General features: G+C 29.5%; 1 protein-coding gene across 1 annotated transcript; it reads right to left on the minus strand.

Moving 5' to 3' along the window:
• Positions 1-15,463: 15,463 nt before the first annotated feature.
• LOC142330189 (anaphase-promoting complex subunit 7-like) lies at positions 15,464-52,589 on the minus strand. The gene is made up of 11 exons (XM_075375304.1): positions 52,404-52,589; positions 51,934-52,156; positions 47,191-47,372; positions 42,965-43,071; positions 39,284-39,467; positions 36,875-37,078; positions 28,521-28,631; positions 22,547-22,678; positions 22,144-22,272; positions 17,916-18,061; positions 15,464-15,646 (listed from the first exon to the last, which is right to left on the minus strand). The coding sequence occupies exons 1-11, from the start codon at positions 52,473-52,475 to the stop codon at positions 15,478-15,480; spliced, it is 1,659 nt and encodes a 552-aa protein (XP_075231419.1). The 5' UTR covers positions 52,476-52,589; the 3' UTR covers positions 15,464-15,477.
• Between the last annotated feature and the right edge of the window lie 19,500 nt (positions 52,590-72,089).

Raw genomic sequence — 72,089 nt, forward strand, 5'->3', positions numbered from 1 at the left:
GATGGTGCTTGCAGCCAAACTTCCTCTGCTTCTTCAATCTTGTCCTCTTCCAATCCCTTCATTCATAATTTCTGACACAATTTCATTATCAGTAACAGGAGCACAAACAAGAATGTCAATAGTGATCCACTGATTAATTTTGTCAGCACAACCTCATTGGATTCAATAAAACCAGCTTTTTTAAGGTAGTTTTGAATGGTTTCAACTTTTACTTCATTCCAAGCTTTGCATAATATATAAATAGCATCTAGAAGTGTAATATTTTTTGCTATACTATTTGCAGTCTTCTTACATCGTAACACCATTTATCTCTTTAATTATTATACTCATCATATTTTTTCTTCATAAAACTTGCAAGGTTTTTATGAATCCCTGATCTAAGGGCTGTATTAAAGCTGTTGTTTTCTATGATAAAAAAATTAATTCTATGTTTTTTAAATTATAACTCACTGATGTATGAGCTGTACAGGTGTCTAAAATTAAAGCTATTTTTCTTTTCTGATTAATTTTTCTCATTCCATTTAATCAAAAACTGAGACAGCAAATTCATCATCTACATATTTTTGTTTGAATTATAGTTTACAGGCAAGAATTGATTTTTTTGGAAAACTGAATTTTTTTATTTTCCTATAACTAGGAATTCTTTTTTTATCACTTTCACTCATATTGCAAGTGAGGAGAACTGTTACACACAGTCTTTCTGCTTTTTACTACCCGAGTTGTCAATTTTTTTAAAGTATAACGAAAAATCACAAAGTGTTCTGAAATTCTACCCTAGTTCATCGCAATTGTAGATATTATCAGGTTTTAGGAATGTGGTTCTTACTCCAGTCATCTACAGCACATTGATCAGCATCCAATTTTTCGCCGAATGATTTCTTCTAAACAATATTGTTTATCTCTTTCCAACAACAGAGCCAACTATCTATTGGTTTAAAATCATGATTACCAAATTTTTCTGCAAATTGGCTTTTACGATTAAGATTCCATGATTAATGAGTGCATCTAATATTCTTGCCTCATGGTACAATGACCAAAAATACGTATATTACAATATAATGAAACATAAACAACATAAAGCAGCTTAATAAACATAAATAATCCATTCTGTATTATAGCAAACGTATTTAAACATTTTAAATATTAAAATGATTTAATAAACCAATTCTTGATTTTACTACATGAAGAAATTTATAGTAATTTTCTGTAGTATTTGTTTTGATTTTTTATTCGATCTGGCTGATTCAATTAGTGAATGTAATAAATGGATCTACTGCATATATAATTTCAATAAATAACTTGAATTATAAACTCTTTATAACTCAAATTAAAAAAAAATTGAAAAACACACAAACATATGAAGGCACACATGCATGCACACACACACACACACACACACACACACACACACACACATACATGTATAGTGTAATGATAAAAATAGGTTATAAATAAATCAATTAAGATTGATAATTCATTATTCCATGTACACATTACAAGCACATATACTACAACAGATTTAATGAATTATTTTTTTATTATGTGGCCACTATACAAAAAATTGTATTTGTTTGACTTACATTCTTATGTGGAAATAATTCCAAAATGTTTTAATAAAGAAATGTTTATTTTAACCTTGGAAATTACTTTTTGATTTATTTATTCCATATTTATCAACACTGTTTTTATTAACAATGCATAATTTATAATTTAATTTCTAAACAAAATCATAAAAATATTAATTCAGTGATTGATTACAAAATATTCAAAAGTGAGTTTTCCACAAATTAATGTTTATAAATTATATTAATCACAATTAATATTCACACATTTGTAAAAATGTACCTCTAAAATGTCTATGAACAATCAATTTTTATAAGAATCATAATGTAGTTAACATAGTTTTTCTCGATAGGCATTAAATGTGCTTGTATATATTCAGTTGTCTTTGCAAAATTCTTTTAGTAGCAAAAGCCTTCAAAAAAAATATTAAAAAATTTAGTTTGTATTTAAAACTGGTAGTTTAGTTCTAAAGGTACAAGATAATCTGTTTAGTCTGATTTCTAAACCAGCATTTTTTGTTACAGCAACAGATAAAACTTCTGCGACTATTTTTCAATAAATATTTTGTTAAGAAAAATATTCAAAAGCATCTGCAAGTGAAATTGCACAATAAAATTTGTAATGGGTTGTACATCACAATTATGGTCAGTTCAAAGAAATATTTCTTAACTAAAATTAAATTTTGTTTGTTCTTTTTTCATACCACTTTTAAGAAAAAAGAAAGTACACATAACAATATTAACATTAAAATAAAGTCACTTTCTTTCACTCTCAAAAAAGCCGACAAAGAAACTTCATAACTTTCCTGGCTATACCAGTCAGTTATGCAATTAAAATTTTTTTCATTTTGGAGCTTCCATTCTCGAGGGGAATCATTTGGGTAAAATTAACTTTTAAGAACATAATACCTAAGTGATGATAATAAATTTAAAAAAAATTATTTTAAATTATAAAAAAATATAAATATACAACCATATCTTTAAATAAAGTTTTATCTTTTTAGGAAGGGATGAAAATATTTGGCTAATTTTTTTTTCCTCAAGAAATACTAAACAGTAACATCTATTAAAAAATTAAGATTTTTACACTTTAAATGCAGCAGGTAACTTGCGAGATGGCTTTAAATTTAAAATAAATTTTAAAAAGATTTTTAAAAATTAAAAAAGTATTTTTTGTTACCACACACCATAGGAGGGCGATAAGGAAAAATGTTTATATTGGTTTGAAGGCCTACTGATGTAGAAAATATAGATGCAAAAATATTCCCAGTAACTCCTTTTCCAAAGCAAAGATACAGCTTAAAAAAATGTATATTCATTTTTTGGACAGAGGATGAATATTAACCCTTCGCGGGGGGGCAACGTTTTATGGCTGTGGGCAAAAGACATTTTCAAAAATAAAGTTCATGCAAAAACTATTTAACTTAAAACATGCATTCATGCATAAAAACAACATATACCTTGTGTTTTTGCTGAATTCTGCCAATAATCTGGTTAAGAAACACTGTTTAATTATCTCGTGAGAAAAAGCTTATGCGAAAACAGAACAAGTCTCACTGAACGTACTAGAATTTGCAAACTATAGGTGATGATTTTGGTTATGTTTTACATTGAGTTCTTTTCATGTAAAAGACACTGAATAATAATAGTAACAGTAGGAACACTGATGGTAATATAATAACAATAGCAATTTTGAAGAACTAGCGCACCTAGGCAGTGAATAGTATATGATGTTATTATAATAATAATATAAATATTTTTATTCATTTTCTTCTGAATTTTTGTCTCAAAAATTTTGTTTGAATTCAAACGAAACAAGCTGAAAATGAAGTTTTGGAAGGAATGTAAACAAATTACTTAAAAATTTTCTTTTGTATGATAAATTTTGAAACACTCATCTGGATGAAGAGGTTGTTTTGAAACACAACTTTCACAAAAATATATTTTTCTTTCTTCTGCTTTTTTGCCCTACACACAACACATGGATTTTCCCAAGTATCTTGTACTGTTCTTCCCATGAAATGGGGTAATCCATTTAGCCTTAGTAACGTTGGTCCTCCAGATGTCTGATATTGACTAGACTTAGAATGGGTTTTGCGTGCACCCATACATTCAGATACTAATCTCATTATAGGTGATTTCCTGTACTTTCTGTGTGATAAGGGCCTTTTATTATAACTGTTTTGGTTCATTGTATATAATAAATATGAATTTACAATACAGATCTCCAACAACCAAAAGAACATTTTTCTACACCACTTGCGGGTTCTGTGACAAAACTGGTATTGTGCTATACAGTGATCTGTCCTCTCTACTACACCCATGTGTTTAGTGTAATCAAAGACTACATTTGGCTTTGTAGTTGCATCCTGATTGTAAGGTATCTCGAAGGTACTACTGTCACGTAAACTTTGTCTCCTTTATGAAAGGAACTTAGAAAAGTTACTGTTCTTTTATGCATCCATGCTATCGCCAGTTTTTCTTGATTTCTATAACTAATTACATCCCCCTTTTTCATTTTGTTTGGTTTTAGGGAATCCAGCATTTTCTTTCTATTGCCTATGACTGTAGTAACCATATCATTTTCCACAATTCAGGAGGTATAGTATCTATCAGTATAGTTATGAAAACCTTGGGGTGGATCTATACAGTCTTTTAGAAGGGAAGGGCACAAGTCTTTTACAACTAGAGTGGTTTTGAGGAGATTCAAATCACACTGAATTTTTCCCATGTAAGGTTCAAACTTGAATAAATATCCATTTGAACTATCAGATAAGGAAAATATCTTCATTCCAAATTTTGCCACTTTATTTGGGTTGTAGACTTTGAATTTTACCCTCCCCTTGAAGCTAATGAGTGCTCTCATCTACCTAGTGAATAAAACAAACAGCACTTCTGTATTATTTTGTCCATAACATTCCCGATAAATTCTTCTTTTGATAATTTTTATTTCCTTCAGTATGAGAAAAATGCAAATTCCAAAATAATGAACAAAATTCATCACGTGCAAACACATCACCAAAAAAGGAAAATTTATCTACCCAACTTTTGGAAAAATAGTCCTTGATATCAGATGTGGGATGAAGCCTCATGTTGATTATCATACCAATAAATGCTTTCACATCACTAACATTTGGGGGAGACCATGATGAAATCCTAGCTTTTTTTAGTTGATGGAGTTGCTTTTTGTTTATTCGTGTCTCCATGAATACATGTTTCCTTTGTAATTATATCTAATATTTCATCATTGAAAGTAAAAGTATTCAACTGGATCAAAATGTATTCAAAATGAGATTGAAGAATTGTTCCCTGATGCATATTATATATTAGAATGGTAGAAGATGGACCTGGATCGAAATCACTCGCCTTCACCTAACTAGGTGCACTACTATCTGCGAGGTCACTCTCACTCTCACTAACGCTGTTGGAAGAAATCTCAGAAAAATCTTCGTCACCATCACTTTGATGCACTAATTTCTCGATTTCAGAGCTTGTAAGAAGCTTTCCTTTTGCCATTATATAAAAAATTAGTGAAAAACAAGAAAAAAATAATGCACACGTCTTGTTATATTCGCACGGTCATTGAACTCATCATAACTGAAGTAAAATGGTTCCCAATAATGATGTATCAGGAATTCCCACCTCAAAATGATTGAAAGAACATCTCCTGCCATCTCTTGGAATTTATATGCAACTACATGAAGACAAATATCCAGTCACATTCAGAGATTCATATATGGGTTTCTGCCTTCCAGCATAAGTACAGGTAGCATAAGTACAGGCCCATATATGGATTACCGCCCACGAAGGGTTAAATAAATTTTTATGGTAATTTGTGATCTCAATAAAGAAAAGATTAACTTCAGTAAGAAAACTTTTTTCACTAAAGTGCCCCAGTAAGGATTTTACATTTTATTTCGGTCAAAACACCCCACCCCTGTTTCCAATATTTGCAAAAATTGAATACATTATTTCACCTCGAAGGTAGTACTCGTCTACCAAGTTTGAAGAAAATCAGTTGATAGGATCTACAGTAATAAGACCAAATACAGGCCAACATACATACAAACAAACTTCCATCTGACAAAAATATTTTTTTTTAGACTTGGGATTGGAATAAGATTTTTTTCCCAGAATATTTACAATTTATTTAAATCTACTTTTTATGTCTCCTTTATGCACAAAACGTTTTTTAGAATTTTTTTAGAATATTTTTTGACCAATACTTCCCATTGTAACTATAGCCACTCTAGCAGCATATGTTGCTATAATCAGGAAAGTAAAAATCAAATTATTCCTCATCAAATCACTTCCTTGTTTATTGTGTTCAGAACAAAACAGAAACATTACTGTTTATATAATATGGATTTAAAACAGGAGAAAATCTTCCTTTTTATTCTGAATAAATTAATATGTGAAAGGGACTGATTCAATTGTAATTTTACACAACATTAAAGTTTGCAAAACAAAGAATGTATTTTCAAATTATGGCATTATGGGAATTAATTTTTATTGCACATTAATACATTCAAGGCAATGAATGAGTTAATAAATCATTAAAAATATATCAATGATGGTAATAGAATATGTATATAACAATCATTGCAATTAATAATTTAAAAAAATATATATTTTGTACTTTATAAATTAATTCTTTCTCAATGAAAATTATTAATTTAAATAAAAATTAAAATTTCAATATTAACTATATGTCACCAAAATAAATATCCATAAACCCAACTTACACTGCTTTTTTATTTAAAAAAAAAATTTTAATTCTTTGAGCATACCAAATACATGTTATCTCTGCTGAATAAGTACCAATAATTTCAAAGTTTCATCTTATTAACAACAGATTTTCAACAACCGGTTAGCTTAAGTTATTGGATCAAGCATTATCATTATTCAATAAATTTAAAAATTGAGTCACAGTTTTACAGAGAAAATCTTTAGAAATGATAAAATAAATGCCTGCATTACCATAACACAGCTCATTACAAAGCAATATAGTTCCAACTTTTCTTCACCAAATGGGTATACCTATCCCGTGTACATCATCATAATATATTTAAAAACTCATAAATCACACAATCATAATATACAGAGTGTTCTAATTAAAGAAGCTACATCACCTCTTTATACTAAACGCATTATTTTTGTTAAAATGGATATTGCTGTGAGATGGGTAAAATAATATAGATGTTGGTAACTGGAGATGAAGTGGGAAGTACTGTAATAGCCTACACAATTGAGTATTGCCACTCTGTGTTGAATATTGGATTTTGAACAAGGTTGCATAATCATGTGTTTATTAAAATGCAGTTACTGTTGAAGAAAGTGTATTCATTATGGTTACTTATTTAGAGATGAAATCTTATGCTGCGTGTCGGTGAAAGTTTAGGGAGAAATCTGAAAAGAAAACACAAGTGAAATTTTTTATTCAGAAGTTAGTTAAAAACTTTAGTGATACAGGTTCAGTGTTAGACCAGAATGTATCTGACACAAGTCAGTTTTAATAATGCAAGTCACGCAGGACTTTAAAATGGCAGTTAAAAGATTTCCTCATAAATTTTTGCAGAGAATAAGATGAGGGAAAAACATTTCATTACATTCGGCCCAGACTGTAGTTAGGAGAATGCTGAAATGCTATCCATATTAAATGCAGGTTTTCCATGAATTAATGTTGATTATGCTAAAAAGGTTCACTACTGTCAATGATTCAAGAATCATTATCAGTAACTTCATTAGAGGCAACACTGGCATTTTAGATAGTGTTTTTTCACAGATGAAGCGTGGTTTCACCTTGATGGGTATTGAACCCCAGGTAAAACCTGGGGTACTGAAAACCCACACATTTTCTTTGAATCTCCTTTACACCCACAAAAAAAAAGGCGTATGGTGTGCAGTTTCAAAGCAATGGATATTAGGACTCTTGTTTTTTTGAAAAAATTGTGTATGCTTCCATCTACTAAGGAATTATTTATTATTAATACAACAGTTCATAGCATTATAGCAAGGGGATGAACGTGACTGCTGTTTGCAACAGGACAGTGCCACTTGCCAGATTGAGATACTATAGGATATTTTCGGTGTGGGAGAATCATTTCTAAAGGATTGTGGCCAAGATCGCCTAATCTGACTAGTCCAGACTTCTTTCTGAGGGATTACTAAATAGAAACTGTTTGTAGAAGCAATCCACACTCCCTGCAGGAAATGAAGACAAGCATTACCAATAACATCCGGGAAATAGATAGGGTACAGCTAAGAAGAGTAGTCAGGAACATGGTCAAATATACAAGTGCATAGAAGTGGACAAACATCATTTTCATTCAACACCTGTAAATTTTTATGAAAGTGTTTGCCAATATACTATTATTTAACAAACATTCTGTTAAATTAGCAGAAAAAATTAAATTAGCAAAGGACTTGTTAAAAATCTTTACCATGTCCTCAATTAACAATTACAATTGATAAATGTCACAAAGTATAAACCTCCAATGGACATAATAGTGTTTTCATCTATCCGACACCATAATAAGAATTATATCTATTGAAATTGTTTTCATTTCAAAAAAAAAACTTTTAAGACATACATTTCATTGTGTTGAACAGTGAATCAATTGATATATTTCTTTATTTTTTTTAATAACACCATGATGAAACTATAAATAATTAAAAAGTCACACTTAACTAAATAAAATATTAGTTAACCGATTAAAAACACCAGTTTTCCATAGTTGGACAACATTAGTTTTTAATAAAAATAGAACATTCATTTAGACTATCAGAACTCAGTAATCAATATTTCTAATACAAGTTCTCAAACTTAATGCACGGTGAAGTAATTAAGTTGAACTTAAATCAATGACTTAATTATAGTGATTGATACTGACTTATTTGTTCACCGATTTTCATTTACATTAACATACTCCAACAGATAAATTACTTTGATGAGTTTATTAATCTCAATCAGCTTAAACTTAGGATCTCCCTGGTAATAGAGACTGTTATGTATTTGGTAAGGATTCATTGCAGTCATTACATCTTTTTTTATGAAGAAAAAAAAATGGGTAGTACAGACCATTACAAATTTTTATACATTATATTAAAAAAAAAACAATTCAACTTTGTCCTCATTTCCAAAATAAATTACTACATCTTTTAAAAAATTAAACCATAGCAAAAAAACTAAAAAAATACTTTCATCAAATCAATAACAATTAATCCAAAAACAACCTTAACTACAACAATGGAATGCTTATAAAATTCTTTTAAAAATATGATACTGCTCATTACTGACAAATGTGGCTTAGTGCCTGAGTGATAAAATGATTTCTAGCATAATAACTTCTTTGAAATTATTCTCACACCATTCATTAAAATAGAATTTAACAAACAAATCAAAATTTAATTTAGTATTTTTTTTTACAAATTAATTGTGATGACATCAATTTTATAATTCCTTTAAAATATTTTCTATAAAACATGAGAAAAATCTCTGTATTTAAATTCCACATCCAAAATTTCCAATAAAATGAATTTTCTTAGTTTCAACTGAAAACAACTTCATCTGTAGAATACTACATGATTAATTGTATATTAATTTTTGTTTTTGCTATTATGTAATGATACTAGTTGCTTATATCCTTTTATGTTCAGTTCATTATAAAACTATATTATAAATATTAAAATAATTAAATTACTGTTTTCTTACTCTAATTAACAAAAAATTATAGTTTATGATTAATGCATGCTAAGTATATTTTTTCTTTTTTTTTTTTTTAATAAAAATACAATTTAACATGACATTGACAACAAAAAAATATACATAATAAATCACAAACAGTCAAACATGTAGTATAATCATCAATTCTGATATAAAAAAAAATCTTCTAAAAACAAATAATGGAATTTATCAAAATTATGATAAATAATAACAGAAAAGTACTAAAATTCCATTATTTCATTAAAAATTCATTTAAAAAAAATTTACATGAAATATAAATATATATATCTGTATAAAACTAATTAATTTTAATATTGATTTGAAATTAATTTTTATTCTTATGTAGTTGTAAAAAGAAAAAAAAAACAATAACTTATAAGATAAAAGAATTAAAGTTTTGGTAGAAATAAAATTAAATAGAACAATGTTATTGTGATGTCTAGTTTCTTCAGACTTTGATTAGTTCTCACCAAATTCCTGCAACAACACAGAATATCTATCTATATTAAAAAAGTAATTATCATAAAAGATAGTTTACAAATATAGTTTCAGATGAAATAACAACTAAGAACAAAATTTTAATATGCATGAATCTATAAACTAATTATGTATGCATTTCAATAACCTGAAGAAAATCTTTAAAGAGTTAACTTAAATTTTTATTTTATCTTTAAGTGGAGTTTATATTCTAACTTTTATAATTGTTATATGCTCATAATGTTAACTGGCTGTTTTATCACATCTTATAAAGTAGTTTTAGAGCTTATCAGCTGCAATATCATCAATGAACTGCAAAGTAGGTAGTTGTGTAATTTTACACAGGAGGTAAATTGTTGTTAATTTCATTAAAGATGGTCACTGACAACCGACTTAAACAATAAAAGCACTATTATTAGCAAGTATTTAGAAGATCATGAAGAATCAAAAATGACTGTTGAGGGAATACTTCAATTTTTATTAAAAATAAAGAATGTAGAAAATCATGTTCTAAGTAAGACTTGGATAACTCTGACAAAGTAGTAGTGATTCATTGCATGAAAATAAATCTTAAAAACTGGGTACAAAAAAGCAACTGTCAACTTGAATTACTCATGTTGTAAACCAATGATTACATTAGATTTAAAGTAGAAACATTCTCCAAATAACACATGCCAGTTAAATAAAAGATATAATTTTACAACAAGAATTCATTATTTAATGAATACTAATGTAAAATAGAGTAAGACTTTTTAGATGACACCTATATTCATAGTATTAGTATGTGCCACCAACTTCAAGCTTGGAATTATAACAGTAAATTCCTGATGTAAAAACATTTACTTTGTATTTGCTAACTTAAGTTACCAAATAAACCATTTAACTTTTATAAATTAAATAATTTAGAAATGAAATTAATTCTGTGTTTTATAAAATATAATAACAAATAATAAAATAAGATTTATTGATTATACAAGATATTGAGAAATTAATAAATATATTTAATTAAAAATAAATAAATAAATAAATTATTAATCAGAAAATTTATTTAGTATCGCTTTATAAACATTAGTTATAACATTTATATTAATGCTATGATGACTAAGTATTATGTTAATGATATTCATTAAATGCCAAGTCTCAAAAAAAAAAATAATAAACATGGCAATAAAATGATGTAAAATCAAAATAAAAATTAACACAAAGAAATGTTATATCAAAATAAATAAATGTAACCAATAAACAAATCTGATTAACATACTGTCCAATATATAAATTCAAAGTTTTTTAACAAAAAGAACTTTGAATCAAATAGCGTTATTAATCATAATTTCATAAAATCATAATTAAGTTATATATATTTAAAACTTAATTAATTCAATATTTTAAATTGAAAATTATTGAATATTTTTATTATTAATTCATCAGATAAGCTCATCTATCTGTGTGGGAATAAGGAATGAAAGTTTCTTAGTGTTGAAAAATGCTTGACCAGGATTTGAACCCAGGACATTTTGTACAAAGATTTCCTAACAGGGGTCAGCAATTATAATGGGGTGAATAGTTAATATAATTATAACTAATAAGTAATCAATTCAAATAATAATATTAAACAATATTATAATAATATTATTCCATGTTTCCAAGAAACTGGTGTATTCCTGATAAATTTCCTCATCTTCCAAACTCATGAACTCTGGCTTCATTATAAAATGAGTTAGTCCAAGTACAGCATGAGTGAAGGGAGTTTTTTTTTTAAAACAACAAAGAAGATTATTACGTATTCACTTTAAAGGCCAAAGAATATATAAATATTTAAGCAATTTAAAAAATATTGTAAATCCTATTAATATTGCAGTACCTTGTTATGAAATTCATACTTGTAATTTATTAAATTCATGTCTTTTATAATATTATTTAAAATAGAATATTTTGATTACATTTATTTTATATAAATTTTATAAAATGATAATGAAACAATCATAACTAGTTACAGACACTATGTTTTTATTCTTATTAATTTAATGTTTACTGATATTTTGTATATTATGGTAATTATATAGGTATATAAAATTTTGGGTCAAAATGAGTCCTTAGACACAAAAATAATCCTTATACGTTTTTAGAAGGTGTGACTACATATAAGAGATCTGGCAACATCATCATCCCCTTCTCCACCATGACTATAATATAATAAATACAAAGAACTGTTATAAAAAATCAGTCTAATTTCACTTTAATAATTAACATTTAATTGATTTATATTAAATACAACAAATGTGTACAAACTCTATGAGTTTTAGTGTGGAAATAACATTTTTAGTCATTGGAAATCTGGCACAACCATTTGAATACTATAAAAAATAATGATTGAAAATATGAAATAATTTGTTAAGGAATTCACATGTTATAATGAGCCAATTTAATGAATTCTGAATAAGGGCTCTTAAGAACAGGCTGCTCTTTTCCCAGACTTACCAAAACAATCTTCTCAAATAAAATGTCTGAACATTTTTTAAAGGTTATAAACAAACATAAATTGATCAAGACAATTTTCTGTTACAATTAAGAATACTGACAATCTATTCTGAATATTCATCATATAGAATATTCATCATGATACAGAATATTCTATTCTATATCAAAAGCTTGAAGCTTATGTGGCAATATAAAAAAAAAAATCAACTGCAGGAAATCTGCTATTCTAAAATTTAAATTAAACTAAATTTTTAATTTCAAAACTACATTTTATCTGTATCTACACATCAGATATAGTAGTACAACAGAAATTTCAGTGCACAGAACTTGCATATAAAACCAAGGTTGTGATTACAGAGAGTGGACATCATTCTCCCATTCTGCATACACAGTTTCATGAATAAGTGAGACCAGTTAGAAGGGATTGCACAAATTTATGATAGTAATATTAATTCTGCAACTAAGTACAAAGTAATATATTTCTACATATATTTAAAAAGAAAACAAAATGATTACATCTTTTACAAGAAAAATGAGTATTTTAATACAATTATTATCTATATTTATGTAACATTAACATGTTAATGACAAAAAATATTGCATGTGCCATATCTGTTTCAAATAACGTTTCCCTATAGAAGTAGAAGCCGTGAAAGCAAATGTTCAAAGGACAATAATAATACAAAAATAAATAACATCTATCAACTGGAAGAATTTATACTAAAACTTAATAAGATATAAGAACAAACTAATCAATAAGAATATATCAATCTCTTAGATCTAATGGTTTCATAATACTTGAAATGTTTCAAGTGTAGCATTATGGAAATCACAGATATGAAGTAAAACAAAAAATTAATATACCGTGGAAATTTTACCAAAATGAAATAATAGCATGTGCAACTTAACTGCATGTTATTGGCATTTATTAGTTGTTAATAATCATATGAACATAGCATTTAACACATAGTGGGTAAAAAGTTAGTTTTAATGCTGATTTAAATTTTGCACAAATGGGAAATTCTGCTTTCACAGTTGGCAACAATCAGCTGATATAATTATTATTTAATTGGTGTTTAGCTCGTTTTTGTATCTACATTGAGAATAACAGTGTCTAAATACATAAAATGAAAACAAATTTTTATGCTTCAGTGTTAAGGAAAAAATAATAATGATTCTGGTGCCATCCATGAAAAATTCCACATAAAATGTTCTAATTCTTTACTATCGAGCCATCAACATTTGCATCAGCTGAACATAAAATATGAAAATGCTGGTCTTTGAAGATGCGCTCCACAATCAGGTAAGCACACAACAATTAGCTGAAATTAGGAAATAAGTCTTTTGTTTTCTAGGCAACAAACTTATTGCAAAAGCATTAGTAAAGACCCCTCAAATGTTACAAGAAAGACTTTCATTAAGCAAAAAGAGTCCAAGAACAAGTTCAGAATAGATTCTAAAGGGATTGAAGTTTAACTGTTACCAACCACGATTACTTCATTCACTTTGTGAAGACGATTTTGATTTAAGGGAAGCATTTTTCAAGGAATTCATTATTCATTGTGAAGTACATCCTCATTTCTTTAGTTCAATGATATGATCAGTGCATGCTTAAAACTGAATGACCTACTAAACTATCATAACATGTTTAACACTTTCAATCTAAACCCAAGTATACACCAACAGATTATTTCGTTCAGAAGGCCAGAGCCCAATTATATGTCAGGCTGCTACATTTAAGTGCGTAGTAAACAATGATGGACTTGTACTCGTTGCTAGGCCTGTTGACTACTTCAGTAGTTCATTATAATGATTCAGTATGAATTTCAATGCAATCTAGTGGATGTTTTAGTTAATAACCATAAAAACAACACCTCATGTTCAAGAGCACTTTAGGTTATGAAACACAAGGTTACTTGGCATTGTTTACAAGCTTTTATTTGTGTTCTGGTTTCTTTTATTTTTATTTTAACATTTTATATTGTGTGTGGAGTGTTTTTATTGTAAATACATGTGATTTAAAAAAAAAAAAACAAGAAAATAAATCATTCTAACGATGTTTGACAGGATGTATCTCATTCTGATATTTTCATATGTGAAAATGAAGGAAATCAACAAAATAAAAGTTTTGAAATCAACATGAAGATAGAGAGACCCAGACTTCAATATCAACTTGATTATTTCATCTGATGAAGATGAAATGGAAGTTGAAAGTACAGAAAAACTAATCAATTTAAAAAATGCATAACTTATTTTACATTTATTATAAATTTCTGGTTGTTTTGTCATTATAAAGTGTGAAATTTTATCTTTTAGACAGCATAACATGTCATAATGTATAGTGATTACAACAATTTTGTATGTTTATTGACTAGTACTGTGCGCATTGCTATTTTTTGTTTTTATGAAATTTTAAGGAAATTTAGATGGACAATTTCTTTGGTAGGTAATCTATTATAAATATTTTTCCCCTTAATGATAGCTCATTTCTTTCTCATTCAGGTGATATAACATATAATAGGTTATGTATATGCATTAGGCTTACTGTCATTTTTTTTAAGACACCTCAAAAATGCCCAGGCTTCCACTCCAGTCATTTCATTTAGGTTTAGGTCTGAAAGTATTAATTAGTAAGGTGAAAATCCTCTCATAATAATTTCAGAAGAAATTTAGTGTAATTTCGAATTCATTTTTCAGTGTGGGAACACAAAAGATTAGTACCTTATTCCTTCAATAGAAGAGTAGTAGGCAATTCATATTATTTGATATTGTTATTCCCAAGCTAATAAACAACCCCATGTTTAACATTGGTTGTTACTATATTTGGCAGCAACATAGGGCACTTCCTCATTGTCGTCTGTAAATTACAGACCATCTCAATAAAAATTTTCCTGAATGGATAGGATGCCATGGAAAAATGAATGAAAAATGATTACATGGATTCATGCAACTTGACACCTTGGAATTTTATGTTGTAGGAAATTATCAGACACAATATTTTATTTAAATTCAAATAAGCTGAACTGTCTCAAGCTGCCAAATGAAATCTCAGACAATTTTATAAATTTATTAAAAAAATGTGTAATTCAGTCAATAAATTTGCCACAAATGCATAAGAGCAGAAGAACAACACTTTGAACATTTCCTCTAATATGGATTTACCAGATGTGAAAAAAAAGTTTTTTATTAAACATTTAATAACATACTCACCATCATGATAATTACACTAAAATTTCAAGTAGAAAGTTCAGAACTATCTTCATGATCTGAAGGAGGTGTGTTGTCAACAAAAGACGTATCAACATCAGAAACATTGTAATATGATGCATCTCTACCTCCTCCACCCCCAACTCCATCTAATCTGTTCATACCTTCTAAAGCTCTCTGATTATTTGGTTCTAAACTAAAATAGAGGATAAGATTTATTAAAATTATTAATTAAAAGTATCTTTAAGAAGAAACTAAACCAACTACTGATTGCATCTATACACATATAAAAATAAAATTTGGTAACTGAATATGTCCACTTTTTCAAAACATCTTTGTTTCATACAAAGTTGAAACACTATGAACGATTATTCCACCCTCTGTTAAATCTGTTTCACAATATGAGTTTTCCCCTTTTTAAAAAAAAAATTTTTAGGCAATTCTCCTTTAGGGTCCATTTTACAAAACGAATATAAAATGTTGAAATGTTACAAAAGCTTTTGTAAGAAACATTAAGTGCAGACATCCAAATACATTCAAAATGTACAGCTAATTTTTTCTTGTGTAAAAGTAAAAATATTTACAAATGACATTATTCGCTTAGCAAAAACAAGATGTTGAAATTATTTGTATCGTTAAACCAAGGTTAATAGAACACAAAGAAATATAATAAATAAAATTAGTGCTTTAATTTTAAATAAATGGTTGTAGAAAACTTTTCATTTTCTAATATTTATTTATAAAATCTATATTCTTAGATATACATTCTTTTACAACAAGTAGAATGAATTTGTTTAATCCATCAAACTTATCAGATGTTAATGGTTTATTGCATGGTAACCCTCAAATATTTTGACTTGAGATAATCCTAATATCTATAACCTAATAAACTTTCTTTAAGCCTATTTCAATTTTTTTTTTCAAAAAATAGACTTGAGTAGTGAAGAAACCAAGTTTTATCAGAAACTCCTTTTGGTATAATTTGTTTTCATCATTCCAAATTCATTTTAATGCACAAATTTGAACAAAGTTTTTTTATAAGTTATCTCCCATATAGATGAAATAGCACAAACATAATGGTTGTTAAGCGACAACAGCTGAATTCACTCATGAAAAATGGGAGTCACATTGAAGAATAACAAACATCTCATGCAACATTTACTAGCAACAGCGAGAAGTGATTTCCTACTGTTTTAAACCTGCTTAGTTTAAACCTCATCTACACTTTAGATGTTATGCAAAAATTAACTTTATATTTTAGAAAAATATTCTGCTTTTCAAAAAGTACTTCCTGGAAAACTTTCTAGGAACTACACCTTTTGAAAAATATGTCTTACAATATAGTATGACTATCATAACAAGTCTTAGAAAACCTCCACACCAAAACATTTGCTTCTTTCCATCAGAATGATGCAAAATATAAATTATCTTATATATTTTGTAGTTTGTTTTAAAAATAAAGTGATATCACTAACAATTTAAACTTAAAATAATTTATTTTCATTTATTAACTGATATAAACACCAATTTTACAAGATCCACTTTATTACAACAAAAAAATAGCATTTACAGTTAAATGTAATAAAATAGTTTTCAATTTTTAATTTATGAAAAACTAAAAAAACTAAAACTTTATTTTAATAAAAATATTATTTGAAGAATTTATATTTAGTGAAATCAAGTAAAATAAATAACTAAAAGAACAAAATTAAACCTTTTAAATGTATTAAGTGTTTAATATACAGGAATAATTCTATCAGTCAACCGATAACTCTATTATAAATACAAAACTGAAAAATAATTTTCTCCTCCAAACTAGTGTAGTTAGTGAGTAATGAACTGAATATTTTTAGTTTACGAAGCAAAATAACAAAATTAGGTACTATTATGTTGTTATGTGCCACAGCCAAATGGATGTAGGCAACTTGACATGATATATAAGCTGCTCTTAAAATTAATGTAGAATTTTAAATAACAATAAGCATTCCATGCAATGCTTATAAAGAAATATGAAAAGCAATTTCCTATTGCTTTCTTCATTGAAGAAAAGACTGCTTCATTCAGTGAAGCAAGTTTGCCAAAATTTTCTCCTACAAGTCAGATGTCACATTCACTCAGTTTATCACAAGACTTAATATATAACAAACATCATTACTCTTGGAAAAAGCAACTCAAACAGGTTCTTGTTAATTAAATTTCATGAATCACATATATCACACTGATAAGGACTGGGACAAATAGTACAAACTGACAAACTAATGCTCCTATTTTTGTCGAGAAATAATAAGATATATACATTTCTTCACTTTGCAGAAGTAATATTAGATAACAAAAAAAATCACTTTTTGACAAAAGATAGAATTCAATGCAGAAGTTTAAGAACTGTCAAACAACATACAATATTAACAAAATTAAATAATTCTATAAATAATTTTTTTTAAATATATAAAACAGAAAATATCTACCTTAAAGCAGTGTGATAATGATCAAATGCTTTCGCTTCTTCATTAAGTCTACCTAATAAATCACCAAGCATTTGATGTAACCTACATGTTGGTGTTATACTAACTTGTTTTTCTAATAATGCAACAGCACCTTCTAAATTCATTTCCTACAAAAAAAATGAATGTATAATATAAATAACGTAAATTTAATCATAAAAGAAAATTATAATTTTCAGACAATTAATAAAATGTAGGCAATACTGCACGTTTTGTCAATTAATTATCTCTTACAACTGATTTTGTCATGTAAAAAAATAATAATAAAGCAAATAAATGAGTCAAATGAAAATTCTCCAAGACATTAGATGTAACTTTATTTACTTAAACTAATATGTAGTTATATTCCTTGTTTTTATAATGATAACTCTACTACAACCTAGATTCACTATACAAAGATCTGCGGTTCTTATTTGGAACCTAAATATAAATTGTGACCAGAAGACAGAACTGAAGAATGGCTAGCATTAAAATTTAACTAGAACAGCTATAAAAATTAGCGTTTAAATATTCACATTGAAATACAGTAAATATTTAAACTCTGTATCACACTAACACATAGGTAAAGTTAGGTAAGTTAGATAATTGGAAGTTTCACGTCAAAGATAAAAATAGCCAAAAATATCAATTGTTGAACTTGTAGAGTTGTAATTAAGTGCTGAGATAGTCAAATTTAACATAATCATTTTTATATTGGAACAATAAAAGAAATTATAATTAAACATGAAGAGATTTATATCCAAAGAAAGATTTATCACTATGTAAATAAAAAATACAGAAAAATTGTACTATCACACCCATTTTTTCAACAAATAATAACTTGGGAGAAAAAACATATATATAAAAAATAGAAAAGCCTTGAATATATAAATCCATTTCAAACCACATAAACTGTTTTGCTTCAAAACCAAATTTTTGTGACAATTAACATTTTAATACATTATTTAGAGAAGCAGAATAATGAAGTAAATATAGTAAAATCTCCGTTGTGACTCTCTTTGTAATAGAAATCACACCATAGCAATATCTCTTAGTCCCATCACACTGTTATACTAAAATATAGTATTTTAAACTCAAGGTGACAAAATCCCAGCAATCTTTTTTTAGTAGTTCTAACATGACCACCTGTTATGTTAAACCACCTGCTTTTTTTGTGCAAAAATAAAATATTCAAAAAATTTTACAACTATATAGTATAAGAACTGGCTGTTAAAAAGGGGTTGACTTTTATCTTGTGAAGAGAGAGAGAGAGAGAGAGAGAGAGAGTGAGCGAGTGCTGAGGCTGGTGGTAGTAGGCCTGTTGTACTACTGAATGACTGTATTCTGTATTACTGAATACATAGGGATAAATTCTCAGTATATTACAATGGTAAATGGGCAATCATTTACTTCCTGTCATTCTCACTTTTTCCAAGAAAACATTATCATATCACGACTGAAGTCGGCTGGTTAGCCCTGGCCAGTTGTTCATTATTTAACAACGTTGAGTGTGCGTTTAGATTTCTGAGTGGTATTCATTTATAGGTTGTATTTTCTGTTAAAGTAGTGTAATCGTCTTTACAGTTTTTCCATCATTTAAACCAAAGCTTTTTTTCAACCATGTCGTCTAATCATAAAATCTTATCTTTGCAAGAAAAAATGGAAGTCATTCTTGAATTAAAGTCGATGTTTGTCGGAAGTTTAACTTAGCAAGCTCATCAGTAAGCACAATATAAAAAAATAAAGACAAAATTCAGTTAGCTTACAGTGAAGGGAGTAATTTTAAATAAAGCTTTTTTTCAAGCTGTTTTAAAATGGTTTCAACAAAAATGAAGTTTTAATTTTCCAATGAACAGACCCCTGTAACAAACCCAAGCCAAACTCTTCATTCAAAGATTAGACATAATTTTAAAGCTTCTGATGGTTGACTAGAAAAATTTAAGTAAAGACATAAAATTTCCTTTCACTAAAATTAACAGGAATGCAAAAGATTTGATTTGAATGCTACAAATGACTGGTTAAAAACTGAGTGGTCTAGAATATGTAATGTTTACAAGCAAGAAGACATATTCAATGCTGAGGAAGCAGAACTTTTTTTTTAAAGCACTCCCTGATAAAACATTAAGATTCAAAGAAGAAAAATTTATGCAGAAAACTTTCAAAAGAAAGAATCACCATTTTTGTCTATGCTAATATGACAGGAACTAAGAAACGTCCTTTGTTAGTTATCAGAAATTCAGTAACACCGAGATGCTTTAAAAATGTAAAAAACCTACCGGTGAAGTACGGCAATAGTAAAACAGCGTGGTTAGCCAGCCTTCATGGCGCAAATGGTAACATCTCGGCCTTTCATTCAGAGGTCTTGAGTTTGAATCCCGGTCACGTATGGCATTTTCATGCACTACACACAAAAAAAATAAATAAACAGCGTAGATGACTGCTAAATTTTTTGAAGAGGAAAAAAATTTTATTCATGGGAAAAAGAATTAATTAAAAATAATCATAAAATTTTATTGCTTGTAGACAATCATACTGCTCATACCAATGTTACAAGATTAAAAAATATGGAAATTCTATTTTTACCATCAAATATAATAAGGGTTCTTCAGCCAATGGACCAAGGAGTTATTAATTGTCTCAAAGGTTACTACAGAAAGAAAATATTGTGTAGGTTTATTGAAGAAATGGAATTTGTACAGAATAAAGAAACATTCAATCTGCATCATTCAGTCTGCTGCAAAAAGTGTGGAAAAATGTGATAAGTAACAATAAAAGATGCATTCCATCATGCTAGTTTTGTTTTACATGCTGAAAAGAACAATCCCAGCTGTGATTTAGAAGACAATATCCTGCTAACAAAATGGAAATTAAATTTTTCATGTTTTACTTCAACATTTTTGTAGTGTGTTAATGTATCACAAAAGTGCTATTATGTTGTGAATAACTATAGCCTTGGTACCCAACGTAAAGGTAAGTGAGTTGATTTTTTTTTTTACTCATTACATCCATTTAATTGTTATCAAAGTAGGAGTACTACACAATACCATAAAAAAAATGATGACAAGATTAAATTAAGAAATAAAATTTTACAGTTGTTATAGTTAGGTATGATATAAATCAGGTCAAGTAACATCAATTTGGGCTTGAACACATCCAATTCTGTATTTTTTTTATTCTTCTTTCTCCGTAATGGAAATCTCATAATGGCAAAGATTATGGATCTCTTCAAAACTGTTACAGAAACTTGAATGTAATTAAATAATTAATGAAACAATAGATATGGGATGAAAAAGAATTAATGGAATTGAAAGCTTATCTAGGAACAACAGAAAAATATTTCAGTATCATAGCAACTGTGTACTTTTCTTTCTATCTAATAGATGAACACATCAAGATCTGTAGAGCATAGGTGAATTGTAAACATTAGTTTCTTGGTTGTATCTTTTGACCACCACTCATTCTAGGCATCAAATTATAATATATTCTGGCCTCATGAACCAAGTTTGAAGCCAAAATTTGTCACTTCATATAAATAATGGATACAGTCACCAAATAAATCTCACCTAGCCCTCCACCAGATATCTGGAGACTTAACTTGATAAAGACATACAACTCAACTGACCATAAAACTAGATAGATATTTTAATAATTGTTAAAACAGTTAATTCAGTGTAAAAAATTTTTAGACCTTTACTTAGATTTGTTTCTTTTTTGGACATATTGAAACCTACCTTGGAAAAAATGTATATAAACTTCAATCACATATGTTATATAATGTCTCATAGTAATAAAAATTGTTATCATCTTGATAAAATTTTGGGATAATGAAAATTTATTAGTGGAAAAAAAGGTACTTTGTAAGAATTATTTATTATCTTACACATTTGCTTCAAAACTTTTTTAAATAAATTAGAACTCAAGTAACACAGAAAATAACAAGGTTTAATATAATATTCAATTCAATAATCTTCAAGGCTTTTACAAATTAATTTTTTCAAACAGGTGTTTTGATTGATATTACTCTTCAAATACATACTTTTTCATTCATGAATACAACTACAGTAAAAAATTAGACCATTCTGATGACAAAACCAACAAACCAGTACAAACAAATTTCCACAACAGAACTTTTATCACAATTTCAAGTTTCAAATAATTCTTCCAAATCCAATAAACAACTAAACCAACCAAAAAAAATGTTTAAATCGCATACTTGTTCATGTATTTCTGCTAATAAATAAACCGCAGGTAGGTAGCTCTCATCTTGAAGTAAAGCTTTCTCAAGCAAAGATTTAGCTTTACATACAGCAACTGGATCTTTCATTAATACACTTGCATACAACTGAAACAATAAAAATGTATTTTACTTTACTTACATAAAAATTTTTATTTAACTATATTTAAATTATTATTCCTGTTAAATGAACAAAGAAAAACCAGTTGTTATTAAATTTTTATATCTACATAAACAGGATTTAAAATATAATTTTATTTAAGTACTTTTATGAGGGCACAAGTTCAATGTTAAGAATTCAAATATCTTGTATGGCCAAAATATTCAAACAAAACAAAGTGATAAAATTTAATATCTTCAATTGACAAAGTAGAATACTGACTGTAAGAGCACGTGGAGCATTACTTAACTGCTTGCAAGCATTGCTTGCTACAGTACTCGCTTCTCGCAGACGATGTGTAGCAACATAACAATCAACTAAGCCTTGATGCGGTTCATAGCGAAATGGGGCCACCTATAAAGTAAAGCATACATTTAAAAAATTTATTAAAATTAGCACACTAATCAATATTATTTTATAGCTATTTAATCTATACTATTGTATAAGGAGGAGATTGTTTTTATTTGTTCAGCATAAACAAAAGAACTACTCAATCAATATTAACCAAATATTTACCCATGTTTCTTAGCATAACTGAGAAGGTTTTTGGATATAATTCATCCCCAAAAAAAAAATATATATATAATGTAGTAGTGGAGATTTGCCAGTCGAAGCATAAACTCTAATGAACTGCGAGTCTCTATCACAGTGTGAATTGGGTTTGAACTGAACGATTTGAATCAATCAGAAGAATAATATTACAAAATAATAGAATTAAATTTACGTTAAATAGAAAAATATTAAATAAATTAAAAAAATTTATATTTAAAATTAATGGGCTTCCCGTGGAGACTCCGTGTGAGGCTAAAAAGGTGAGGTACACAAGCACCTCGTGGGAAGCTAGACCAATCTTCACCATCAACTGATAACAAATAGGGTGTACCTGGAGCACTGTTTTGGGAGGTGCAATATATACACACAAAGAGTGTTCAAAGAGTAATGAGAATTTTGAAATTTCACAGGTTGTATTAGTCTGATTCTCGAGATTTTTTCATTGTTGTATTGGTAAACATGTCTGAAAAGTATCTGTACATTTTTATCCACATTGGATGTTTAGTCTGTTGTCAGCTGTCAAAAGGATAACATGTGTTTTGGTGAGATTGTCAATTTTTTATTTGTACAAATAATGGCTCAGATAATTTGTATTAAATTTTGCTATAAGAACAGAATAAAGTGCAGCAATGTTTTAAAAATGTTAAATATTGCTTTTGGTGAGTCTGCTATGAGTAAAGCAAGGGTTTACGAGTGGTATATGCATTTCCAAGAAGGTCGTGAAGATGATGAGCGCCCCGGGTTCCCCAGCAGATCAACAACCGAGGAAAACATGGAAAAAGTGCAAAAAAATGATTATGAATGAACAACAAATCACAATCAGAGAAGTCGCTGATGATGTTGGGATATCAACTGACTCATGCCATGAAATTTTTTCGGATGTTTTGGGTATGAATTGTGTGACAGCAAAATTTGTTCCCAAATTATTGAATTTCGAACAAAAATACAGGCAAATGGTAGTTGCTCAGGAGTCGCTAAATGAAGTCAACAATGCAGAACTACTGAACGTGTCATAATAGGTGATGAAACATGGGTTTACAGATATGATATTAAAACTAAGGCTCAATTGTCCCAGTGGAGGCATTCTGATCACAAAGACCGAAAAAAGCTCGATAAGTACGGTCAAATGTGAAGAATATGTTCACAGTGTTCTTCAATTTTAACAACATAGGTCATCATGAGTTCTTGCCACAAGGTCAAATGATCAATAAGGAGTATTACCTACAAGTTCAACGCTGTTTGCGTGATGCAATCCAAAAAAAAAAAACACCCGGATATGTGGCAAAATAATTCGTGGCTTTTGCACCACAATAATGCACCTGCTCACACTTCATTGCTTGTTCGTCAATTTTTAGCTATAAACAACACTGTAATGATAACCCAGCTGCCATATTCGTCAGACATGGCCCTGTGTGACTTTTTTCTATTCCCAAAAATAAAGAGAACCTTAAAGGGCTGTCATTTTACAAGTATAGAAGAGATTAAAACCGAACAGCTGAAAGAGCTAAACACTACTCCAAAGATCAAGTTCCAGAAATGTTTCAGGGATTGAAAAAGTACTGGCATAAGTATATAACACCTAATGAGCACTATTTTGAAGGGGATAAAATTAATATAGACGAATAAATAAAATTCTTTCAAAAAAACAAAAATTCTCATTACTTTTTGAATACACATCGTATATACTGAATTTTCTGAATTATACTGAATCTTTTCAAGACCCATATCCCTCTGTACTAATATACCACATGAAAAGGTAACTTTTCATATATACCATACGAATATTTTTCATATGTACCATGTGAAAAGTTACCACATTTATTATTCAACAGCTACCAATCCCATCGTATTTCTGTTTGCAGCCATGTACACCATTCTCAGGGAGAACTATTTTAAATTTATTTTTAAAGGGGTGGAACTCAACCTCTTTCCTACACCTACCCCAAATCAAAAATCTTAAATGGCAATGGTAACATTTAATTACATTAATTAACAACTCGAAAAAATAATTAATTTTGGTGAAAAGAAAATTAAAATATGCCCATCCCTTCGCTCAGTAGGTGCAAAAAACCATTTGGAGTAAGTACATTTTTTTTAAATTTCGGTCCAACTAAAATAATTATAAAATTATGTAATATTACTTCTTAAACAATTTGAAATAATCATAATCTGTGGATTAAAACTGTGAAAATTATTTTTTAAATTTCCAACAAAAAATTTCGCCCTTAAATGTTTTCTAAATTTTCAAGGGCTGAAACTTATTTTTTTTTTAAAGGGACAATGTAGCTTATGATAATTAATTGGAAGGCCCTTTGAACGAAGAGTAATTTGGCACAAATAAAATAAAAATTGCTTCACTGGTATTGAAGTTATGATTAAAAATGTCGTTTTTTTAAGTTACATAGTTACATTAGGATACAGTATTACTGACCCAAAACATAAGGTCTGAAATCGTCCATTCTTCTTAAAAATATGGGTTTTAGGTTTCTCCAGCATTGAAAAAAATGTACCAATACACAAAGCATTGTAACATTACTTAAACATACAAAAAACCAATAATAAAATACCTACTTCTTTGCTGGCAATATGTTGAAAAATTGATTACCTTGTTGTAACAGGTTACAATTTTCTGCCAATTAGTAAGATCTCAGTTTCTATGGTAAATTTTTGCACATTGAAACCATGTATGTAATTTTTCTCTGAAACCATGTAATGAGTGGCAAAAAGTATTTATTGCATTTATTTCATAATCACATTTCATTTAAATTGTGTTCTTTAGTTATAATTGGCATTTGGTTTGTGTTATTGTTCTACCACTTAGCCTTTCATTTTTTGTCTTTAGGAAATTCGTCTCACTAAAATGACTTACAATCTGGAAGAAAGGACTGAACTAATTTTCACATACAGAGAACAAACTAAATGTGCTAGAACTGCACAAACATTTAATGAACAGCATCCAAATAAAAACGTTTCACACTTATATTGTAAAACTTGTAAAAATGGGATCCGTCATGAATAAGAAACATTCAGGGCAAAAGGTTTTAGATGAATTAACTTTGGTTGAAATTTTGGGAAATGCAGTATGAAATCCTCACAGTTCAATTCATAAAATATTCCATGGAAACTGGGGTTTCTGATTGTTCAGTTTTCACTGCATTAAAATTGAATAAATGTTTTCTGTATAAAATTCAACTGCATCAAGAACTGTATTAGGATGATGCTGACAGAAAGACTGAACTCTGTGAAGAAATGATTCAATTATAGATGATCCAACGTTTATGAAAAAAATTTGTTTTTCTGACGAATTCACCTTCTTTCTAAATGGTTTTGTTAATAAACATAACTGCCAATACTGGAGTGATGTAAATACTCAATGTTTTCAATGTTGAAAACATGCAGCATCCTGAAAGAATAAATGTGTGGGTCAAGATTTACAGTGATAAGATAATCAGTCCAGTAATTATTGATGGGAATTTGACAGGTAAAAAGGGTTTGCAGTTGCTGGAAGAAGTTATTCCAACATAATCTAAAAAAACAAAAAACATAATCTTAAAGAAAGATGTATTGAAGTTTTGATCAGTTAAAAGTATTTTAAATGCTCCTGCCAGAACAGGTAATGAGATTAGCAGTAAGATAAATTAATAAAAAATAAATAATTAATCTACAACGAACTTAAAATGATAAAAGATATTAACCAACAAAAAAATTATATAAAAAAAAGAGCTATCTAATCACAACTTCAATACCAGCGAACCAATTTTTATTTTATTACCAAATTGTTTCTCATTCAAATGGCCTTCCAATGAGGTGTCACAAGCTACATTGTCTCATTAAAAAAAAATGTTTTCAACCCTTACAAATTTATAAAACATTTAAGGGTGAAATTTTGTGTTGGTAATTTAAAAAATAATTTTCACAGGTTTAATCCACAGATGATTATTTCAAATGGTTTAAGAGGTAATATTATGTAATTTTACTGAAATTTTTAAGTACTACCACAAATGGTTTTTCGCACCTATGGAGCAAAGGGATATGTGGATTTTTATTTTCTTTTCATTAAAATTCTTCTTTTTTTCATGTTGTCAATTAATGTAATTAAATGTTATCATTGCCATTTAAGATTTTTGAGTTGGGGTAGGTGTAGCGAAGAGGGTTCCACCTCTTTGAAAATAATTTCATAAACAGGTTCCCCAGAGAACGGTGTACACAGCTGCAAACAAAAATATGATGGGATTGATAGCTGATGAATAATAAATGTGGTACGTTTTCAAATAATCACGCTGTATACTATACAATAATTATATATTTATAAATATATATAAAGTTTGTCTGTCGCATCATGCAAGAACCAACTGACTGATTACTTTAAAATTTGGATAATATCCCAAGAAAGGTTTTAAGCCATTGACCAAGGCCCTAGCTCCCTTGCACGTTAAGATATTATAAATATTCATTATTTCTTCACCCCCAAGGGTGAAGTTGTGAATTCAAGGTATTCATTAAGAAAAAAATAGATTAATTCTTTTACTTCATTATTATATAATAAGTTATGAATTTTTCATTATCAAAGATGAGTGTACTTTTGTTACCAAAGTTATGATTATTCTACCTACTGTAATTTAGTTTCTTTTTCAGGTTTCAAGAAAGCCTGAATAATATAATTATTATTTATCAATATTATTCTCACAACCATGAGGATATGTACAGTGTGGGGGTTCAGGGAATGGAGCACTCTGGGTAGATCGGAATGGCAACCAAAGCAAGCTCTGCTGGCAAATTGGAAATCGCCTAGGCTGACCTGAGCCTCAAGGGTCCTGGTTCTGGCTAGATAGGCTGGCTAGTAAAATATAAAGTGTTTATAATAAATAACATTGCAACAACAAACCAGTTCATAAAAACTTTTACAATATTTAAGTTTCTGAAGGCCAACTTCATTGAAGCAAGGAGTAAATAAATGAGGGCTGGTTTTTATAAATCCATTATTATGAATTTACTGATGCGTCTCTCTCTCTCTCTCTGCACACGCGTGTGTGTGTCATCCGTTGTAACTTCTTTAGCAGAAATCTTGAGCTATTTACTTTTTATTTTAAGATTTTTTAGACACATTTTTATTGATGTAGAAATAATACGTCTTAACAGATAAAAAACCAATTAAAACATTTTCTAAAAACATTAACTTATCTGTTTATTTATCAATTAATAATCTTTTTTTAATGTCAGTTAAAACAAATTTTTTACACTAATATTAAATTTTATATCTATTTTAAAAATTTTACTAATAAATTTTTACTAATCTTAAATTTATTACTAGTCATTTTTTAATTCTTAGATCACTGATATGAAATTTTTATTTGATTGGTTTTGTATGCTGAAACTAAACAAGGTGAACAAAATGGCAAATCATAATAAAATACTTCAAGAGTCTAAATTCTTGAAGTAACTCATAAAGTCACTCTTTATTAGCATAACTTCATTATCACTTTTCTGTGGATCACAAGTGGTCTAACCACAAGTAGATCCACACCAAGGAAATGTATTTTTAAAAATCTCTTTCAAGTTCATCATTCTTTTAATTTCATTCAATTTTTTAAATAATCAAACAAATTACAATATGTAGTACTGTTAATATTTAGCTTTCTATTACCCTAAATGCTTCTCTAAAATGAGTAACTGCTTCTTGATATTTCTTTAAGTCGTATAAAATTTTACCTTTTAAAATTAATGCTTCAACATTTCTAGGACTGAAAAAACAAGCCTGAAAAAAAAACAATTTTTTTAATTATTTCATAAAACTTCTAAATAATACAATCTATAGATTCATGAAAATAAAACTTTATTAAAAACAAAATAAAAAATAACATCATTAATATTAACCAGTTATTAAAAAATTAATCTAAAACAATTATTTTAATTAATCAGTTTGAAAGGAAATATAGATTTGTTTGAAAGGAAAATTCATATTGCTTCAAAATAAAATTAGTTTTAATAATTGGCGAGTTTCTTTCAATTTTTTTGAATTAATTCTTTCTTATTTTAACATATACCACAGTCTACACGGCACTTTGTCATTTAACAAATTTTCTTTCACGATTTCTAAATAATCAAGTAAGATTTCCACGTAGCATATTAGGTCAACCTTGTACCTCTTCAATAGTCAGTTTTTTCTTTCAAAAAATCTGACTCTGCACTGTACTTTTTCAATAATTTCTTCTCCTTACATCAATTCAAAAATGGGTTTATTATTATATTGTAATATTTAAATTATTCATCAACACTTTTGCCCATCACCTGTAACTCAATTTGCTATTTGCACTGAATGAGCTGTAATAACTTGATCAAATATGTCAGCATTTCTATATAAATTATCATCCTCGCTAATGTTAGTAACATTCTTTCTTGATTAACGCCTTTATTGAAACAACCACATTAAATAGTAAATCTTTTACAAATACAGTCAAACTTGCAAATAAGAGTAATAAGCTGTTTTAATAAGAACTAAATATTAAAATATAAAAGGCTATTTTTTCTTAAAAACCGATTGGTTCTTATTTATATTAATTTTATGATGATTTTATACAGTAACAAAGTAGAAACTTGGATTTTAATAAGATAATGTTTCTTATAAATATAGTTGTTAAATATGCAACAAAAAACATGTAAATTTGACGTAGAAATAAATATAATAAAATTATTAAATCACCATAAAATATTATTTAGAGAGAATTACAATAATCAATATTAGAAAATTTTCAATTAAGGAGTAAATTATCATAGTAATGACAACCTGATGAAAACCATTATTTCCCAGGGCATTACACTCTACCAAAGATCAAGCAAGATACATATACTAATTATTCAATTTAATATGTCTATTTTTGAACAGGGAGACACCATAATAGTTAAACTTATATGACAAAGTAAATAATGTATGCCAATAGAGTACGAGTGAATGAATGGATATTTATTTGTGTAGAGAATTTATTCCTCATCGCCAACCCAAGGTAAATAAATACTGCACTTTTAATAGCAATAAATAAAACTTACAATAACCTACTATTAAATTTACTATGGCTTGTAAATTTAATGCTTCACTGTAAATGAATTTAATCTCTCCAACTTTTAATTTCCAAAAGCTGAAGTGATTTGCTGCTACAGCTATTGACTTCATAACGAAAACAGGAGATTGAAGACTGGGGCCTTGCGACTTGGCAGGTCAGGTGGGGTGAATCCCCCACATGTCGCTACACGCATGATATATTTCCTATAATGTCTGATTTAGGTATGGTTAGATGGGTTTCCCCCAATCGGTATATCACACAGTTTCTCTCTGAACATGGTGCCTTTTGGGTAAGTTTGGCTAGGTTTTATTTGGTGGATTCGAGTCAATGCCTGGATTGTGGAACTGATGATACAGTGGACCACATCCTCATGTCTGTCCCTGATATGAGGTTGAACATTCACTGTTAGGGAACTTGAGAAACACATTCCTTTCTGGATCTCTGTACTAACTGGATGATCTGTGAGCAGTGGTCTATAGTGACTGGTTTTCTTTCCACCCTTGTGATGTTTAGGTCTGCAGAAGGAGTTTAATCGAGGTATTTGACTGTGGTAGGATCCCAAATGGCTAGGGTTCCGACCTAGGCAATGGATTGGTAGGCGCATTGGCAACGTGCCACAGTTATATTGGTATTGTTTAGATTTGGGCTCCCACTGGCAGGGCAGGCCATGCTGCCTGAGTATGGTAGCCCGTGCAACCGGGGGCATGGCTTCAGTCACAAATATTACCAAGTCACAATCAGGGACTTCCAGTGGCAGTCCCTGATTGTGACTTGGTAATGCCACACGAGACTCCATGATGGGACCAGGTGGAAGTGCAAGGTTTGTCCTCGGCTCCTGTGCGGACCGGAATGAGGTTATGTTCCCCATGTTAGGTGACCTAATTTGGTTGACTTATTTGGGAGTAGGTCTGAACTTCAATGTTGCCTAAAACATAATTTTGACTGGTGTGTGTGTGTGTGTGGCACTGATTTAACTTAAACTCATTCAATTTCTACGGCATTCACAGTTACGAATAGTGTTGTAAAATTTGAACTAGGTGTGGGATCTTTACTTCCATGGTCTCGGTTAGTTAGTTTGAGGGAATCATGCTAGGTTGGATGTGAACATGTTCGTTTGAGACCTACGTGAAGGCAAAATTTGATTTGTATTTTACTGATGATTTGATTTGATTTTACATCAGTGGCATCCCGACCAAAGCCTGGCTGATGACTGTGAGATGTAATCAGTTAGAGGGTCTAAAGAAGACTTCTGGTAAAGCCCCTGGGGCTCAGAACAGAGGGGGTGGTGTGGCAATCGGTAACATCACAAGGTGGGTGTCTTCCCCCTATAGGGTTGGGATGCTATAGCTATAACAGGAAAGTACAAGGCTCAGCTGATAAATTTTGCACACTAACGTGCTACATGGAGACATTGAGTTGGGCGTGGCAGTACATGATAGCTAAAATCCCCCTCTACAAACCTACGATAATGTGTTGAAATCCATTTACCGGTTTGTTTTCAGTAACAGTTAAAATGCAGTCGAGTATAGCCAATGGTTAAAACATCGCACTGTGATCAAAGTTTTAACATCAAAAAATGTGAATCCTACAAATATTTCTCATTGTTTAAAAGCAGTTTAAGGTAGTGAAACTGTTGACAGGAGTACTGTGAGTAGGTGGACGTTGAAATTTTGCAAATGTAAAGCTGGTAAAGTGATAATTGAGGACACACCTCGCAGTGAACAACCAGTTTCTATGATTGGCGAGAAACATCAAAAAGAGGTTGATGATTTGCTTCAAAATGACTGGTGAATCACCCAGCAACGCATCACTATCCAATTAGGCATATCTAAAGAACAAGCTGGCCACATTATCAAGCAATTGGGTTACCATAAAATCTGTGCACAATGGGTACCATGCAAACTTTCTGATGGCTCTGCAAGCTGAAGTTTGAGCCTATTTCGCATCCACCACACTTGTTGGATTTGGCTCCATGCAACTTCCACTTCTTCCCCCACCTCAAGAGGGATCTCAAAGATAATCATTTCACCACCGTCAATGAGGTGAAGGAAGCTGTGACCAGTTGGATCCGAGAAAGACCGCCAGAATTTTTCACACGAATTTGTCATACGTTGGGAAAAGTGTACCAGTATAAATGGGGATTATATTGAAAAATAAATACTGCATTTTGTAGGTAAGGTATTATACTTTTATCCATTTTTATTTCACTTCAATATCTATTTTCATTCGCATGCTATGTATATATGTACAAAATTTATCAGCCAAGCCTCATATATAGACTAGTAAAACAAGAAAAATAAGTTTTGTGGCTTGAGACATTGTTCTAACAAATTTGCTCCAAAAAATTTATTTTTGTCAGATGGATTTTTGTCTGCATATATATATGCATACATATATATATATATGTTGCCCTGTTATATATGTTATATATATATGTTGCCCTGTGTATGTGTATATATATATATATATATATATATATATATAATTGTTGCCCTGTTTTTGTCTAATAACTCTGGAGATTCCTTAAACCAATTTTCTTCAAACATGGTACTAGGTCCCTTCAGAGGGAAACAATGTATTAAAAAATGTGCAAAAATTTGAAAAAAGGGTGGGGATATTTTGCCCTAAACAAAATTTCAAATCTTTACTCAGGCACTTTAACAAACAATTTTTTTTATAAGCGTTGAATTTTTTTAATCAAGATCACAAATTACCAAAACTTTTAATTTAATATTCACCTCCTCTTCAAAAGATTACTGTAATATTTTCCTTTTTTAGCTATATATTGCTTCAGAACAATAGTTAGTAGGTGTTTTTTGAATCTATATTTTCTATATCAGTAAGCGCTCAAACCACTAAACATTTTTTGCCCTCCCACTCCCTTCAATGGTCTGTGATAATAAAAAATATTATTTCAATTAAAATGATTTTTTTAAATTTAAATCCATCATTCCATTAAAAATATAAAATTCTTAAATTTTTGATAATATTAATTCTTTAGTATTTTTTGAAAAAAAAAATTAGCTAAATTTTTCACCCCCTTAAATTTTTTACCCCCTTTCTAGAAAATTACAACTTTGTTTATTTAGAATAATGGCTGTATTATTGTACTTTTTAAACCACTTTTAAAGGTTCTTTTTTATATTTATCACCATTAAGGAAGGGACAATTTTATTAAAAGTTAGTTTTACCTGAATGCTTTCCCTTGAGTATGGGAGCCCCCAAAATGAAAAAAAAATTTTTTCATTTTTCAAGAAACAAAAAAATAATCCCACCGTAAAACTTTCATTAATTCCTCCACAAATATAAAAATAATCACGCCTTTTGTACTTACTTATTAAATATGTATTATAGAATTATAAATAAGTATTTTTATGTAAAGATGTGAAAAAAAGGAATTCACAATTTTGGTTATTGTTTTTCAATAAAAAGTAATTATTTATCATTCATCAAATCATTTATCATAAAGATGCAAACTGAGCTTAAAATGATTGAATTGAAAAATGGATTACATAACTTGACCAACAAGAAAAGTTATGGAATTCACTGCTGGCTTTTTTAAACTGTTATAAATGCGTTTATTTTATTTAAGTGCATTTCATAATTTTATTCAGAGTGAATCGAGAGAAATATTCGTATAATGCCATTTATTGATCATTTGCATAACTTCATTTTTTAAATACCACACAGATGTCCTCCACCATGTTCTACACACTGTTTTAGTCTGTCCCACAGATTTTGCATTGCTGCTTTCATCATTTTTTCTGAGATCGCTCTGATTTCTTCTTGTATGGAGGTTTTGAGTTCATTAATTCTATCATATCTACTAATGAAAGAAACACTTTAGATTTCAGGTATCCCAGAGAAAATAGTCGCGTACTGATGGCAGGCCTTTAGAACATGTTGGCCATACATCTCCTCTTCTGGAAATCACATTTGGATCTCGGAAATCATCATCATGGATGCTCTGGCAATATTGTCAATTGCTTCACACTGCATTCAAGTCGATCATACAACAAGGCAGTTCAAGAGCAAGTAGATCTTGCAACATCACTATATATCAGTTAGAATTGACTGTCACCACTTGTAGTTCCTCTTTAAAGAAATAATTCTCTATGATTCCAAAAGCTTTCCAGAGATCACCAGATGGTTACACGTGGACTGTTCAGAGGATGTATATGAAGCTGCTAGGATTTTTATCAGACCGATAATGAAAATTTTGTTTGTTCACGCTGCCCGATAAATGAAAATGTACTTCATCACCCATCAGCAGGGCCATTTCACTGGTAAGCAAGTTAATAAATTTTGCACAATATGTCACCCAATTTTCTCATTTTTATCATACTCAATTAGATTTTGCACCATTATCATTTTATACGGATGAAATTTCAAATCCTAGTGTAAAACACTTTTATCAATGCTGTGGGATAAACGAAGGGCTACAGCATGTTTTCTGATTGAGCCCTGAGGGTTCCACTTCATTACCAGACTGATTCTGACATCATTTGGAGGAGTTCTAACGGAATGAACAGAAGCTGGTGGTTTGTTTTTGATAGCAGAAACAGTAATTCAGAGTTTTTTTTACCCATGACTTTATCATATTGCAGCTAGGAACAGCACCATAACATGGAATATTGAAATGCTGATGGAATAATCATTAGTAATCACTATAGACACTAATTTTAAAATATGTTTCCACTACAAACAAACAGTATTCAGCAGTCCACTGCTCTATTGTTACAGAAATGACATGGTATGCAAGGTCACAGCTATTCTGATTACCACTTACATGCCAGGGTTGCCGATTCAGTTTGTTAACAATTATCAGGTTCCCATGATTTACCCAATCTATATGTCATGCATTAAAAATGAAATTCATGAAAAATGTTCAAAGATTTATGTATGATCTTGAGATCAATTTACAATTTGGAGATTCACAATGCAACACTCAAACTTAAAGAAAAAAAAACAACCTAGGCAAAACAAATAATTTAGGGGATGCTTCATCGTTTAAATCAGAAAAGTATGAAAATTTTACCAACAGTGGACCAGTTTTTAGAATGTAAAATATAAAATTTGCCAATAATGTAAGATAAAAAAGTTTTATTTAAAACAACACTTAGCTATACGATGGTTTACTAAGCAATTTAACTGAATGATTGTTTTATAAATATATTTACTTTAATGTATTTTAGCTTGCAAGTAAGAATGTAGTATTCTATATAAAATTTTTTTTTTTAACTACCAGAAGTGATATATAAGCTATGCTATAAAATTCATTTAAATAATATGTTAGGTAATTTTAAAAACTTTTTACAGATGTAACTAGGCTTACTTTAAGATTTTTTTACTTTAGCCTCCATGAACACCACCATTAGGTATTTCTTCAGAGAATGAGATGAAATGACAATTTTGTAGCGTGTAGCGTGTGAAAGTGCCATGCCTGACCGGGATGAAAGGCTGAGATGCTACCACTCACGCCACAGAGGCTGGCTTACTTTAAGAAATAGTAAGCATCTAACTGTACAGAGAAAAATGATCAATCACTTGGGATATTATGATAAACTAATTTTGCTATAATTTTTCATCATTGGCCTACAGCCCAAATTTGATTGCATCAGAGATGCATTGTGTAAACATAGAGAGAATGGCTTTTTCAGATATGCCAAAGATAATCTTAGTTACTAGAACAGATAATTTTATGTTATTGTTGAAAAGTAAATTATATATTACACTGACCAAATTTGAAAAAGGTTTACATAAATTCCTCCTTCAATTATTAAATACCAAATATTTTGAATATTTTTATTTAGAAAATGACTAATGTACATATACTAAATTTGTTAAATTGTATTTTTATACATTGAAAAATATGTATTTCATAAAAATAATCAATTACTTTTAAAAAATTAAAAGAGTAATTTTAATATTGTTCCACCACCTACCTAAAAAGCTGGAAACCAGTCAATCAGTATTCAAATAACGACTTGTATATATTAACCCAATCTCTGACAAATGTCCCATAGTGAGATATTCAGCGTGTCACAAAACTGGCAGCATCCCAAGGCAAGATGGTTTGTTTTCTCCTTTATTTAGTACCTTGAATGCCTGGTAGAGAGTTCAGCAGTTACTTTATATTGATAGATTACATTTCATTTTAGATATTTTTCACATGTACGATAGATTTATCTAACAAATTTCCCTTTTATAACCCTATTCTTTGTAACCTTCTAAGTTTGGTTATGTCCGCCGTATGACATTGTTACTGTCTACTTCATGCGTGTTTATGTTTGGTTATTCTACTTTTCAGTGACATTTACTGTATGTTTTACTGAATTATAGTATATTTTATAAGTTTTAAGAACGGAATTTTTAAATGATGATGAGATATTGACAATAAAACATATGATAAAAGAAGAGATGCATTGAAACAGACCATGATAAATAGGGAATAAAGCATAAATTAGCCAAACATAAATATAGTTATCTAAATAAGCTACTTTATGGTTTTTTTTATATTAAGTTTTTATATTAACGCATTTTGGATATAAGGTGTTTTGTATTGCCTGGAAATTATAATATAATTTTGGATTATAAAAATGAATTTTTTTTCTGTAGTTATAAAAAAAAAAGGAAATTTGATTGTGACTTTACTACTGATTTTGTTGTAAAAACTAAGTAAATTGATTTTTATGTTTAATTACAGCCTATATTATTGTGATTGAAATGACATAATATGAGTTAAAACTGGTTCATTAAAAATAATTTTATTACCGTTTCAATAGGTTATTTTTTGCTTAAAAACTGCTTGCCAGTCACAAATAGTTCATTACCAGAGATAGGGTTAAGCTAATCTATAAATCTATAAAAAAAATATATATATTAAAATGATATCAAATAAATGCTAATAATGAATAAACTGTTGATTTGTTTCCATTACCTTTTGTGCTAAATATGCAGCGCGTGATAAATTATTATTTACATATAATAAATATGATAGAGCAGTCCATGCCTGGGGACCATGTTCCTCATGAGTCCAAGAAACAGGTATTAGTCTTTCCATTTCTGAAATTTGCTTTTCATTTGCTAGTAAAGCAGCTAATATATCGATACCTCTTTGATTACTAGGATCAACCGCATGAGCCTGTCAATAAATAATTACATAGAATCACACAAATTATTGAATTTATAACATTACACATTGAATGAAATTAACATTTAAGTTACTTGGATTAATATCTTTCTTCTCCATTAATCCTACCCTACTGAAGGGCATTTGTATGTGTGTCTGCCTGTGTATCTGTCCCCCTCAGCTGAGAACATGCTTACATGATCGAACATACTGCGCATAAAGAAATCTTCCATTTTTTTCTTAAATGTTTATAAACAATATATAAGAACAGTAACAATAATTATAAAATAAATTTTACTACTGTAATTCATTCATTCAATTTTGTAGCAGATCTTAAAACACAACTACTTTCGATAAAAATAAATCGATACTAAAAATACTGTTGACTATCCATTTAGGATCGTATATATGATTTTTTTTTTGGCCTTGCAGTTATATAATTAAACAAACATATAGGCAAAACACGTGGGTCAAATCAAATGGTAAACAATAATAAAAATTAGAAGAATTTTGAATTCTATATATCCTCCTTAGCAATTCATTGATTTTGAAGCAAACTTCTCTGTTATTATTGTGTCAAGGAAGTTAGTTTTGTATTACAATAATTTATTTCATAAATTGAATATAATGTATAAATAATACATTGACTAATTTATATTTAAGCTTCCAACTCTCACAGTGAGTGAATTTGCATATGGATATTATGGATCTTGATGAAAATGTTGAGGGTGTGCAATCTTTAAAAGATGCCTAAATCGAATGTGCTTCAAATTTGAATTGCTTCAATTCTTTAATCATTTTAAAAGTTCATTAGCATTAAGTCTCATCACCAGTATAAAATTTTTCTGGAGGACAATCTAAAGAGATAGCAACAGTAAGGACTTTACTTTACTTTATCAATATAGTCAAGCATTAAGGAAACAAACATTTTCAAAACTCCATTAATAACAAGTGAACTTTGATAAAAGTTCACCTGTAATTAATGGAACAGCATAGTTAATAGAACACCAATTGTTTTAAAGATGTACAACTCATTGAAAATATAGATTTAAGGAAGTGAAGATAAAAAACAATTAACTAAAGTAACAGCATATTTCAAACGCTATCCTGGTTTCACATTTCAAAGGGTAGGAACTTTTGAAAAACTTGTATAATAATATGATCCATGTTTAAATTGTATTACCAATATATGTCTATTTACTTATTCTTTGCATTAACTAAAACTTACTCCAAATTAATTATGTAAAAAATAAATTTCTAATATGTGAATAATGACCAGGTCAAGCCTGACCAGAATTTGAATGACGGATGAGATCAATAACTACAAAGATCAACACAGTAATAATTGCCAATTAACTGCTTTAATTAATCTATGCACCAGTTGATTAAAAAATGTTACACATTAAACTTACATAACTTCTTATCCACTGATATATCAGTATTCTATTTTAATTATATTATTTTAAGATAATAAATAATTATTAATAAAATGATAAAAAATATAGTTAAATGCCTTCTTAAATACTGTAATATAATCTTAATCAATTTTGATAAATGTAAAATATTAAGGTTGATGGAAATAACAATATTGATTGGAAAATAATAAATAATCTTTAAAGGGTTTACTCGAATAAAAGACTAGTGAGCATTTTTTGAAATTTCAACATAATACTCTAAGATGAACATCCAATTCTGAATAAAATGGGAATAAAATAAAATTAAGTGAAAAAGTGATTAGTTCAAATGCTTAAACAGATATTATTAGAGTAAATTAAAATCTGAGTATAAATCAGGTACACAAATTGATAGATTACTGATAAATGTGATTGTAATAATATACATATATATATTCTGAGTTTTCTTAACTGTGTGCTGATAATGACAATAACAATTTTTGGCATATATATATATATATATATATATAATTTTAACCAAAATGAAAATATGAATACAAATGATTAAAGTACAGTAATCCAAAATATGCAGTAAAAATAAAATTAAATAAAAGTAAAAAAATAATAATAATAAAAAATTAAATTATAATTAACAGGCAAATAATTAGTGTGTACTAGCAGAAACGTTAAGTTGGTTCGAAAAATTACTTGAAATGTACAAAATGCTCTAATATTATCCTCGCTTACTTCTGTGCCTTCTACAACTACATTAACTATTCTTATACAAAGTGTAATACAAATTATAATAGTATAATCATATTACCCTTTGTAATGTAATCAAAGCCATTTTTGAATAACCACTATAATAATACGTTTCACCTAAGGATGCTAAAAGTGCATGGTTACCCCGGATAGGTGACCTCTCATCCAGCTGTTTAAACGCACTAATTGCTTGTGAATAATCTCTACTTTGAGTAAGTGCATGTGCTTTTATCCATCCATTTAGCCTGAAATGAAAAGAAATTATAGCTTCACTTTCACTTTCAAGAAATTTAGCTTCACTTTGAATAAATGAATAATGTAAATCAAAATAATATACAAATTTGAAATCACTCTTCAAACTTTTCTAAAAATAAACAACCAAATATTCCTATATACCACAATATAAATTACCAACATACTCCTATCCAAAAAATTGCCAGAAGTATGAATAAGATCATTAGAAAATATAGAAATTCATTAAAAAAAAATAGGCATAATAAGGAAGAAAAGAAATCACCCACACCTCAAGAATAGAGTCATTTGATACAACAAACCTATACACTAGCATTTAAGCAACAGAAATACTCATCACTCTTAAAAACAAATTCAGATCCAACAAAATACTAGAATATATCCCAGAAAAAATAAAGATACTGAACATTGCCACAAAATAAAATTATTTCATATTCAAAAACAAATATTATACAATCTGATGATTATCTAATGGGTCCAACCTTATAGCCAGCATCCTAACAAAATACAACACATAGAAACATATTTTTATGAGTATGTATATATTCACAAACAACATACTTGCTTACAAAATAATACACAAACATCAATATGCTGACACAATCTTACTGTATGAAGTGAATGCAAAACATTATTAAAAATGTAGCCAAAATATCCCAATAAAAAAACTCTTCGGTAACAAAAAATACAACATTAAATACATAAAAATAAAAACAAACATAAACATTAAAAAATCACATTAACAAAGACTAAGAGGAAATAGTTCATAAATTTAAAAAAAAAATCGGGATACAATATGGTTTTCAGAAGAAAAAAACAAATACAAACACCAATCACAGCATCCCTGCTATACATATACATATATATATATATATATATATTGAAAGTTCTGAAATGGTCAAATAGGACATAGTTTCAAACTAAGATATAATGAACAGTTAAAAGCTATCTATAGTAAACCCAGTCACTGTATTCAGACTACTTCAAAGATGAAAATCACAAACTCAACAATATTAATAAGAGCAGGAAGCTCTTATTAATGTGTATATGGCTATGTACACATACATAAAGATGAACAATATCCTAATACATTCACACTGAATCACAAGCATCTCTATGGTAGCTATACTAGCCTCTGTACTAGATCATACAGATCCATATGATGGGCTAATATCAAACAGCGAGTTGGTGTTCTTTTTTAAAACTTTAGGTTCTTATTAAGGCTGTATAGTGCATTGTACAATGATTAGTTTGAACTTTCTGCACTTAGTTTTTTCTACAATTTTTTTTTATATTTTAAAGATTTCACATCATTTATGAGAAACTTAAATAAGGTTTTTTTCTCCATATTTCGTTTATTCTCGATATTTTAACACCGCATTAAAACAAAATGATTTATTTTTCAATTTGCTGCATGGTTTCTTATGAAATGTTGAAATCTTTTTTAAAGTAAATTTATTTATTAAATTTAATTTCCCTATTTCTCCTACACTTTCACTGCCATCAGATCCTTTTATTATGTTTACTTTTGGAATTACGTCTGGACTGTACATTCAATATAATATACTTAAAAATCATCATTGTGATTTACAATCTTTTGCAAAAATCTTCTACAGATTTATTTAACTACATTAATAATTATTCTAGGTTGATTCCTTTATTTTTGTTTTTATTTTATTTTTTTTCAATATAGATTCTTTATATAATTTTGATTTTGATTCAGTTTCTATCTTATCATCAAGTCTCCCCATTTTTTACGAACAGAAATAAACAAAATTCCATAAGAAAAATATTTTCCAACAAACATAATGTAAATGTTACTCTAGATGTTAACGATTACTTGAACAAATGGTGGAAAAAACACATTTCTTAAACATAAATGAAGGTATTTGAATTTCAATGGCCACACAGATGAGGCAAGATCGAGACTTACAAAAAGGACAAAGCTACACAAGTTCTTATGAGAAAATGATCATACATTATTACATTTTTAATGCGTTCTGACCATTAAGGTATTTAAAGATGTTTCCCAATAGACCTCCTATATGAGATCTATGAAAAACTTATTTAGGTTAATGAGTTAAATAAATGGAAAAACCATTGTACCAAAAATATTTTAACACACTTTAACATAATAAAATATTCCATAATAAAAATCAATGTTGTATTAAATGGAAAATATGAATCTAGCATACTTTTCAGTTACAATTTAAAAAAGTCTGTGTAATTAAAAACATCTGACCATAATACATAATAAATGCCAAGAGAAAGAACAGCAACACCAGTCACTGAAGATGGTTGCAAGAATAACTGAAAACATTAAATTTTAAGAACTAAGTAATTATTAAATTTGGTGTGATTTATCATTTAACAGTCGATAATTAACATAAATGTGTGTACAAAACATATTTATCATGAGACTGATTGCAAAGTAAACAAATATAGATGATAATGCCAAAATATGATTTTCTAAACAAATAATACCACTTCTAAGTTAAGCAGTCAGTGAATATAGAACATTCATTTCACAAAAAAAAGGAGTAATTAATTTAGTTTCTTTATATTATGTATCCCACTTTTTCATTTAAGCGAGACATAAATAAACGACCTGATGTAAAAGATGCACCATTAGCAATATTCAGTACTCTGAGAGTACAATACTCACTGTAGTCAGTTCCTTAATGAACAGAATGAAAGTGTCATTTGTATGATTTAATACTGCCTCCATTTTGGTAGACCTGGCATGCTTTTAAGCAACCACACATTTGGCTCAGAAAAATCATTGGGAAACAACTACACTCCTCACTTTCCCTAGTTATACCTGAAGATGGCTACATCAATTTCAAGAATAACTTAAAAGTCAAGTCAAGTCACCTACAACCATTATGGATATATCACTTAACATAACAGACATACAAATAACTTGTTACATGATAAATCCCCTGCAATAATGTGATATAGCTATCCAATAGATCACACATAACATATAATGTAAGTAGCACAATTTAGCTGGCAACAAGTCTCAAAACTCTTGCTGCAATACAATGTAATTGACTCTAAAGTAACAAAAAATTACACTTACTTTTCCCCACAGAAACCATAAAGCTTGGTAAATAGAATGTAAGTTCACACTACGTTATTTTTATGTGTAATATGTTGTTTTATGTTAATTCTACAATCCCTGGAACCCTGATTTTGATTTTCTTTTCTAAATTCATCGTTTCTGATTTTGCACAGAACCTAACTTCAAGAAATATTAGAAACTCTTTTTGATTATATGGAACAATATAAACTATTCCAAACTGAATAAACTGATCACAAATCAATTTGTTTTCATTGAAATAAAGTTTTAAAATGTAATAATGTAAATAAAAAACTAACATTACACTTCAGATAAATTTGTTTCAATTATTAATAATATAATGTGTAAAAATTTCACACATGACAATTACAGACAAAACCAAAATAACAAAATCATTGTAAAACATACCATTCCATCCCAGCAACATTAGCATCCAATATAAGACCATTAACTTCAGCTCCACTAACTCCAAGACTCAACAATCCTTCAGCAGCTTCTAAAGCCATAGGACATTCCTGAATGAACAATAAATAAAATAAACATTATAACCATGTAATCATATAAGAATCATTCCATGTCAAGTGGTCCAGTTTAGAAAATCGTCCCCAGTTGACCATCTCCAAATATCATAAAATTTTCAGTGGAGGTTCCCATGAACTGAAATGCCATTTTACCAAATTGCAACTCTTTATCTGTTATGGTTGATTTTTCGTGGCCTCTTGTAAAAGAGGTACTTGCAGTTTGTGAACACATGTAAAGATTGTTATCTTTGACTATAATTTTGATGGCAATAATAAAGATACAGACTTGAATTTTGGACCGTTGGGGTTAACTTTTTATGTTATATCTGAATATGTTAGTAAAAAGTTTCTTTTGGAACCTGGTTTTGAGATATAGCAGCTGAAATTCAGCTAAAAATGTATCACAACATTTTGGAAGTCAAAGTTTGAGCTTATTTATTTCTTTATCTAATTCTTTAATCAGAAATGAAACTGTAATTTGAAAAAGGAAATAATTATGTCTAGGATCCTGCAGTTTTAAAGCAACTGAAATCTTATGAAAGGAGAAATCCATCACCAAATTTGGTCAAAAATTTTTTATCATGATTTTTGGCCCATCTTCAAAGGCTTAGCAGACATAGAGCTTAAATTTGGTAAAATGGCATTTAAGACCACAACAACTGCCACACAAAATTTGATGACGTTAGGAGATGGTCAACTGGGGACCCCTGATCCACTTGACATGGAATGACCAATAAGTAATATAATACTGATATGGAAAAAAACAATTCTATTTATTAGAATTTACTAAAAATTATAATTTTAAAGTACAATTAATAAATAATAATTAATAAAATTAGTAATTAAAAAATTATTTTTTTTAAGAATATAATAATTCAGGGTTGACTTACAAGATGTGGCAGAAAATAAATAAGAATTGCAACACTGGAAGTGATCTGACAACAACAGAGGATCCCCTTTCACACAGCTTGTATGTCAGCCACTCCCAGACACTTAATGAAAGTTTTAACCTTACGTGGTAATTATAAAACCCTAGAGATCGTGATAAGTGAAGTCATGTTTTTGTAGTGCATTAAAAAAAAAAAAAATGGAACAGCAAATTTGCAGCAACGGTGTGCCATCAAATTTTGTGTTAAACTTGGTGAATACGCAAGTTTAACCTAAGAAAAGTTGCAGCGATCCTTTGAAGAACATTCTTTATCAAGAGCATAAGATTTTGTTATTAGCAAAAAGCATTTCTGGAGGACCATGCAGTAGTGGAAGAAGCACCTTGGCTCAGAGAGGCCTTCAACATCAAAAATTGAGGAAAATGTGAAAAAAGTGAGGGCTCCCTTGAGGTCAAACCATTGATTAGCAATGATATTGATAAGTGGTGTGTTAAATTTGAATAGGTTTACCCTTTATCATATTTTGACTCACAATCTGGACATGAAAAGGATGTGTGCCAAGTTGGTGCCAAAAATCCTTTCCATTAGACACAGATAATGAGAAAAATGTGTGTTTTACCTTCTTGACAGAATTGAAAATCATCCAGGTTTCTTCAGTTGTATGATCAATGGTGATGAATCATGGATTTTCAAATACATCCAAAAACAAAATGTCAAAGTAAAGAGTGGCACACTGACACTTCTCGCCCAAAGAAAACTCAAATGAGCAAATCAAAAATCTAATCTATTATGATTTGTTTTTTTGACAGTAGGGAGATTGTTCACATATAATTTGCATCCTAAAGACAAACAGTCAAGTTTTTTGTTTGATGGTTTGAAGCCTCTCCTTGAAAGGCCAGAAATAGGGTGCTTCATATCAGACTGGACATTTCAAACACCCGGATGCTCCACCATGTCACACAGCTATCTCCATCAACCAGTTTTTGATGAAAAAAGGAATTCCAACAGTTTCTCAGCCCCTCTATCCATCTGATCTTAGTCCTTGAAAGGACATCATTTTGTTACTACAGAAAACATCCCTAGAAGAATAACCAAGGAGTTCCAGTTAAAACCTTCCAGTATTGTTACCAAGAATGGAAACAATGCCTCTGCCAAAGTATGTCTGTCCAAGGTAAGTACTTTGAAGGTGGCAAAATACACTGATTTATAAAAATAAAATAAAATTGTTGAAAAAAAAATCAGTCTCATTACTTTTCTGCCACACCTCATAGCTTCTTTAACAATTACAACAAATAACTCTACTCTGAGCCAGTTTCTTCCACACCACAGACCACTCTCAGCAAATTTATCTCCTCTTTGTATTCTTCTTTGCTTAAGAGCACATGCACCAATGCTCTATAAAAGAGTTGGAATCACAATACGATGAAAGCTTATCTGATTATCTTAATACAAATAAAACATATCTTAATATGGACATTTACTGTTCACACATCCAACATAGCACATATAACATGTAAACTTTTAAATGTTATAAATTTTTATAAAAAAAATTATTGATCTTTCCATAAAACCAATATGACATCAATGTAATTAATATGCTTGAATTGTTCAATAACAGAATTAACAATCACAAACAATTAACAATAATGATGAGGTGAATAGATTAATTAAATTTTATACTGAATGCCATTAGGATGTACACCATGATTCTAAAATAATAAAAGGGGCGTACTTTTCAGGTTCTTCCTTCATCCACAATGAAGTTGGAGCTTATAAATATTTAACTTTAATAAACTAATTAATTGGTATAGAACTAATAATTTTTAATGACAAATTCACTTTAGATTAACATTTTTTGAACTTATGTAATAGCAATTCATCATTTTTGGTACAACTTTCACTTTTAGTGAATTTTAGTGGTATTACTTTTCAAATTCAAGGGAAGCAAATTAACAAGATACAACTCTAGAATGTGATGGAAAAAATGTGATATTTGAATATGTATATATTCAAATATCACATTTTTTCCATCATCATATTCAAATATCAGAAACAGTAACCATTTTTAAACAAACTAAAGATCACATAATACAAAACTAACATATTAAAAGAACACAGGAAGCTAGATAATGTTAAAAAATACTGTCATAAAAGTACATAAAAGAACAAAAACAAGTCCATTCACAAATTTAATTTTTTTATTTTGTTCTTTTTTTGTAATTTATTAGTTTTTAATTTTTTAACAAGTTCGTATTCCCTCAACATCATTAATATTTTCAGAACATATTTCATATTTTCAGAGTTCTTTTCTTTCTCTATGGCAAACTAAGGAACTCATTATTGTCCACACACTATTGTTCATACTACAAAATTTATTTATTCTATTTTTTTTTTTGTCTCTCAAGCCAATATATTTTTTGAGCATCATTTTCTTCCCTCTATGTTACATAATTCCTAATCAAAACTCTCTCAATAGTTCCTTCAATAATGTTTTTATTTTGACCATAAGTGACAATTTCTTTTTCAGTTTCATTTTGTATCCAGCATCAATGGCAATTTCTCTTATTGAAGCTGCAGTCTTCATCTGATATGTTTCCACATTCAGGTATATTCTGACATTTTTCATTTAATTCTAACAAGAAATACTTGTTTTATTTCATTGATTGACCAATTACAGCCAGTTTCTGTAATAAAGGCTCTATAATACATTCTCTTAGAATAGTCCTATTCTCTAAGATTTTTCTCTTAAGACTGTTCTCTTAACATTCTTATATATAAGTATGGTTATAAAACACACACATTAAGATGGGTTATGAATTAGTGACAAATTAAACAGATCTTATTGTACATATAAAACCAACCAACACATTCTCACACAAATTTTATAAGAACAAAGTTAACCAAAACAAAAAATATATTGCAATAACATGAACAGACAAAAATATAAAAAGAACTATTCTTGGATTTAAAGGTTTACACAATGAAGCCTTTGGAAAAAAATCAAAACAAACAAACCACTGTACACAGAGCATAATCAAACAATGCCCTGGAGTACACAGTAAACTGTTAACTGCTGATGCTGTAAAATGATCTACAATGAATATATTATTGTGAATATTTTCACTACTCGTAGTTCAACCTGTTTATAAAGTATTATATAACTAAAAGACTGAATCAAGATAAAAGAATTCAACACTTCAAGTCAAGAATAATTAAAATTACTAACCCTTAGTACTTCTTTATAAGCGGTAATTGCAGGTCTCTCCATTCCTGCTTGCTGAAATAACTTTGCCAAAGCCATATTCACCTTAGGTGTTCTTTGCTTTGCTGAAATAGACTGCAATATATTGATAGCTTCATCAGACTGATGTAATTTTACATAGCACAAATGTAACTGGTATTTAATATCTAAAATAATTAATTCATAAACCAATTTCAATTAGAATTTGCAAAAAAAAATAAAAATAATACAAATCAAATAATAGTTGATGTTCTAATTACAAAAAAATATTTGAGGTTCAGTCATGTCATCTGCTAAACCCTAAATTATCTTATCAAGAATTTAAGTGAAGCAAGACTAAAATGTCCATTATAAACAGACTAAAAAGAGGATATAAGCAACATACTTTTAACATAAATTATTAGAACAAAACTTTTTATTGTCAGAGCATTTTGCAATGTCAACACACCCTAAAAAAAGCTCTTCACCTATCTTTTCCATGCACCATTATCACTTACTTCTTTTCTCACTTTGAAATACTTTGGAGTCCCTTATAATTGTGAAATTAGACTGTTGCTTTTATTTTAAATAAACAGGTTTATAGAAAAGTAAAAATTGTATACATAAATAAGTGAAAGAGATTGAATGAGAAGGGTTGGGAGAGAAAATAAGAACTTTTAGGTAAATAAATGCTACTATAAGTATACTAATTTACTATCAATATAACTAGTATGATGATCTACAGAGACCTCACAGATGCTGACACAAATAAATATTTATATTATACTATCACTATATTAAGTTTGGTTTTAATTCCAAGTTCTCTTCTATTTTTTTTTTTTTTTTATATACTTATATTAGAAGGGATTCATCATTATTATTCAATTTTCTGTAAATCATTTTTTACTCCAACTTTTTAATTAATTTCGTTAAATTTACAATATCACAGAAAATTTATTTACTACATTCACAAATTATATGAGAACCTTTATTTATCATGAAATGTGATGTTCATGACATGAAATGAGTGACATTTAAGTTATTAACCATCAGAAAATCAACATATAACGAAAAAACTTATTTAAGGAATAAAAATTACAAGAGCAATGATAAATCAAGCACAAAACCAGAATCAGATTTAGTACAGTTTTTAATGCAATTAAGTACTGATTGGATTATTGGTAAAACATGTGTGTGTGTGGGTATGTTTGTGCATATGCATATGTGTGATAAAACAAGCAATATGTCATGAGAGATTCATAATCAACACCCAGCAAAAACTACAGAAGATAGATTGTTGAAAATTTGTATATACATTCATCTTACAATGTAAGTGCACACACGAAAGGATTTTTTGAAATTCGAATGGGGTAAAAATTAAATTTACATCATTTTTTGATAACAAATAATATATCTACTTGATTTTTGGTGTGTAATCGCCATTTGATTATGTAAAAACCAATTTGTAGATTTTTTAAATTCCATGTTTAAGGGTTTTCAACTTTTTTAAATTCAGAAATTTTTAGAATTTCTCAGAAACAAATGAAGATATCAACATGATTTTTGGTGAGGGTAATCTTCATGTGAATATCTAAAACCCCATTTCTAGATTTGTTGAAATTTGACCTTGAAAGAGATGAAAGGTAAAAAAAATTTTCAACAATGATTACAAATTTTCCTCATTTTCAACAGTACTGAACGAAATATTCAATAGAGGTGGGCTTCCAAATACTCTTCAGATAATTATCTAAAAACCATTTTCAGGTTTTTTTTTAATAGGTACAACAGTGTATGGCATGGCAACTCAACCTACACAGCCACTGCCACTGTTACTGTATGTACAATAATGCAACTGGCTGCACCTGCCTCGTTACTTGGCTAAAAAACATAAAATAAAAAAAATGAGAGAAACAAAGTACAATCATCGCTCAATGATGTTTACCAGGTAATGCTAAAAAGTAAGCAAAATACATTTTTACCAGTATGAACAACAGGTAACCAGCTAGTATACTGACATAACATATTGGACATATATATCGGGAACCAGCTCTACATTGAGTAACAACTATTTTTAAGATGGAGGCCGGCTGACTATTTTGGAACCTGCATACTTAAGATCATTCAAAAGTTTCAGGTCCTACACTGACCAAACTGTTGCTCTGACAAAACTACAATTCACTGATAGTTTCTTATAAAATGAACAAGCCGTAGTGTTTATTTATCATTATTCAAGCAACAGTTTAAATAACATAGAGTCAAGGAAGCAAAGACCCTGGCTAGATGGGACAAGCAAGTAAAGCGAACCATGGCCAGCTAAACATCCACTAACCTACCAGGTTGGTCTAGTGGTAAACACGTCTTCCCAAATAAGCTGATTTGGAAGTTTAGAGTTCCAGCTTTCAAGTCTTTTAAAGGCACTTTTATACAGATTTGAACACTAGATCGTGGATGCTGGTGTTCTTTGGTGGTTGGCTTTCAATTAATTAGATATCTCAGGAATGGTCAAACTGAGACTGTACAAGGACTACACTTCATTTACACTCATAAATATCATTCTCATTCATCCTCAGTAATACCTGAACAGTAATTCCCGGAGGCTAAACAGGAAAAAGAAAGAAAGCTAAACATCCACTAACCATAATTGAAAATCCAATAAGTAACCACATAGTGTTGGGAAAGCCAGTATATATAAATATCATGGCGACTCAGTGTACCAAGTCATTTTGGTTTGCTGGTGGCAGATGAATAACAAACTCATAAGCCCATTCAAAACCATCTATCAAATCGTAGTGTACCAGACTGGCTACTACAGCATTGAGCACAAACAGCCCATGATACATACGGAGAAATATCTGTGCCATTGTGATACAAATAAGTCTCACATCGTCCCCACTTCCATGCCGCCCGCCTGGTCGTTAAACATTATGAACACATTCCTATATTTACTTTTCCAAAATTTTGAATAGTTTTTGTAGGAAAAAAAAGAATATATGATCACAGTAACCATCAAATGTACAGCATCACTGAACCAAATATTAGCTGTATTTTAATATAAACTTTAAGCATTATTTTTTATACTTGCCACTTTTAAAAATCATGTTAAAACAACCAAATTTTTATGAAAAAAAGTAATTTCTCCTTTTGGCAAATGCGCCAGCGCCCGCCGCGCGCGCGCACACACACACACACACACACACAAATAAACACACCCACGTGCATTTCTATTTTATAAATTATTTAAAAAACCTTCTTTTTTTTTTAATTATTTTTCTTAGAAATATTATAAATTAATACAATTTACATATGTAAACAATACTTGTATCCAAATATTTCAAATAATATATAAACAAACATTTTTTATAAACCTTGCAACAAGTAACCACAAATCAACTTTTTTGACAAGTTCCCCTTGCTGTATCTCAAATTACATTTAAATCTCAATCTTAAATTTTTGCAATGCATAATAACATCATAAAATATCAGAATAGTTCAGATTTTTACCTCATGTCCTAACAAATACTACAAATAACAAAAACAAATTTTACAAATATGATTTTTTTTTTAAAGAGGAAACAAGTCTCAGATCTGAAACTTCATAGCAAGTTAATAGTACTTCCCAACTGTTGCCTTATATACTTTATTCCTTCTTTAAAAATCCTAGACAATAATAATATTTCAGAAGAAATTCTTCAAGTTTTATTAACGTCACCTTAAACCTAAAGTAAAAATTCTAATACACCAATTTGCAGCTCTTTATTTTCAAAGCAAACCACCATTCGGAAACCATTAGATAGGGCAAATAACAGATTTTTTTGTTAATCCTTGACTTCATCAAAAAAGACTCTAATGGTCTGTAAAACAAAAATGCATGCCACGAAAGCTAAATAGAATAAAATTCAAAAAAAATCACAATCTTCAACTTCCAATAGATAAAAGTAATTACAAGAAAATAATCATTCTTTTTTAAATGATTACCAACCATGTGAAATTACTTATTATTATAGATATTGTAAAAAAAAGGTTGAATGCTTACCTTTTGCAATACTTTTTTTATAATTATTAAAATCAATATGAATTCATGCTATATATTAGTTTTTACTTGTTTTGACTGCTTATAACTTGATAACAGCTTAATTTTTTGAGATAAAACTTACAGAGATTTGTACAGGATTCATCATCAATTATACTTCAACTCTTTACGAGATAATTAGAAAACTAACAACTGCTACAATTAGAATAACTGACAACAAATATGATCTCTCAGCCACAAGTAAAACTGTATTTTAACAATTAGAAAATAGAGTAGTAAAAGTAAAAATACACTGCTTGTAAACTTTCATTAAATCAATGATTTCAAATCATTAAATTTTCATTGTGCAGCAGTTTAGTTCTGAGCAGGTGACCCATGCACGGTAAAAATCTGCATCATGTTATCAGTACTCTTGTCAATTAACAATCAGTTTCGTGAGTTATAACAACCTGTTCAGAAAATAATACGTTCTGTGAAGAGAAGTTAGAATTAAGGTTAGCAACATAGACTTTGACAATGCATAGGTTTCCTGTTATCCAAACCTGCTTTCTGCCATTTAGATCTTGTATTTTTCTGATCCTATGCATAGCTATTATGATATATTAAAATATAAACAAAATTTAAGTGATAAAGGTATTGCTCAGAATTACCATAGTTTATTACATAATGCTAACAAACTAATATTAGAAATTAAAAAAAAAGAAAAGAAAAATACATACCAACATCAGACACTAAATCCTTTGAAGTTTCGTTTGGTTTTGTTGCAGGTTTGGACTTGAAAACTGATTTTTTAAACTGGAGAGCATGTCTGTAAATTGATTCAGCTCGGCGATATAAACCCATTTGAAAAAGTGAATTCCCATAATATATGTACATTAAAAATTTATCAGCTGGGCTTAAAATCTGAGGATTATGCTCACTAACTGTTATAACCAAATTAACCTAAAACGTAAATAAGATTGTAATAAATAAATAAACATTAAATAAAATTATTTTTTTTACATTTAGCTGAATACAGAAAAAAGTTATTTAAGTATATGTTTAAGAATATATATCACACTTAATAAAAAAAATAAACACAAGCAGACAATAACGTACACTAATCACTGAACATAACCTTTAAACGATCCCCTTTTTATCATATTTCCTTCTCATTAAAATATCAGAAACTATTAAAATTTAGACTTACCAAAGTTACTACATTAGAAAATAACTCTTGTCCATATAATAGTTTAACTTGATCAAATACTGAAGTCGACATTCTAAACCGCTTCTGACACACCAGTACGCACAACGGCAACAAGGAATTGCCCTCAACGCAATCAGTTATGCCAATAGCAGCTATAAATTAAATTGTGGTGACACTTTAAATAAGATTAATTTAATGAAAGTAAGATTGATCCGTTAATTCTTATTTTGTATTACAATAAAAATGGAAAAATACTTGTTATATATAACTATTAGCTACATCCACCTATGTTAGCTTTCAACAAGTTATACTAGCCCCCAGTAAAACGGATATCGAATGGGTTAGGTAAGGTGTAACCGCGGTACTTAAATCATTAATTTTAAAAATTCGGCACAATAATTTTTAATGATTTTTTAAGATTCCAATTTATTTTACGTAAAAGTCAATTATTTTTTCCTATTAATCTCTTAATTTGTTTTAAATATTGTAAAGATTTTTATCAATATTTATTTTTCGTTTTCTTCGATCAATTAGGAAAATCTATTAGGCTGTAGATGATTTAGAGGAGATAATCCCCTGCCAGGTTTATTAAATGTAAATGTTTTGAATGATTTTTAAGTGCCATAACTTAAAGCAGATTTGCAGACTTTTAACACCAAGTGCCACGTGAGTCCAACGTGGATTCACAGTGTTACAGATCTAATGGCCGCGTGAGTCGAATGTGTCACAACATGTTAGGTTTAGTTATATGGCCGTGTAACTTCGCTCTGGATTCTATTAAAACACATGGCCAGTATGTCATGAAACTGTTATTGGCCTGTTGATAGGGAGTCCACACTGGTGTCACATGGCTATTACTTTATGATAAATGTAATGAAATAATGCAGAATATCAGTATTAAAATATGATGTTATTTTTATTGACAAAAACTATACAAAAGCAATTGCAAAAAATCTGCTAGAAAATGGGCTTGAAAATAAAATATAGATAATAAAATTTCAACTTGTGAAATAAAAAAAAAAATAACTTTTCAGACAAAACATTTATGTACACCAAAAAAAACACTCCAAGCAAAAGTGTTTTTTACACACACCACACATTTATATCTGGTTTGAGTAGTTTTTCGCATGGCAATCTTCCTGCCTTCGGCCTTTGACTTTTCTTCATAACATTTATGACATCGCCTTCTTCCTTGTCTGCCAACATTGACAAGGCGGTGAGGTTGGTCTACTGGTGTCTGAGGAGGAGCAACGGCACTAATGTTGATTCATTTCAATTCTTTGAATGCAATGATTTGCATGTTCCCATTTGTAAGCTGATTGTATAAGTATAGCGCATTTACTACATTGGTTCCAAGAAGCAATTCCACAGCAAGTTTTCTGTACCACTTCTCTCCACGTCTCAGAGACGAACAACAACTCTTGATTTGGTCCGATGGTCCTTGAAGTATCGATGAATGCCTTTCCTTTGTTGTATTCTATGACACACTTCGGTTTCTGAACAGGATTGTTTCGTCTCTGAACTTTTATCATATCATCAGTGTGTTTGGTTGTCAACATTAGGACATCTTTTCTGTCATGCCATTTTAACACAACTACACCTGTATTGCTTTCAACAGCAAAATTGTCCCCTTTTGAAGTTTTTTTTTAATTACACTTGGGGATTATTCTTTCTGTTTCGTTTCAAAGTACCAACCAGGTGAGTGTTTCGTTTTAGTAGCTCATGGGCTAGTGCTACTGAGGTGTACCAGTTATCAGTGCAGAGTGTATGCCCCTTACCCAGTAGATCGGTCATGAGGGCCATAGTTACTTTAGTAGCAACAGAGCTTTGACCTTTATCATCTTCGCAAATGATGTACTTGGAATCGGCAAAAGAGGATGATTATTATTATCAATTTTGTCAGTAGTAATACTAGGACTAGGCCTACCTGTTTTTGAATGAACATTCTCTTTTTAGATGGTGGTTCAATTCCTCTTCTTCAGACTCAGAAGTTGAAGGCTGATATTCGTCCGATAGGTAAACGTTGCCGAAAACTTCATCAGACAACCCTGCCACAGTTTTTGTAATTCTGTTTTTATTGATTCATAACTTCTGTTCATTTTTCAATAAATAAAACATGTAAACCGAAATACAGAATAATAAAGATTGAATACAGAACCGATATGTAATATAAAAATTGTAAATGCAGAATAACACAGACTTGAACACAGAACTACTTGTAACTCAAAAACTACTAACTCAATTGGTGAACATAAACTAAAACAGCAAATATATTCGACAACGTACTGTGGTGACACATTGGTGGCCAATCATAATATGATTGGTTAACAGCTAAAACAGTTAATGTTTTAACTGTTACTGGCCGCGTGAAGCCAATGCGTCACCACACAAAAAACAATCGCTAAAAACATATTTTTTACTCAAATGAATGATAGTTATTACCAATTCATTTTTTTTGTGATTTTTTTTTTGTCTTCAGTCATTTGACTGGTTTGATGCAGCTCTCCAAGATTCCCTATCTAGTGCTAGTCGTTTCATTTCAGTATACCCTCTACATCCTACATCCCTAACAATTTGTTTTACATATTCCAAACATGGCCTGCCTACACAATTTTTTCCTTCTACCTGTCCTTCCAATATTAAAGCGACTATTCCAGGATGCCTTAATATGTGCCTATAAGTCTGTCTCTTCTTTTAACTATATTTTTCCAAATGCTTCTTTCTTCATCTATTTGCCGCAATACCTCTTCATTTGTCACTTTATCCACCCATCTGATTTTTATTTAACATTCTCCTATAGCACCACATTTCAAAAGCTTCTAATCTTTTCTTCTCAGATACTCTGATTGTTCAAGTTTCACTTTCATATAAAGCGACACTCCAAACATACACTTTCAAAAATCTTTTCCTGACATTTAAATTAATTTTTGATGTAAACAAATTATATTTCTTACTGAAGGCTCGTTTCACTTGTGCTATTCGGCATTTTATATCGCTCCTGCTTCGCCCATCTTTAGTAATTCTACTTCCCAAATAACAAATTCTTCTACCTCTATAATCTTTTCTCCTCCTATTTTCACATTCAGTGGTCCATCTTTGTTATTTCTACTACATTTCATTACTTTTGTTTTCTTCTTGTTTATTTTCATGCGATAGTTCTTGCATAGGACTTCATCTATGCCGTTCATTGTTTCTTCTAAATCCTTTTTATTCTCGGCTAGAATTACTATATCATCAGCAAATCGTAGCATCTTTATCTTTTCACCTTGTACTGTTACTCCGAATCTAAATTGTTCTTTAACTGCTAGATCCATGTAAAGATTAAAAAGTAACGGAGATAGGGAACATCCTTGTCGGACTATACTGAAAGTGATACTGAATGAAATTATATGAGAAAAAAACATTGGCCATTAAAATCATTTTACTTCCAATATAGGCGGCACTCAAAGTGTTTTTGACATGTCACCAGTTGGTTGTCTTATTAGATCTGATATGTCTTAATTTTTGCCCAAGCTGACTCCATAAGCTTTTTAATTTGCACATGTAAGGGGAATTCAAATTACAGAATGACTATGTGGGGCCAGTAGTTCATCAACCTTGTATTTTTTCTCTTTTGGTGGCAATTATTGTACCAACTGAAATAGGTCAACTTACCTCAGTTCCTCATCACAACAAACCCCAGTTTGCCTGAAGTAGTTAGTTGATCATGTCTCCTTTTAAAGATGACTTAACCGGCACTTTATTTACTTGCTTTACATGGTATGGCATGTTGTCCATAATGATAACACTTCCTTGTTCTGAATTTGGGATTACTTTTATCCACGTCTCAAAATTTGTGGCCTTGATAATCACCAGATGCATAACCGGCTTGAAATATTAATTCTGCACCTTTAACAAACCCCTCAGAAGAATCAATGTGAACGATGACAATTCTGTTGGACGAACTAGTAGTTTTACGTTTTGTCTAAAAAATATACTTTGCTTTGTTCTAAATTCTCCAATTTCTGAAAATAAGTACATCTTGAATTAATTATGTTTTGTCTTTCCACTAACATCTTACGTTTCGAAGCACAAGTCTTCCATTTAAAACCCATTTCGGTTAAAATTTTCAGGAGAAAAATTTAAAAAATGGAAAATTAGAATTTTCCCTTTAGATCCGATTCGCTCTATTAAGACCGAAAAAAGTTTTGAAATTGTTGGAACAACTTTTTGTCGGACATAATCTTCAATTATATTTCTAACAACGTCTGATCAAAACTATCGATTTCTGCGTTACGGTAATGAGGCCGCTTCCGTTTTTTCCCCGGGGGTTGTGTTAGTGATTTATCTTTACTAGCACGCTCTTTTTTAACAGCAGTCACAGTTTTTTCTGACACGTTACAATATTTTGCTACAATCAGTCGTTTTAGTGGAATCGTCAGCCTGTTTAGTTTTTTCTCTTCTTTGCAATAATTCGTGAGCAATTAAAGACGTGATTAATTAAATCTCTTTCAGAGCTAAGAATTGTTATATCTTGTTTTCGAGCATTCGAATCTTTTTCCATCATAATTAATAAAACTAACTTAAACAGCTGCATAATTACAAAAACAAAGTTATAAAAAACATTACCGGTACTAATTTCTAAAATTAACCATAAATACAGAGGTGACGGTCAAAACACAACACTAGTAATGGAAACACGATAACTACACGACATCCGAATTTGATTTTATAATGACTGAGTCTGATAAGCGGTTAGCACTGCGTTTAATTGATTAGTAATTTTAAAACGAGTAGTAGTTTCTCATGCGCATGCTCACTAAGGCCTTTTTCCCGTACCTAGCCTAGATGTTTAGAGATGTGTAAAGATGTGTAAAGATGTTTAGAGAGCCAGAGACCGGGACAGTCTGGAACTTAGAGGTCAAGGGGAAAATTGGCTACTCACAAGCAGTGAGTCAATGTGGCGAGAGCCACATTGTCGTACCATGTGGGAGTTCCTTGATGTAGTTGCTTTGTTCAACCGACATCAGTAGTTTACCTAAGGGAAAAGACTCCTACCGCACTGCTGTGGGAAGCTAACTAGAGATATATGTGGCTGACCACCAGCCAATTAAGACTCCAAGCGGTGCTTTAATATGGTGGACAAGCACTTGCTGGCATTCAGCGACCTAGGCATGGCAGCGAATTGCTGTCTCGAAAAAATAAATTTTAATTTATGGATGTCATATATTTTTTTTATTGACGGGGTGCGCTTACCCATTTTAGCAAATATATGACAAGTGAGCAGTTGGGACTCATAAGCCGGTGGTGTATGGCACCGCACTTAGTCCGCTCACGCTGTTAGGTAAGCTCTAGGAGCTATTTAGGATACTGGTCGCTAAACTGTTCGAGGCTCAGTAGCCGTTTGTGGTACAAACATTTAGTTATATGCTTTAGGGCATCCGAATGGGGTGGTGGCAGGAGAAATTCCAAGCAAACCAATGAGTACTCATAATCTCTTTTGTTGAAAATCAACCGACACCTCATTCCGCATGAAAATAGTAACTCCAACACTCTACTGTCTACAAGACAGTTGTAACTCTTACAGAAATAGCCTCTGAGCGTTACTGCATCTTGTTGTAGAAGGTGCGTTTCTTGGAAGTAAATTATTAGCGGTTCATGTGCGCGCGTTAATACTCTAACATCTTCAATACGGAACCGAAGACCTCGAATGTTCCATTGGATAATGCTCATAAATAAGAATAATTATAGATACAGAATTACAAATAAATGTATTAGAAATTAATTGTAGGTAAATCCGGTTCTTCTTTTTAGAATTTTTAATTTTAAAAAACTTTGATAACAGTAGTGTCGTTGTGACCTTCTTTGGCACATCGGGCGCAAATTACAGTTTCTGGACAAGATGTTGTAGTTTGTTCATACTCTTGGCATTGGAAATATAATGTCATGGGTTGGGGATGAAAGGTCGTACACGAACCGACAGGTAACCCACTTTAATCTACTCTGGTGGTTCTGGAAAATTAAATGTTAATGTGAGAAAAAATGTAGGTTCTTCCACATCGATCTGGCATTTTGTTGTTCGCTTCACCTCCACAACTTCCTGGAGACTATGCTCATCAGCTATTTTAGTTACGTCCATCTCCAGAAGGTCTCGTCAAAAAATTACTTCTCGGGTGGTATTTAAGGTTTTGTGGCTCATTGCACTTGCGTTTATACCTCCCATTTTAGTAAGACCTTAAGAGAGATCGATTCTGGTCATCGTTATATTTTTCGATCAGAACCGATCCATCTCGTAACTTCTTGGTGTTCTTTTGGAAACCACTTGAACCCGTTACAACTTTTTAATCAGGAAAGGCAAAACCTTATGAAGGGAGCCACCTTCCTGATTATTTCGAAGAACTACATATGTCACCATTTATATAAAAACTTTGTTCAAGACTGTTATTCTTGTCAGACAACGCCAACCAAGGCTTTTTCACTAGACTGTTTTTGGGGTTATTTTCAGATGGACCATCAACCATCACAGAATTTATTTGAGCACTTGAAATTTTGATCCCACCAATGTAGGGAATATAACGGACCACTACAGCAGAGCGCAAGCGTACTGGAGTTAAGAGCTAAATACAATTGGGTTCGCCCAGGTGGCATCGTTCGAGACTCACAACGTAGTCGTTCACCCTCCGGCACGATAGTTTCTACCTTGTGTGACGGTTGCGTTTCGTAAGATGTCGCAACAGTATCGAGTGTAAATGTACGAATTTATGTATATGTTGTAATTGGTGTAGTGTATGTATATATTGTAAAATATAATGCATTCTGCAACTCTGTACATATACAGAGTTGTACTGACATGGACTTCAACAAGTGCCATCTTGTTGAATCCAAGCATTATTAATTTTGTCCTTGGTTAGCATTCCTATCAACTGGTAAATGATTTCACACTGATAAGCTGAATTTATTGTTTCTCTGAAGAATATTGGGCTAACTATTTTCTCCTGGATACTACAATCTGCACCCCAATCTTCTGGACAGGTTGTGAAAATTCATGTGTGGCATGTGGGTTTTTAGTAGACCATAAACATGAATTCTGTGCATGCACATACTCTGATATATAGAAGCATGTCTCATCAGTATAGATGAGACATGCTTCTTCAATCATGTAAAAGGAAAAAGGAAGAAATACAAAATTAGATACTACAAACAATGTCATTAATATTAAACAAGTCTAGAAATAATAATGCCATATCCATACATTTTTTCTTTCGCAGATGTTTCTTTTATTTTTATAAAACTTTTAATGTGGCTTTTTTTAAACCCACGTAAAAAAAAAAAAAACTTCTCAATTCTTGCAATATCGACTTTATGACATCCGGCTAATTTAGAAATTTTTGCAAACTGTTTACTTGACGCAGGTATAAAACAAAATTTAAAGAAAAGAATGCTATTATTTTTTATTAGTTTTTTCGAAGTAATCTTCATCACTTTTTTAAAACTTCGTTATATTTTTATTTGTAATTTGGGTAGTACTTTAAATTAATTATATCCGTATAGGCTGTTCTCAAGAAATGTACATGTGGTCCGAGCGTTTTAATTAAAGTAGCATGAATATCGCCAAATGTATTAACTTCGAGCAAACTAAGGCTGTCAAAAAATTCGGAAATATTTATTTCTATTTTCAAACAATGTTTTTTTAATTTTCACGGAAAAAATACTTTGATATCAACAAACATAAGTCGAACTGAGAATCTTTTATTTTGAAAAATAATTTAAGCAAATATCAAAGAAAAAATCCATTTCGGCACGCCGGAAGGCGGAAGTAGAATTCACCTGTGCTAAATAGGGATATAAAACGATTTCCACCTTAAAATTAAGAAAAATTTCTAATTATATATATTATTTTAGTATATATTTATTTATATTTTGGGTCGAGTTTTTTTAGGGAACAATTTGAAAGTGATTGGCGCAAAATTACGGCAGTTATCGTGTCCACAAGAAAGTGAAATATATATATAAATGTGTATATGTATAAAAAAATAATTTATTTTTAATTGTTAAAGATCTTTTACTGATTCTGAATAGATGTCCATTTAAAACCATGATCTCGTTTATATTAGAGTAAACATTGGACCTTTAATTTTTAAATATCACGTCATTATTTTCAAGTCTTTTAGATGTAAAGTGATGAGTTGATATAGTGTAAGATGCCCTATCCTATTCGTATTGTATTATAATATAATATTAAATTTAGACTTGTTTTTCATCTGATAATTTATTACAATCGTGTCGTTACAATTTTATATTTGTATTTTTTTATAAATTTTATTTGTATAAGATAGGCATTTTTAATGTTATTACGTTCTATTAAATTAAATATTTTATCTCTTTAATTTTTAAATAGCAAATGTAATAATATTTTTTATTACTTTAAACCTGAACACTCGTTTATAATTATTTTTTGTAATATGTCGACATTGCAATATAAGCAAAAAAAAAAAAAAATATATATATATATATATAAAGCCTTTTACTTCAGGGTTAATAACTTTTTTCTGTTTAGCCTCCGGAACTACCGTAAGGTATTACTTCAGTAGATGAATGAGGATGATACGTATGAATGTAAATGAAGTGTAGTCTTGTACAGTCTCTGGTCGATCATTCCTGAGATGTGTAGTTAATTCAATCCCAACCACCAAAGAACGCTGGTATCCACTATCTAGTATTCAAATCCGTCAAAATGTGCCTTTGCTAGGATTCTCTACTTCGAAATCAGCTGATTTGCGATGACGAGTTAACCACTAAACTAATCCCGGGGGGTGTACCAATTAAGCCTGCTACTCTTCAAGATCTGCCAAATCGAATTGTTACAGTAGTGAATTCAATAACAAGGGACCGGTTACCAATAAAAATAATTTGGGATCAATTAAAATAATTAACTGTTATTTATAAATCTCGAGTTTTGTATCCTTGTAAGAAGTAAAGGAAAAATTGTGAACGCGAAAAATTTCGGTTTTCAGATTTCAACGGAAATTTCTATTTGACCATCCTTGAATCCATTTTGACGTCATTTTCGGCGTGACGTCTGTACGTACGTATGTGCAAGTGTATCTCGCATAACTCAAAAACGATCAGATGTAGAATGTTGAAATTTTGGATTTAGGACTGTTGTAAACATCTAATTGTGCACCTCCCCTTGTGATTGCAATCGACTTGACCAAAAGTGTTCAAAAAAGGGTTTTTGGAGGGGATAAAAAAAATTCCACCTTAAAGTTTAGAAAAACTTCAAATTTACATCATACGACAATGTTTGCATGTGAAAAAAGTTTCAGATATTTAGCATACGACAAGCCCCATCTTACAATTCCAACAACATTTTCGTCATCCCTTGCCGTAAGAGTTGGTTATATCGAAAATTGTTTCAAACAAAAGTTTTAAGTAATGTTTAGAGAACTAACGACCACTTTAAACCGATTCGATACTATGCTTATTAAGGGAGGTAAAAATTTTGTTTTCAAAACCCCATTTTTTCCACCCCCTGGGCCAATGGTTGGTGATATCAAAAAACCTTACTTAGATAAATTTTAGGCCCTTATTCAAGGAAAAGTAAAAACTTTAAACGAATTCGATATTTACTAATAAAAAGTTTAGGGATATTTTATTTTTTCGAAAAGGCCACGCCATTTCCATTTCCATGGTCCGGTTTTGGCCGTTAACGAACTCGACCGAGATTTTGGGTCGAGTTGTTTTAGGTAAAATTTGAAAGTGATTTGCACAAAATTACTGCAGTTATCTTGTCCACAAGAAAGTGAAAAAAATCATAGTAGCATTTTCAATGTTAAGCTTTAAAATTAAGCAACCTGAACAAAAAAAAAAAAAAATATGCAAAGAATATTTAAAGTATACTTATAAAAAAACCAAGTCACCTTAAAAAACCTAATAAACCTCCAGAAATAAAATATTCAAATCAACCACTATCCAATATACTATAACTATAATAACAAAATCTAAAAAAAAGATTCAAAAAACCCTGAAGAATAACAATTTAAAAATCACATCGAACTAAAAAAATAAAAGTAAACCAACCCAAAATAAAAATATAAACAAATTTAAAAAAAAAACAACAAAAATAATAATAAAATCAAAAATAAAGGAATAATTTTAAATTGAAAAGACAAAATAAAAAATAAAAAATCATTCTCAAATAATCAAAATATAAAAGCACCAATAAACAAACAAAAAAAGAAATACAAAAAAAAGAGAAATATTTATATAAAAATTTTGTATATACTAAAGTTTAATAAACTTTTGCATATTTAATTTTGTATATGTATAGTTTATTTATATATAAATATATAAACTTATGAGCTGACGGTGGTTTTGGGGTTTGCAGGATGTGAAACGCGAAGATATGTCGAAATTTTCTGGAAGTCGTATCATGCATTGTACGCATTACAATCGGTAGTTTTCTTGTGAAATCTACCTAAAAAAAAGGCATAAAAAAAAGAGAAGCGTTATTTACGAAAGCTAAAATCTTTAATCGGTCACAAATAAAAAAAAAAAGTTAAGATATTTATACTATATACAACGTAAGAGCTATCCTACGTGTAGCTGTTGTTTGTAGTAATGAGATTTTACTGCATCGTGTGCGATTGTGTTAGTAACGTGTTGCTGTAATGTGACGTTGTACCGACTGACACAGTTTGTTACTCCTCACCAGTGTTTATAGAAAAAAATAGTATGGTGACAATTCGAAACAAGAGAAGGAACGTTTATAATTTTTTTCTTTAGTTTTCAAGGACAAGTTATAAAGATTAAAATAAACATTTAACAACCCCAGTGTAAGTCTAACTGATAATCGAATATATTAGGAAGGTAGGAGTGGTGTACATTAGCAAGAAATGTAATTGTCAAAATTGTTTTTTTTTTGTAATGTACACCAGAGCTATCTAGTGAGACAAATTATAACTGAATTAGTTTATTACAAGGCTTCATAGAAGTAACAGCATAACTCATGGTGGTGGTTATTTTCTTTAAGTGTTATTTGCTAATGAAGAAAACGTAATTTCGGTGGATTAACTAAATTTTTTTTAAATAACATTATTCAATTAAAATGAAAGTAATAAGTGTAACTGAGTGTGTATTTACACACACAGTGAATTGTTGTTATTGAATGCTTTAGTGAATTAACTGAAATTATTTTCAGTAGTTTGTTCTATGTTATAGTGGAAAGTTTTGAGTCTCAATATTCTACTTCTAAACTTTTGTTAACGGATAATAAAGGAAAAAAGTTCAACAATAAAAAAAGTAAGTACTAAGTATTTTACGAAGAAACTGAAAATATTTAATTACATATTCTACAAGAGAAAATAAAAAAATCATTGTATATAAAAACTGATCCGGAATCGTTATTTTTTCGAGTTACAGCATGCAAAAGATTTTCCTTAATTTTTGTTCCAAGGGTAAAATAAATCTGAAATTCTTGGAACTTAAATTTGATAATTTTATGTGGTTTTGACCCGAAGAATTTAAGTAAAACAGGTCCTGGATTGAATAAAACAATGTCTAAAGAGTCTTTACTTTCCCGGCGAATATTAGTATATTAAAGGGGAAAGTACGGCTATCATGTTAAAAATGGGGTATCAGGTTTTTTGAAAATTTTTACGTTTTAGAAATCAACTACTTTTAGAAAAAAAAAAGATGTGTGCTTAAGACCGCACGGTCGAATTGATAACTTGTTCGGGATTGCAATCGTTTCGAATTAATATATATTGTAAGTAGCATATAATGTTTACATTTAATAGCCACTTCAACCTTTGACCCGTAGAACCAATTTGACGCACAATTTCAACGTGTATTTTCCACGATTATCCCCTTTTTGTAGTTAAATTTTCACGCTGAAAGAGTGGATTTACTACAAAATACGTAGTAAAACACGGGTTTGAGATGCCCCCAAACTTACGACAAAGAACCAACAAAGAAATTGGATATTGAACCTCCACGTCTCTTTTCACGGGTTTATTCGAATACATCAAAGAACGGCTACTTTCAACGATGAATGTGTATTCACATGTTGAAACGGTTGATTTACTGAAAAATTCATAGTAAAACATTTTTAACTGCAAACAGCATGATTAATTTAAAATGTATGATGATGATGTAGGTCATCATTACTTTCAGCGATATGTGTGTATATTATGGATCATTATTTAATATATGCAATGATCATTATCTACGATTTAAACTTCAAAATTATTGTTGGTTTTTATAATCTAACAGCTACTCAGTTAACGTTGTAAATTTATGATTTTTTTGCATCAATCGGTTATCATTAGGTAGGTCATCATTACTTTCAGCGATATGTGTGTATATTATGGATCATTATTTAATATATGCAATGATCATTATCTACGATTTAAACTTCAAAATTATTGTTGGTTTTTATAATCTAACAGCTACTCAGTTAACGTTGTAAATTTATGATTTTTTTGCATCAATCGGTTATCATTACTTTCAGCGAAATCGGGTGTTGTGGGTTTTTAATTTTTTATAGTTGTGATAGCTAATTATTGACATCCGATGTTATTTTATTCATATTTTATATAAGAAACGGGATTTCTCAGACATATTTTTCGTAAAATAAAAAAGGGTATCTCGAAAACGGTGCGTCCTTGGGCATTTTTAACGCGATTTCGAAAGGCTTAACTTTGCGATCACCCGGAACGATAGGTCCTAGTCCCATGCGTCTAGATGCCACCATTCTCAAGATACTAGCGCGAGCGAAATTCGTCTCCACAGAATTGCAGGACCAAAATATTTTATATAAAGTAATTTTTTAACAATAAACAGAAATCTTTACCGACAATATTTTCAAGGTTAATGACTTTTTAATGCATATAAATTAGGTGTTGAAAATCTTCGCATATGTTATCCAAACTCAATAAATATTATATGTTACATTTACACTGAATTTAAACAATTATTTTTTTTTTTATTATTATGAGCGATAGAGAGGGAGAATTATTGTGAATCACCGGCAGTTTTTTCTTCCATCTCCCATCCTCTGCTGCTACATATTACACTATACACGCATACATGCGTGTATATATATATATATATATATATATATATATATATATATACTCACTCTATGCCTTTTTCTTATATATAAGTTAGCGTCTTGTGTTGCGTTACAGGTTTTGATTACGAGTCAGCGATTTTTATTTCCCATGTAATTCGTACGTACAAAAAATTGACACAACGCGCCTAAACAAGTTTTCACTTCAAAATACGTGTTAAATATATGTAATAGATAATAGATATACAATAATAGATAAACAATGTTTAAGCGTTCCATATAATAAGCAATTTTAATATCTTACAACAATCTTACCGGCCTAACTTCATTTAGTAACAACGAATAATCATAAGAATTGTATTATTTCTGTAAATGTGATATGTATTACAAATAAATGAAATAGGGCCAGTAATAGTTTTGTAATTGTATTTCAAATTGAATTGTTTTTTGTTGATAAGTCATATCATTCACTTCATACCATATTTTTCCTTTTTTAATAAAACTAGTATAATGACCTTTACGAATCAAAAATCCGTGATGTAATATTGCACTTATTACTTTGTAAGTGTAACTCTCAATTTTTATCGTTAAATATTAATTCGATTGGAAAAATTTTACGTTACAGATTTTTATTAAGAGTCAGCGATTTTTTTCCTTTGTTCCCTTGTAATTCGTATGTAAAAAAAATTCTGACACAACGCGCCTAAAGATGTTTTCACTTTTTTAACATATGTACATACCTAAGTATTTGCGTACTTGCGTACGTATGGACGTATATGTGTCGCACTGCTTTTATCCTATCTCAGGATTGACCGAACCGATTTTCTTCAATTCTGGCTCAAATATTTCTTCTCTACATAGGACATTAATTACATCAATTTTCACAATTCGTTAAGGGAGTGGGAGATATCGTGAAAATATCGATTTTGATTTTTCTTCAAAGCCATTTTAGAGAAAACTTTATTAAAAAAAATTTTTTACTTACAATGCATATATATCACCCCCCAAAAAATTGTAATTTATATATATTTTTTTTTATTCTATCTCCCTTTGGTTGTTTTTCAAACATTTTTTGAAAGTTTATATACTTATAGAGCTATGAAGAAATTTCAACAATCTTTTTATATACTCCGAACATAAAATGCAAAAAAGATTTTTTTGAAACTTTTCTTTTCTTATTTTAGCTTTTATAGAAGGGATGAATTTTTAGAGAAAACTTTAGCATTTCTCATTAACCTATGAATGGATATTTTTAGAAAACATTTTTTTTAAATTCATTCCCCACCATAAAGGAATAAATATATACTCTTTTTTTGGCGAAGATCTTAACTTTTAACCAATTTTTTTTTTTAATTTTTGTCACATAAAGGTCTATTAATATTTAAATCAGCTTTTGGACCCATATTATATTCCCGATCCAAAATGAGAAACAATTTTTTCATTACTTTCATAAAAGTTATACTTTTTTTCAATATTTTTAAACAATCCTTTTTGAAATTATTAATTTTTTAAATAAAAGTCAAAACCTTAATTGTAAATTTTTGCAGATTTTGCAGTGAAAAGTGCAACGTATTGTATGACTTGATCGGCGTAGCCGGGAAAGTCATACAATACGTATGACGTAATGAAGGTGTGTGTTTTTCTTTTTTTTAAATCAGACGGGTAGTTTTTATTTTATAAAGCTTCAAACTTGAATATATGTTATTTCTGCGTCGATAGTAGATTCCTATCTTTAGTTGACCGGCGTTGTCGGTAAAGTCATGCAATACTTTACCAGCTTTTTAGAGAATCACTGTAAATCAAAAAATTGTTGCCGCAAAATACAATTTAGGGTCATATCCACTTTAAAAAGAATATGTTGTAAATAAAACACTGAAGATGCAGCCCTATATCTTAAACCCCGTTTACAGCTGTTTCTCAATATGTAAAACCATATAAATTTTATCTTCTTTCTTACATAGCGAGCCGAGGAAAAATGGCCTCTTCGGCATTTTATTTCACCCTTTTACACTAAAAGGGTAAATTAATTTTTTTCACGCATAGTTTATAAATTCAATAATACATCATTTTTTTATACTTGTTATTTTATTTTATACGTAGATAAGCACTTATTGCTTATATAAAAAAAATCATTGAATCTTGTTGGTTGTAGGCCTTTAATTGGGAAAAATTTTAAAACGGTAATTGTATAGTATTTGGTAACCACGTTCAAATTTTTTTCATACTTATATATACATATAAAGGCGGGGGTATACATATAACGTTTAAAAGCGAGGTCTCAATATCTATTGGAATTGCTCGAGAAAGAAAAATGAAGAGTTGCGTATGCCGTTTAGAATTTGGGAACTTTCTCGAAAATCCAACAATTCCTCAAACAAAATCTGTGGCGTGGAACGTGAAAACATCATCACAATTAGACAAACCGCGATACGTTACTGTGGGTTTTCAAACCGATAGGATAAATAAAGCTACAAGGGACGCGTCAGAATTTGATTCGTATAATGTGAAAAATATTGAAGTATTCATAAATTCAAATCATTATCCGTACGAGGATTTAGAAGGGAATCGAACGATGATGTATAAGATGTTTATAGAGTTTCAAAAATCATATTATAAAAAGATCGATTCGCCGTACACGTTTTCAGATTATAAAAACAAATTACCGTTGTACGTGATTAATTGTTCGAGACAAGATGAATCGGTTAAAATAAGTGTTATTGATTTGAAAATTAAAACTGAAACAGAAAGAGAACTTTACACCTAATACAATAGCGTATTGTTTATTAATTTATGAAAATATAGTGTCTTACTCACCATTAACAGTGAAAAAGTAATAAAATACGAGACAAACGAAGAGTCATAGGCTGTAACCACAGTAGCTGTTAGATAATTTTAACATATTTTTTTGCGTTTGCAGTTAAATTTCACGACGAAAGAGTGGATTCAATGAAAATATAATAGTAAAACACTGCTGATTTTTTTGATGATAAATTATTATTTAATATATCGAAAATCCCTGAAAAAATACGTCCGCATACGGCATCACTTTGACCTTTGATCCCTTGACAAAATTTATTGTTCTTTGTTGTAATTTTTGGGGTCATTTCAAACCCGTGTTTTACTATGTATTTTACAGTGAATGCACTCTTTCAGCGTAAAAATTTAACGAAAAACAGGAAATAATTGTGGAGGGGTGGTCTCCCTTTAATTTTCCAGCTTTCTGATGAGGGGGTCAAGGTCGAATTGATGCCGTATATGGACATATTATACTACTGCTACAATCTTCGCTGATGCAGCTTTGAAACCCCGGGTCAAATAAATATTTTCATCTTCTGATAAGAATTTAATCCTTTACCCTTTTCTTTATTTACATCAGGCAGAAACCGATTACATAACTATTTAAATGATTTTGTTGAAAAAATTAAGTTTTTTATACGTAGCGCTGATAGACCTATGCTCTACATACTTTTTGTGATAACGCAAAATTATATCGGCCATTTTACAACGCGCAGCACTTGATTCTACTTTTCAGATGGATCTGAGGTAGCATTAAGATTTCTTTAGTAATTATTAGAAGAAAAAAGAAGCTTTTTATTCACTTCATTTAAGTATTTACAGATACTAAAAAATATTTATGTATATTTTACAGAAAATACTCTTCAGGCCGATAAATACTCTGAACGTTGTAAACACCAAAAAATTTTAATTTTTTTTTTCACAAGAATCGAATTTTTTTACTAAAAAACGGACGAGAAAAAGTAAATTTTTTTTTTTATTCACTTCACCCATTAAGGGTAATAAATTCCAACATACTCACTTATGTAATGGATTTTCCCGGAATTGATATTCTGTTGAGTCAGAAAAATAAATGTGTCTAAACGGGTCACTTTTAGAACGATAGTAATTCTTTTCCAGTATTATTATGCTTTAATTGCAATTTTCATCTCAACCACTTCTTTTGCAACCAATTTAACTAAAATTCAAGATCACAACTACATAACCCACCAACCAGATTTTTTTTTAATTTAAATTTTTCTCAGAAATTACGTTTTTATCACGAATATTAAAAGCAGGGAGCGCCCTTCATTGTATTACATAGAAAATTATGAATGAAATGATTATAAAATATAATGTAATACAATAAAGGGCGCCCCATGCGCCCCTTTTATTATTAGTGATATAAATCGTAAAGAAATTTTGGATCTCATGGGTTATACGACCGTCCATGGGTTATCTGTCCATGTTCGGTTATGAGATAACCAAATAACTATATATATATATATATATATATATATATATATATAATAAATAAATCTAAAAGTATAAATATAATCTAACCAAATTTACCTACGCTCGCTTGGCTCGATAGTCATGGTTAGCAAGAGAAGGAGAGGTTAAGTTTGGTGGGTTTTATTATATATATATTATTTGGTTATCTCATAACCGAACTTGGACAAATATTTATGGACAGATATTTATTGGATATTTATAGTGGTGGTTGTATAACTCACGAGACCGAAATTTTGTTAATAAATTCCTTCAATATGTATTATTATAAATAAATGTTCACATAAAAGTAGAATCACTACCGTCAGTAGAAAACAGATTTAAAGATCATCATCATTATCAATATAAAACGTTATTTGAATTTATTCAAAGAGCTTATTATAAATATTTATTCTTGATTTAATATGAAAGTAAAATTATTTTAATTTTTTTCATGCGTCTTTAAACAAAGGCGTATTTAAAATTTTTTAAAAATATTTTTTTTATTTTTTGAGAACGCTATTTGAGATTTACTGTAGCGTATTATAACTAATTGTGAGAATATTTAATGGCCACCATTTTGACAGGGTTGTCGTAGTCCGAAATTTTTTACCCCAAAATTCTTGTTTTTTTTTAGAGCATAGGGTTTGGTAATCTAATACCGAAATATAAATCGTTTTGAGGCTGGAGCATTTGCTAAATTTTATTTTTTAATTTTGATTGTTGGAACAGTTTTGTAAGAGGTACTGTTGATTATTTCTTTAATTATCTCTAAAAAAAAGCATTAAATGACCGCCATTTTAATTAGACTTCACGTAGCCTGATTGCTTTACATCAAAATTTTTTTTTCAAACCTCTTTAAAATTATGTGTCATAATCCTATTGCTGAATTTAACTTTTCTATGTTTAACTGTTGAAAAGTTATTTCAGGATTGCCGTATTTTGTTAAGATTATGTATAATAGTCCCCATAGAATTAACAGTATATTTTATGGAAATGTTATTTTTATACGAATGTGACTGCTGCAGCGATTTTTTAATTTCTTAAATGAGTAAAGATTTTAAATTTTATAATTAATCGATTTCATATAATTTGTTTTATAAAAACATAAATGTTAAAAGACAGACTCGATAGAAGCATGCTCGGCTATTAAACCGAAAGGTCTTTGGTTTGATTCCCGACTAGGTTTTAAAGAAAATTTTAAATAAATCAACTTCAACGTAGTCAATAATATAATGCTGACGATTAAAAAAAAATTTGTCTATTAAAACAAGATATCTAATTCTATTTATTAACTAACCGTGTGAAGCCGAGTAAAAATTCTTTTTTATGAATATTTAGTAAAATTTATCAATACATAAAGACTTGTATATGTAAACGAAAAATAAAACTTTATTTTGATTGAAATATAGTACATTATATAGATCACGTCAGTATAAGTAACAAATATAAAAAGAAATTATATATATTATTATATTATATTATTATTATTATATTATTAATTATATATATAATACATTATAAAATATAGTACATTATATAGATCACGTCAGTATAAGTAACAAATATAAAAAGAAATTATATATATTATTATATTATATTATATTATTATTATTATATTATTAATTATATATATGGAAATTGTTTTGAGCACATATTTACGTACACGTTGAACGGGATGCAGAAAACTCATATTTTTGATTAGTATTACCAAAAATTCATCAACAGAATAATATTTTTCCTGTAAAAGAAAAATAACAAAGTTAATGAACAGAGCCCGTGCGAAACCGGGTAGAAATTCTAATATATATTTTTTGTTAACATTTAGTACAATCTACTACTACAATTTCATTACTGTTTTTATATTATCTATTTCTATTGAAACAACACACAGTAAAACTGAAAATAAAACTGTTAAAAAAGGCTATCCTTTCAATCTTAAAATTCAATAATAATAATTTAATAATATATTATAATAGACGTATTTAATTATTAGTAACCAAAAAACCATTAAACAAAATTTTCTTAAAATATTGCTACAACCATTGTTTTTTAAACGTTCTATCAATTTTTTTACTCACTATGACTGATTTAATTTCACCTAACCTATCTTTGCCCGAACATATGATCAAAACAAATCTGCTGCATTGATCACAGTTGTTTTTATTGATGACTATTTTTATTTTTTTTATAAAAATAAAGATTACATTATTTTTATAAATGTATAATAAAATAGTATTATAAATAAAAATTCAATTCACTTATAATTATAACAAAAATTCATAAATAAATAAAAATTATTCACTCATTAAAATTAAAGGTTATAAATTCAGTTAAGAAAAAGAAATAAATTAAGGGAAGGGATCTTG

The sequence above is a fragment of the Lycorma delicatula genome, chromosome 9 (assembly GCF_047948215.1).
Source record: "Lycorma delicatula isolate Av1 chromosome 9, ASM4794821v1, whole genome shotgun sequence".
NCBI classification, from domain to species: domain Eukaryota; kingdom Metazoa; phylum Arthropoda; class Insecta; order Hemiptera; family Fulgoridae; genus Lycorma; species Lycorma delicatula.

What these genes read in the sequence shown, in the direction of transcription:
- LOC142330189 (XM_075375304.1), bottom strand. Translation starts at nt 52,475, where the DNA reads ATGTCGACTTCAGTATTTGATCAAGTTAAACTATTATATGGACAAGAG. An exon ending in CTTATAAAGAAGTACTAAGG is followed by an intron (nt 43,072 to 47,190) that starts GTTAGTAATTTT and finishes TTGTTCATTCAG; the next exon opens with GAATGTCCTATGGCTTTAGA. An exon ending in CTTTGATTACATTACAAAGG is followed by an intron (nt 37,079 to 39,283) that starts GTAATATGATTA and finishes ATTTATTGACAG; the next exon opens with GCTCATGCGGTTGATCCTAG.